The 69,602-nt window shown below is 55.7% G+C and overlaps 2 protein-coding genes across 6 annotated transcripts in view; both read right to left on the reverse strand.

Annotated features, from left to right (window-relative positions):
• Positions 1-9,906: 9,906 nt before the first annotated feature.
• IL11RA (interleukin 11 receptor subunit alpha) lies at positions 9,907-43,240 on the reverse strand. Of its 4 annotated transcripts, none has more exons than XM_037373885.1 (13): positions 43,055-43,240; positions 24,715-24,814; positions 24,293-24,353; positions 24,009-24,175; positions 23,706-23,820; positions 22,784-22,816; positions 22,204-22,367; positions 21,900-22,063; positions 21,652-21,793; positions 21,087-21,182; positions 20,829-20,928; positions 20,081-20,163; positions 9,907-10,887 (listed from the first exon to the last, which is right to left on the reverse strand). In XM_037373885.1, the coding sequence occupies exons 1-13, from the start codon at positions 43,223-43,225 to the stop codon at positions 10,853-10,855; spliced, it is 1,431 nt and encodes a 476-aa protein (XP_037229782.1). In that variant the 5' UTR covers positions 43,226-43,240; the 3' UTR covers positions 9,907-10,852. The 4 variants fall into 4 exon arrangements, with proteins under 4 accessions (XP_037229782.1, XP_037229780.1, XP_037229781.1 ...); XM_037373883.1 differs by having other exon boundaries at positions 9,907-10,306; positions 43,055-43,169; XM_037373884.1 differs by having other exon boundaries at positions 9,907-19,981; positions 43,055-43,169.
• Positions 43,241-67,568: 24,328 nt separating this feature from the next.
• Positions 67,569-69,602, reverse strand: part of CNTFR (ciliary neurotrophic factor receptor) — a 212,237-nt gene continuing 210,203 nt past the window's right edge. For both annotated transcript variants that reach the window (XM_037374450.1, XM_037374448.1), the window contains exon 10: positions 67,569-68,786. In XM_037374450.1, the coding sequence (XP_037230347.1) occupies position 68,786 (1 nt within the window). In that variant the 3' untranslated portion in view covers positions 67,569-68,785. The remainder of the gene's footprint in view (positions 68,787-69,602) is intronic.

A 69,602-nucleotide genomic window follows, 5' to 3' on the forward strand; every position in this document is an offset into this window, starting at 1 on the left:
ACAATCTTCTGTGGTCTCAGGGTCTGGCCTGGCATGGGCATTGCCAGACAGGAGGTAGGATTGCATGTCCACAGCAGAAGCAAGAGTGGCACTAAAGGGAAATGCTACGCTGGTCTCACTTTCTGCCATAATATCCCTTTCAGTGGCTTTACTGGAACTGGTTTTGTCCCTTGCCTCCAAAGAGATGGTGTACGTGGGCTTTTTCTGTCACTAGCATCCCCCATGTGTCACATATGTTGTTTCTGGACCAACTGGTAAGGACCTGGCTGCACCTTCCCCACGTGTACCCTCAGGCAAGGTGAGCAGCACCACAGGGGCCAAAAGCTGTTCCCCCTCCCGCAGCCCTCCCGGTGGTGCAGAGAAGTCCACGGGAGCTGTGAACATGCCCTGGGCATGTTTGCTAGTACAAGGGCTGGTTGTCCTTTGTGCTGGTGGTCTCCTCTGCTTGGTGCCTAGGCAAGGGGCTTCTCTCCAGGGGCATGGCTCGCTTGGCACTAGTGCCAGACCCGGCTGGCAGGGATTCAGGGACCTGGCTGGGTTTCTGTGAGGAGATGGGACATGTGGATCGTTGGGAAGGGTGAGAAGCCTGGTGAAGAAAAGCCCCTTTAGTCTCGTCCCACTGCACTGTTTGTTCTTGCCTCAAGAGTAATGCATGTGGGTGATGGAAATGCTGCTTGTCCAGACACTTTCTGCTGAGATTTGTCCTGTGGGAAGCTGCCAGCACCCTTGGCCAGGCTGTGGGGCTCCGAGAGGGAGCTGGTGTCATCCCCGCTTGCCCTCTTCCTGCAGCCGAACTCTCCCTGGTGGTATGGCCCAACCTACACCTCCATGGTCTGGCTTCTTGGATCTGATCCCCAGGGCTGGAGCATGGGACCAGGGTGCTTTTCCTGGCCTGGGGTCCTGGGGTCAAACAGAGCCCAGAAGTTGTCTGATGTTGGGACCCTTGTGCTCACGCAGGACTCGGCTCTGTGAGAGGTAATACAGCTCATTGTAGTGTATAGGCTCAGCCATGAGCCAGGTGCACCTTTGCCCAGGATCTAGGGCTCAGAGCACCCTTTTGAAAGGGAGGGGGGACCATCCTCTCTGCTCTTAGATGCACCCATCCTCTCTTGGTGCACAGTAGCTGTAAAAACTGGAGATTAAAGAGAAAATCAGGAGGACAAACAAATAGACCTGTCCTACTGCCAGAAGTCTCTGGAAAGTACCTTCCCCATCACCCATCCCTCTCAATGAACTGGTAGGCAGTAATGGGAGGCTTAGTGCCATTTCTGCGGCACTCCCCACCTCTCCCTCCTGTTTTCCTGCTTAGCTGTGCCTCAGGGTAAGGTCTTCTCTGCTCCAGTCGTGTGCCCCCTGGCCAGGAGGCTGGGGGTGAGCCTGCCCTCCCTCCTTTTCTCAGTTGCTCTGCCACCAGAGCAAAATGGCATGGCTGCATGGCAAGACAGAGCTGGGGCTGTAGGAGACTGAGGTGAGGTGGCACCACCTGGCTCACACTGCAGGGATGGGGCTTGGAGGGGGACTAGTGAAGATCTGGGAGTTCACTTAGCTCTGCTTGGGAGCAGATGGGAGGGACAACCACAGGGCAAGAGCCAGGCAAGGACAGCAGCAAAGAAGAGAAGGTTTTGGAGCTTCTCATGTATTTGTGAAATTGATGTGCAGCCCAAGCCTGGCTGGGGTGCATTAAACCCATAAGTGCGAGAAGCCTTTCCTTGTCTGGGGTGGAAAGGGAGAGCCAGAAGCTTGTTAGCAGTAAGGCAGACTCAGCTCTTCTTGTGATCCTTGTTGAGCTCCATCAAGTGCAAACCTCTAACCCTCGGGTCTCCTTTTCCCTCTGTCTGCTTGGCCCTGTGCTGCCCCATTCCTGCCCAGTTTCCTTGGACCCCTCTGACCAGGCTTTACCTGAGTGATTACTCTTCTGTACCTGTCCAGAGGGCTTTGGCAGCTGTGTTGTGTCACTGCACACAGATGTGCCAAGTGTCGTATGGCTACTTTGCTTGGGAGGTTCAACCTCTGCAACCTTCATTCTGCCTCCTCCACAAACAAATCTCACTCTTCTCCACTTTCCCACAGAAAGTAAGATTTTCTTTCTTGCAGATGTTTTGGCTGGAAAAGCCCCTCCTCTGCTGGTCTGTACACTGATTGTCCCCACACTGCAAGAACACAACTGTGTTTACATGCACATTCCTTAATCTTGTTTAAATATCAAGCCATGAATTTCTACTGACTCTGGGGGGACGATGCTCCAGAAAAGCAGCATTTATGTCAGGAGTCTTGTGAGCTGCTGAGGTAGCCTTTGGAGAAGAAAAGTGCTTTTCTTGAAAGACCCTGCAACTTGTAGTTTCCCACCTTTGTTTAGTTGACATGGCTTTTGGAAAAGCACCAGTCAGCACTTACAGTGATGGATGACAGCCACTATATTGCAAAGAACAAAAGCAGAAGTGTCCCGGATATGCTACAGCTACAGATTTGCCGCCTTCCCACAGTGCTTGGTTTCATTTCCCAGCTACTGCGCAATGCTCCAGCATCCTCCTTTGTTCCTGCCAAGATCAGATACTCCAGGGAATTCCCAGTGTCAGAGCATGCAGGGCTATGGGTTTCATTGCCTGCCTGGGGTGAAAACAGGGCTAAAGTCCGCTGGGTCGATCTCTGCTGTTTCCAAAGTCTGTGTCCATGCTGTGCAATGGCTTTGCTGAGCCTGTGGGGTTTGGCTGGCCTGGGCAGGGAAGCAGGTCCTGGAGATGCTGGCACTCAGCTCTGCACTTCTCACTGAGGGTAGGGAGGCTTTGCCCTGTTTGTGTTGCATGGCCCCATATCTCAGCACAGACACTAGGAGCAGATCTTTTGCAGCATGACAGGGGATGGTAGGAGGGAAGCTCTCTCTACCTTGGCCTGCTTTCAAGCTAAGCTGCTCACCAGCCCTGCTGCTAGCAAATCCAGCGCAGGTGGCTGGTTGCAAAAATTAGCATCTCCTGGCATGCTCATGTGCTGTGGAAGTGGCGTTTAAAACTGTTACTGCAGACTAAAGCAAAAACTCACCACAAAGAGCCATTTTTGAGACAGCCTTATACCAAGAGGTGCTCCAATCTTCAGTCCAATTTGGCAGGCACTGGAGCTGTCCTGGTTTCAGCTGAGATGGAGTTAACTTTCTCCTCAGTAGCTCGTACAGCACTGTGTTTTGGCTGATGTAAGAACAATGCTGATGGCACACCAATACTTTTAGTTGTTGCTGGATAATGTTTCTACTAAGTCAAGGACTTTTCAGTTTCTCGGGCCCTGCCAGCGAGAGGGCTGGAGGGGCACAGGGAACTGGGAGGGGACACAGCGAGGACAGCTGAGCTGAACCAGCCAAAGGGGTGTTCCATACCATGGGGCGTCATGCTGGGTATATAAACCTGGGGGGTTGCTGGGGCCTGGGGATCGTTGCTCGGGCACTGGCCGGGCATCAGTCAGCGGGTGCTGAGCAGCTGTACTGTGCATCACTTGTTCTCCTTTCTCCCTTTTCCTCTGGATTTTATCCTTTCCCCCACCTTTCCAGTAAAACTGTTACTATTATCATTATTGTTATTATTGTTATTGTTGTTGTTCTTACCTTTTTATACTGCTTAAATTACTAAATTGTTCTTATCTCAGCCCTTGAGTTTTACATTCCTTCCCGATTCTTCTCCCCAGCTCTGCGGGTGTGGGGAGCGGCTGCGTGATGCTTGGTTGCCGGCTGGGGTTAAATCACAACAGCAGTGGTAATGGCAGAAGTGCACGCTGCGTTCAGTTGTTGGGGTGAGGACAAGGGGGTACACATCCTGCAACCTGCTACCACTGCATCCAGGCACTATTCCCTTCCCCCCCTGGCAGGGACAACTGTTGTAACCTATCTCTGAGCTTTTGTTTTGAGCAAGGATTTTGGGCATCACTCATGAGTGATCCTGTAGTGCATGAGTTATTTAAGTCAGCCTTGGTGGGAAAGGTGGTCCCAGGTGGGACAACTGGGCTCTGGAAAGCTGTGCACCCACTTGGGAGGGTTGTGGAGGACAGCAGTGAGCTTGGTCAGAGGGCTGGATGACTTGGCCTCCAAGCACAGGCTGAAGGAGCCTGGGTTTACCCTGCTTCCAGGAATTGCTAAAATGGTCTTCAAGTGCACAGAGGGATGCTGCGAAAAGAAAGTGAAAAAAGTACTCTCTGAGTTTACTTCTGACAGGTCAAGAAACCACAGGGGTCCCTGGGGTCAGACTTTAGGGGGAAATTCCATTTAGCAGGAAGAAGCACTGAAGAAATGCTACAGCTCCACTTCTGAAAACTTTCACAGTCCTACCAGTGCCTGTCAGAAAGCTGTAAGTAGTGCTGGCCCTGGCTCAGCACAAGATGGATTAGATGACCTGGGGCAGTCCTTCTGAATCCTTTTTTTCCCCTGTTATTCTAGCCTACCACGTTCCCAGTGGGTGAGGTGGGCTTCCTCTGCCTTGTGCTATTCCTCTGAGAGCTGCATGAAGTCACAGGGCCCCTGGAACTTCTCTAGAAGGTGGAGGTGGGAGGATGGAGTCACACTCTGAAGTCCCCACTCATTTGCTGGGTGCTTGATGTGAGGCTGCCCGTGACCACAAGAAACCCATGTCCCAGGGTGCAAATCCAGGAACTGACCTAGTGCCCATGTGATGAAGATGCCTTGGGAGCATGGGGAGAGCTTGGAAAGCTGGGCCGAAGGAAGCAGGTCATGTGCCATCCATGAGGCCCCTCTGAAGTGGAGCAGGCTGTGCAGACACTAACAGTAGAGTATGAACCATCAGTCGTCAAAACCAACCTCCTTGCTGTTACTACCTGGGCCACATGCTAGTGTGCTCCTGACTAGGGCCTTGGCAAGCTTGTCTCTGCTTTGTCAGCATAATTTGAGTGTGGGTTTAAGAAGAAAAGAAAGCAACCAAAAGAGAGAAAAGAAGAGTTCTTCAGGGCAAATGTGAAGCTGAAGAGTTTAGCATCAAATGCCTATTGAAAGCAGCTGTGAAGCCTTGCTCCAAGATAAATGAAGGCTGGTTTGAAGCTCGAGAGCTAGCTGGCAGGACATACTGTTCCAATCTTGTCAAATGCTTCCTGGACCACCTGTTCTTGCAGAGCTGGGTTCACCACAGAGCTGCCAAGGTGCTGTGTGCTCCAGTGGAGTGGCTGGGTGTATCATCAGGACCATGATGCTCAGCCCAGGCTTGGAGCAAGGGCAGGGCTCAGGGTGTCCTTTCTCCCTGTGGAGAGTTCAGAGAGCTAGAGACGTTTCCACCTGGTGGTTTATCCACATCTTTTCGAGATTTTGAGGTTTTTTGAGTGGAGGCAGTCATGAAAGTTTGGCTGGCAGGAGATGTGCACTGCCTGGCCCCCTGGGTAGTACCAAATGGAGGCTGTAGTTTTGGGTTGGTGCAAGGTCTGAAGCACATGAGTCAAGGGATTTTTAACCAAAACGGGTCCAAGAGTGTCTATGCTCAGTGCTTTAACAGAATGAGGAAGGGCTTGAGCAGCTAACATCTGGAATAAGATCAGAAGCCAGACACGCTCCTAACCAAAGGAGATGATACATGGCCTTGGAGGAGAAAACAGACATGTAAATGGAGATGGAGGGGGCCAACAGCAGGTTGGATTTCTCTGGACTTGTTTTCCATGTACTGCAACTGTCTAAAATAAATGCTGGGGGGCTATGGTGTGCCAGAACATGCTGAGGCCATTCATCACAGGCTGTGCTGGCAGCTGGGACAAGTCCATGACAAGCTGAAGCTTCCTGCTATCCAGAGGGGCTCTGCCTCATTTGCATCATCAGTCTTGAGGCTGCAGCCTTTCCCGTACTGCATGCAGGCAAATGCAGGGAAAGACCAACTTCTTTCAGCAGGGCATTAACCCCTGCAAATGTGACCCTGCGGTGCTTTTCTACAAGGGCTCTGGCTGGGCTTCAGGGGGGTCATTGCTCTCTCTGCTCCCAGAACCCCTCCAGCGCTGTCCAGGAAGTAATTTCTCCTGGATCTTGCCCCTTGTAGGGTATTTCTGGTTGCACTCACAGAGTAGTTCTGGGTCAGCACTTTCCAGCTAAATAGTCCCAATCTGTTCAGCATTGCTTCTTCCAGAAGCTGCTTTCCTGTTCCAGACAGCATGTGTGAAGATGGAGGGCAGGTAGTTCTGCAATGATCTGGTATGGCTCTGCTATGAAGGGCTTTTTCGGAAAGCCAGGAGATTGAGTCTGGCTATAGTGCTGGCATGAAGACAGTCTGCAGCTCCGTGCCATACTTGTGTGGGCCATCGGGGACAGTACAGGCACAGTTGAACACAGACATTCCCAAGTGAGCCTTTTTCTTAGGTGCTTGCAAAGGGATCTTGGAGGAGGCCACTGTGGCTGGGTCTCTGGGGGCCTCCCCCTGGAGCAGAGGTCTCTATACTGCTCCAGAGGCAGCATCTTCCTTCCCAGCCTTCCTGTGGGATACTTCTGTCCAAGGATTTCCAGGCAGAGGATGGCCAGGGCCAGGAAAAAGCCATCAAGATAGTAAAGCTGGAGTTTGTAGGGGCAGAGCTGCCAAGGCTGCAAAGGCAGCGCCGGGCAGGGGAGCCGGGGAAGTCTCTGAAGCAAATAAGATGTACCAGTCTGGTATTCCTACCAGGGCACAGCAGCAAAGAGTGGAAAGTCCCTGGCTGGCTCTTCTGTGTCTGATAAGGCAGGATGGTTTGCCAAGGAAGGACTTGCTTGTGGATCCTTTCTTACAGGAAACAGAGAGGAGAGTCATCAGGACAGCAGTTAGAAGGCTCGGAAAAGAAAAGTCAGCCAGATCCTTACTTCAGGCAGCTCCAAGCACAGCCGTGGTGTTAGCTGGGCCCCTACACTGCACGGAGAAGCTGTTGGGAGGTCCTGGGCAGCAGGTCCAGGACTTCCCATCTGCAGGCTGGGAGTGTAACACTGAAGCCTGCTAAGCTCCTGAGCTCTCCTCCCCTCTCCTAATGCTACACGCTCCCCTTAGAAGTGCACTGCTCCCCGCAGAAACCCTGAAGGTCTTTTAAAGCTTCCTTCTGCTTCAGGGAGGCTGACCCTCCTTCAGTTTTGGTTGGAAACATCCTCCTTGCAGCCCACTGCAGCCCTGCCAGGGCCAGCCCAGCCACTCCTGTGCTAATGTTGTCCCCAGGCCTGGCACAACCTGTGTCCATCCCTAAAATGATCAGGTTGCAAGTTTAAAGCAAATGTGAGTGTCTTTTTCACACCCTCTGTAGATAAGTCATGGAAACCTGCAGTGCAGAGCACTGGGGAGGCACAGTCAGGGACTGGACAAACCCATCACAGGTGGGTCCCATGCAAACTCCACCTGGGGAAACTCCTATGCTAGTGACTCCTAGGTGCTGGGAGAGGGTGGCAGGGGGGGATGGCTCTGGTTTGCTCTGCTTCTTGTGCTTTTTCTTATGCATCTAGCAGTGGTCTCAGCTGGAGAGAGAGACAGAGTGATACACCCTCTGTCCTGACCCAGCACTGCCATTCTTGGGACTGTTTCCTCTGCCCGTTGCACTGCTGAATTTCACCCAGTATCTATTACACCTACTTATTCTTGTAAAATACATTGCCATGCCCCTGAATCATCAGAGAACATCATTAACCTGTTCCCACCTTTTGTGCTGGTGTCCCATGACCAGCCCCACAGGGTCCTGCGACAGCTCGCAGATGGACCGAGCCCCATAGCTGCTGCCCTTTCCCAACACCCTGCTTGCTGTAGCCACTCCTCACCCCTCAGCAAGGCTGGGATGCGGGGCACCAGCAGAGGCTCTTCCCTGCCCTTCATCCCTAGGAGATCTTCACCTACCCAGCATTTCACACATCCTGAGGAAGCAACTGCAGATGGAGGAGCCGTGGGTGCTGTCTGGAAGGGAGTGTGCTGGTCCTTTGACCTCCTGTCCTGCAGGAACAAGAGGACTCCTGGCTCCTTGCCCTGATCTAGCAACATTTAATCAAATGTGCCTGCATCCCTGAAAAATCCCGGCCAGCAGAGAAAGGCAGCCACTCAGCAGGAAGGAGAAGGAAGCCACCACTGAGCCTTTTCTTGTCTTTGTTCAGGCAGGCAAAGTCCAAGGCTAGCTGTCACATGGAGCCTATCCCGGCTATGGTTGTGTGCCAGCACATCCCGGAGACCTACAGGAATTGGCAGCAGAGAAAAACAATCTGGAAAGCACTTTGACTGAGGATATCCAGGGGGACCCAGGGCTCAGGACACAATCCATGAGGTTGGGCAGTCTTTTTGCGTGCTCCTGTGCCATTCTCTGCTCACCGTGATGGGCCTCTCTAGCTCCTGATAGGAGAGAAGCAGTTCAGTCCTGGCTGCCCAGGGAGGTTGGTGAGGGACAGGTCTGGTAGGCATTTGTGAGCATCCCAGACCATATCTGGTGCTGACATGTAGAGTGAAAAACTGCTGGTGGGTCACTCCAGCACATTTTAAGTATTTTGTGGTTTGGGTGTTGTTTGTGGTTTTGTTTTTTAAATTTAGAAAGAGAGTGATTTCTGGGGACAGGGATGTTCAGGGCAAACGTGGCAAGCCTCAGAGATGGGCACAAAGTAAGGGGCTGCCCTGAGAGATGCCTGCCCTCCATCTAAATCTCTTGTGGCCACTGTTGCTTCATCCCAAATGCCATTTCTGGAGGGGCAAGAGGGTTTGTGGTCATCTTGTGGGAACACCCCTCACCACCAGCTCATCATGCTGGAAGAACAGCCCCAGCAGAGCAGATTGCCACCTGCCTGTGTCAGAGAGTTTATCAGGTAGATGTGGTTGCAGCTCTGAGCCCCAGGAGAAACTGGCTTGTGGGGGAATGACCCTGCAGAGCTCTGCTCCACAGTGACAGTGGCCTCATCATTCTGCTGTGGCCCTGCTATGATCTGTGTGCACCACTCATTGTCCCTCTCCCCCTTCCCTGGGTAATGGAGTGGCAGATCTTCCACTCATTGCCTGCCTGGTCTATTTAGATGAGATTGTAAAGTCTTCAGGGTCCAGTGTAGATCTGATCTCTGGACAGCACCCATAAGAGTCATGGTTCCTGTGTGGCTTGGACAGGTGCACATGGCTGGCACATCCCTGTAGTCTGAGTGCTGATGCTCCTTGCAGTGTCCAGGAAACCCAAGCCACGTGTGCTGACTGCTGGCACTGGCCACAGCAAATGCTTCAGTGCTCTCCTTCCCTCTCTACTGTCCCAAAATCCCAGGAGAAGACTGCCATACTTCTCCAGGCCAGGGGAGCCCTGCTTGTGCTTGCTGGAGACACTGTCTCAAGGACACTGTGATGTGCTGGGATGGGTCCACAAGCCTTGCTCCCCTCAGCTCCTTTCTCAGACAAAGAGAGAGCAAGGAGAAAGGATCTCCCAAACCTCCATTAGCACCAGCAGTGCTTGCAGGGAGGTAGAGAGACCTGAGCATAGAAGAAGTCTACTTGTGCCCTGCTGATGGTGGTAAATGAGCTTGTACAGCACACAGCATACATCAGAGGAAGCCAAAATCTCCATCCTGGTGGGTCTGCTACTTTTTTTTAACCTCCTATGCTGGTACATGTAGGCTTGTATCAGTTCAGAGCTGACATCACATCAGTGCTCCAGACACATTCCCTAGTGCTGTTCCCTGGGCTTGTCTTTGGTGACACTGTAAAAATCCACCTCACTCTGCTAGCATGCCTGGCTGGTTGTCACTAGCTTGTGCATAGCCATTGTACCTGTGCGAGGACACTGAAAGCCACTTGGTTTACAGCCAGGGATGGGCCAAGGCTAGCCTGCCCAGCCTGCAGCAAGTGCGTGCCAGGAATACTTCCCAGGTCATGAAGGGTGTTTCCCAGTGAGCTCCCAGCCCTGCACAGCTACTGTCTTACACCAGTGCTGTTTAGTGCCATTTACCTCCACAGGGAAATCAGCTGTTGATTATGCAGCAGTAGGTTAAAGGGCTTTTAATATCTTTATTGGTTACAAGATACACAAACTTAGCCTGGTAACAGACATCAAGGAAAAAAAAAGTGAAGGTAAATCTAAATGATCACAGGACAACTCAGCGCTTTATCCCCTTTTTAAACAATGTGCTCAGGTTTGCAGATTATGCAGCCCTGGGTGCATTCGCGTAAATATTCACAGTGATACGATGTAGGTTCATATCCTTGAAGGGACACCTGCAAGCCCCATGTCTTGGACTTCCCCTCTCCTTGCATTGCTGATGCTAATTTGTCCTGCTGATGGATTGTGCGGCTGGAGAGCACTTTGTCACTCTGTCCTGCCTCCCAGCACGAGCAGTGAGCAGATAGGCAATAGGGGTTGCATCATCTCCTTGCTGCCCTCGGCAAAGCTGAGGAACACAGGAGAAATGTGTGATATTTAACGTCCAGATCCTAGAGACACTGAGAAGCTGGACTTCCCTTGGTGTGACAGAAGTGAAACCCAACAGCCATCTGGGCAGCACCCCTTCCTTAATACTTCATGGAGGTTCTGCTATTGCGCATCATCCCAATACCCAGCCTCCTTGTATGCAATTGTCTTTTTTGTCTTTTCTTACTTTCTGGATCCCAGCTGTGTTTTTAGGAAGGATATGGAGATTATTATACTGGAGGAATCACAGCAGCAGTTGCTGTGGGCTTTGCTGGAGCCTGTGCAAAGGGAACTTGCACTTCTCTTTGCAGTCAGTGCCCCAGGAAAGGCAGCAGATACTTTCTGGGTATTTTCGTTCAAAGTGGCTGCCTTCAGGAGGAAATGAAAGCATGGCCCTTCAACCACAAGTACCTTTCCTCTGGGCTGCAGACCCTGGTTAGCTCTTACATGTTTTATGAGTTTCCAGTCTTGTAGAGCAGGGAGCACTACAGAGGTGAAGCAGGTTTGTAGAGCACCTGTCAGGTCTTCACCATGGATCCTCAGGCCACAACTTAGGAACCGCTGTATTTAAAGGGTTGTCATGCAAAGGGGTAGAGAAAGAGGTTATCAACTGCAGAATTTGGCCCTGGAGCAAAGCCGGTGTGTTTATGCAACAGGAATAAGCAAACAGCTAAAATCTGCAGGAAGCAGAGCCCAATAATCCACTGCAGGATCTAAGCCACCAACAAAGCACGGCTCCTTCACCTTTCCTCCACTCTGAGGCTTCAGCCTCTGCTGGGTTCCCCTCCTGTTAGGCTGCAGCATGGCCGGTATGGCCATGGTGGCACACAAATGGTACTGCATTTTTTTCCATTTATCCTCCCAATGGGCCCCTTAACTCAGCAGTTCTCTTTAGCCATGCTACAGGCAGGAGTCCAAAGTACCCAACTGCCCCAGTGCCCCCTGAAGACACAGCAGTGCCCATTACAGGGCATCAGGGCTCTGTGGGTGACAGTAACTGAAGCAAATGTCCCCTTGTGCTGGAACATATTCAACGTTGCTCCTGGCAGGTTTTGGCCCAGGTCAACTAGCCTAGGCAGCTGACCCCAAAGGTGGGCATCATTCCCAACAGGCAGTTTGGGTGAAGCCAAGGAGGGTGAAGAGAGTTCAGTAGGGTGGAGGTTGGCTGTCACATGCCTGTTGGCCCAGGGACAGAAAGTGGTCCCCAGCAAAGCTGGTTTCCTAGTGCAGATGTAGCTGGAGAATCCCTGCCCTTCTTTGTGCAGTCCTGGGTGTTGGCTTCTGCATGACACTTCTGCTGGGGCTGTCAGTGTGTCATGGGGGGTTATCGCCTTTACCCCTCTGGAAAGCAAGGTCAGCTGGGTCTCAAAAGGCTCATCCCTCAGCTCTGCACATAGCAAAAACATTTCCCCAGCCCCCTCAGCTACCTTGCTTGCTAATGCCTCTCATTCACCACCTGCCACACAAGGTGCTTAGATGGTCTTGCCTGGCAGCACCAGGTGAGGGATGTGGATGGTGTCACCCTGCTGCAGGCAGGAGAGGACATGGCTCCCAGTTTGCTCCAGAGCCTCTGGCTTGGTGGTCAGCTTGGGACCACTTGGCACCAAGATGGAAGCAGGCTCCAGCCTCTAGGGACCCAAGACGGGGGGAAAAGCAAGGCCAGGGGGTGAGAAGGTGCCTGCTGCCCATGACATCCTGCCACCACTTAGAGATGCCGTGCAGAGGCAGGAAGCGTTTGCTTGGTGAAAAACACCCAGGATGAAACCCTGATAACTTTCAGCCTACAGGGAAGGGCCAGAAACACTCCCAGGACCTGGAATGGAAAGCTGAAATCACTCATGCTTCAAGGTAAAGATGTGACATCCTCAGGCAAAGGGTCTTGTCCATCCCTCAGGTCAGGAGTGATGGTCAAACCCTCCTGGATCTGTAAATCCCACCTTCAAGAGTGATGCAACTACATCTGTGTTGCTCTGCTGCCTTTGGAGGCTGAGTCTGGCAAAGGGATGGGGAATCCTCAAGACACAGGGATGCATCAGCCTATGCCACCTCTGTTGTCACTCCTTCTGCCCTGATCCCATGTCCCCAGGCATCAGCACATGACAACACAGAGGCTGGCAGGGAGCCCAACTATGCTGCAGAGGGCCAGAAGGGCTTTCTACCTGCTCTGCTTGTGGTTCAGTGGTGCTCACAAAGGGTCAGTGTCTTGCTGCCTTGAGCCACATGAGTCCCTTGGTTTCTGTTCCCCAGTCACTCTCTTCCTTTCATTTTTCACATTTTTCTCTTTGACTGTAAATGGCCACGAAAGGGATTTCCCAGCCCTCACGGAGGAAGAGGCAACAATCCCTTCCTGAAGGAAGTGGCCAGGATCCCTGAAGGACCCTTCTCACCCAAGGGTAAATGATACTGATGTCCCCAGGCAGGAAAAGTTGGAGGCAGCAAGGGCAGAGGATGCTGCCATGGGTAGGTCTCTGTAGCACTTTGTGGAGGAAATACTGCTGCTGCCATTACCTCGTTAATGCTGGGGTGGGGGGGGGCTGCCATTGGGAACCCAGCTGCTGGGGTCACCTGGTGCTCTAGTCCAAGCACTGCTGAGCTCTGGAGCCCCAGGTTTGCCACAAAAGCATGCTGTTGAATAGCCAAGAGTCCCGCTGGGGAACTCCAAGGAGTGCTTTGAGCAGGATGATTTACTTCTCATTCTGCAGCTCTACACCAGAGACAGCTCTCATCCCATTTATCCACCTGGAAGTCTGTCTTTCAGAAACAAAATCTTCCTCTTCAGCGACTGTCTTCTTCCCCCATGTGGAGCTACCTACATGGTGATCTTGGGGTCTGCACGAAGATCTGCATTCAGGGTCTTTACCCTTGAGTGCTGCTGGGAGCTGCTGATGCTGTAGCAGCTGGTGTTGTACTCTTTCCACAGACCTTCTCCTCCACACAGGATGGCCACAGCTGAGATGACACACTTCTCTCTCAAGACTGTCTAATTGGCTTGATTTGTCCGTATTAAACATTTACCATCTACAGTTAGCTCCTTCATTAGCAATGACACATCATGTTTAACCACACAGCAATACTACAGCAGTACCAAAGCCAGCAGCAACCACTCAGCAAACTTCTGCACAAGGTTTAACACAAAGACCACGAGAAAATCTGGGGCTGAATTCAAACAAATGTACACAAGCCTGGAAATACATCTGAGCTGGCAGAAGATCTTAGACCAATATGCACATCCACCTGCACAGCCTTCACCCTTGCCTTCTTTATTTATACCCAGCATTATGGCTTGCCTGTGGACCTGGTGGTTTGCAAGGAGGAATGAACACACTTTTGGCTTGCAAACCACAGTGTAATTAATTCCCAACAAAGCTGGGTTTGACTTTGTGGCTGTGGAAAGTGCTACCCAGGCTTAACCAGATGTCTCTCCTGCATGCCTGAGGCGTTCATGCCAGGGGTCCCTGTTGCCCCAGCCCCACTCCCTCACAGCATCAGACCCCTAGCCCCCAGGGATTTGCCCCAAGGAAGGATTTTCACAGCCTCCTCTCCCAGGGAAGACATGTAATTCCTCGAAAGGCTGTTTTGAAAGCAGTGTTTGCCATCTAGTGGGAAAATCGGGTCTGGGCATTCCTCTTGCCTGCAGAAGGATAGGGCTTGGGGCTGTTTTACCAGGACCACTGTTGGGGGCCACACTCTCCCTTGCCTATAAGTGGGCAGCAGCTCCCAGCTCCAGTGGGGAGCTCCGGGGAAGAAAGAAACTGAGAGAAGTGATGCTGGCTTAGCTTCCTGCAGGCAGCTCAACAGGCTCTTTCCAGCTAGTCATGGATGGCTGTCTGAGTGTGGATCCTCAGCCCAAGCCCTTGCAGTGGTCCCTGGCTGAGCTGGTGCCCAGCATAAGTGGGGAGCTGAAAGAAATGCTCTGGAGTAGGGGAGAAAGCACCATGTCCTGGATAAATGGTGCCTTCCAGGTCAGCATTCCCCTGGGGATCAGTGCCTTCCAGGTTGGCATCCCCAGCATTCTTCTGGCAATCAGCACGCTTCCAGGTCAGCATCACCACTGGCATCAGTGCCTTCCAGGTGAGTAGTTTCCTGAGCATTGATGTCTTCCACACCAGCATCCTCCTGGTCATTGGTACTTTCCAGGTCAGCATTTCCCTGGGGATCAGATCAGTGCCTTTCAGGTCAGCAAATCCTCTTGGGGATCATTCAGCATCCTCCTGGATATCCCAGGAGCAGATATTGACCTGGCACTTTTAGCACCTTACCACCTCCGTATCCATCAGCACAGAGGTGACTAGGCTAGTGCCCAGCAGGTATGCGGCACTCAGCTGTTGCTGTGTCTGGTGGATCTCCCAATGTGGAGCAAAGGCTGGGAGTTACCTGTATGCTGGGAGGGCCCCACACGTAACCCTACAAAGCCACATGCAATTCCCAGAGTCACATTTAACTCTGGCCCATCATTTTTGGGATGCAGAGAAAGGCCCTGCTGTACAGGGCTGGCTGTCTGCCCAGTGCCTGCTCTGTGCAATCCTGCAAACTCATGGAGCACTGGAGTCCCCAGCTGGTGGAAGAGCTCCTGTGTCAGGCTGGGCCATGCTGCCCATAACCTCTCTTTTCTTGGTCTGCCCCTGCAGATGAAGCAGCTGACGTGGCAATGGATGCAGAGGACCATAAGGTGCAGCTGGTGGGAGAAGAGCAGGCAGGGAAGCTCTCTCTCCCTCCATGGGGAAGCTCCCAAAGTGTGTCCTGCTCTGTTTTAGTCCCTGCAGCTCTGAAGACAGCTGGAGGAGAAGATGAAGTTTCTGTCATAGTGAAGGGAGATCATCTCCTCTGAGCAAGTGACACAGCAGCATTGAGAAGATACAGTTCTCATGCTGCACAGCAAAGGAGATGTATGCATGGGGAATACGCCATGGACACTGCTGTGAAAACCAGTACGACTGGATGTGTCCCCTAGTGCCACCACACCTCATGGCAAACACACAAAACTTTGGGAACTCTTGCTTGGACAACAGGACTGTTTTCAGTGGAAAAAAAAGGCTGGCAGGAAAGACCTGGGCTGGGAGAGCTCATCCAAAGGGTTGCTGCTGCTTTGACATGGGAGCAGCCACTCCCTGGGAGCATCCTGAGCAGCAGTGCCTGGGGACAGCTAAGCTGCTGGCTTCAGCCTCCCAGCACCTCTGTGGCCATGTGCCTTGCATTTCCTGGCTGTGAAAGACCAAAAGCATCCTGGAGGCAGGGAAGGGTCCAGCCCCAGCAAGCAAAGAAAGAAACAACCTACTCCTGCAGGGAGAAGCCTACCATGGGGCAGCAAGAACAGGTGTCTCAGGCCTCTACCCTCTCCACATCTGTTTGGGTGCCAGCACATCTGGCCTGGCAGGCGATCTCCCCTTCTCTTGGGAAAGAGCAGATGATGGACAAGGACTTTGCAGGCCTGTGGCAGCTAGAAAGGAAGGCAGATGAAGAAGAGGGAATATGGGTGATCTCAGGGGTCTCTAGCGGGCTGGGTGCTTGGACTCTCTGTAGAAAGACCCCAGGCAGAGTATCCCACATACAGGCGAGATGAAAGCTATGGCCAGGGTGCATGCTCAGCACTGGCTTTTTAAAGCATTTGTGTTTGGATCCACTGTGTCTCCAGGGCATGTTCCCACTGCTGCTCCACTCCCCGTGGCTCCTGAGGAGGATACAATCCTTCTGGAGATGCTCCACTCTCTCCCTTGACACTCTCAGGACTTGCACCGGTAACAATTCAGGCTCTGTCTCATGTCAGCCATGATGCCACTTCCATGGAGACCAGGTGTACGGGCCACACCTGCAACTTGTTCCCACTGTCCTTGCTCTGCCCAAGGGTGCCCCTTTGCCAGCTTTACACATTCGGCCTCCCAGCCATCTTCACAAGTCAGCCCCTGCATAATGAGGATCTTTGATGCTTAGATGATATTTGGATGTCCAAACCGCCTATTCATCCACCTATCCATCCATCTATGCATCCTATGCCAACTGATCCATGCATCCATCTACACACCTGCACAGCTTCTTCCCTCAATTCATGCATCCTTCCCTCCCTGCGAACCACTGACTGTATATGTACCCTTTCTTCCTCACCTCATAACATAAGAATGTTTCATGACCCTATGGCTTCCACAACCTGCCAGAGCTGCTTTTTTCTTTCCTTGGCTCAGGATGTGGTGGAGAAGGAAGCAGGAGCAGCCATGAGAGGTAAGTTGAGACTGTTTTGCTTCACAGTCCTGTGCAACCCGCTTCCTCCCCTGCAAAATGTGGGCTGATCCTGGCAGTGAGGCAGGGAGAGGAGGAAGCTAGGCTTGAGGGCTAGCCCAGATATTTGGCAGGGTTGGTGGCAGTCAAGCATCCCAGGCACTGCTGCACAACTGCCCACAACCACTGCCCTGCTGCAAAGGTTTTGCCGGGGCTATTGCTTTCCCAGAGGAGACCTACACACAGCTGGGTGCCTGCTGCAGCCCAGCCCCTGCCCGAGAGATGCTCTGGGTGTGACCACCCTGCACTGAATGGAGACACAGACCTTTCTGCACCTCAGTGCTGGGGACCTTGTCGCTAGCCTAGCTGGAAACTAGGGACCTAGCACTGCCTGCTGGAAATTTTGTACCCCCAGCAGGTCCCAGGCCATGTTCTCCTGCTCTTTTCTTCTGCTGGGCTTGGGCTGGTCCCTGTCCCATGCCAGGGAGCTGGGCCCATCCCCACTCCTTGGGGATGCAGCCCACAGGCTGCTTCGAGCTGGCACAGCCCCAACATCCCCAGGCCTGGCTTGTACCAGCTCCCCCAGCAATCTTGGCAGAGCATCCACACTGGGAAGGCTGGAATACAGCAGGAAGGCAAGTTTGGAAGTGCCTCTGCCTTCTCTGGGCAGGGTGAGCCCAGGCAAGGCTCCAGCCTGCAGCTGGAAGCCTCCTGCTCAGTCAGTGGCTGTGTGAGCCACTGAAGAGCCTGAGCCTTGGAGAAAGTGCCCTGGCCCCATGGTGGGACAGGGAGGTGCCGGCACTGGGACTGCTGTCATGGTCCCTTCCTGTTTTTCTTCTCCATGCTTGAAGACAAAGTTGACTTTGGCATGTAGAGCCCTCTCCTTTATCCCAGATTTCTTCCACCCCAGCCCTCCCCTTGCATCTTCACTGGTCCAGCGAAAAGCTCTGTTTACCCAGCACCAGGGCATCCTCTCCCTGGGCAGCTGTGAGTGCAGCCCCCAGCACCAAGTATCTTCAGCCCCCAAGCACTGAACTTGCTCCTTGGGGTCCCTGATGCCTTTGATGTGTCACATTTACAGGCTACTGGGGCAGGGATCTGAGCCTTGGGGCATCCCAGCAGGCAGATGCAGTGCAGGCAGGCAGGACTTCATGGTGGCATGCACTCTCACCCGCTCTTGGTATCTCCAGCTGCCAAATGGGTGGCAGGTCTCATCTCTAAAGCTTCCATTGAAGAGGAAAGGTATCATCCTCCAGGCCCAAGGGCAGCAGGATGTGGTGATGAGGACCAGATGTGCATCTCCTGCCCTCAAGCTGCTCTGGTCACCAGAACTGGGTGTCCCCCGTGCCTGGCCAGGCAAGCCTCAGCTAACGAAGGGGACACAGGGCTTGGCACATGGAAACAGCATAGCTATGGAGTCCCTGTGCCTGTCACTTCTTATCTACCCACTAAGCTTGCCTGCACAATGCAGGCACACATTCCTTTGTGGATGTGTGAGGCTCTGGCATTCTCTTCTCACCCCGGCCAGCAACAACCTCCTTCTATATGGAGCACACCTGGACCTTCTGGAGTTGATCAGCAGGCAGGATACAGGGGTCAGAGACGCCATCTCACACTCTCCCATTTTCTGGCCATTGTGCTCCTGCACCTAAAGCCAGCACCAGGTGCCAGGAAACCACTGAGCTCAATTTGCAAATGCTGAAGCCACTAGCTATGGAATGGACATCACCCATGTTCAACAGCATCATATGGACAACCACAGCCCTGATTCCCTCCATAGTGGCAGAGGAGTGGGAGCTGGTGGTGATAAGAGCAGGTTTCCAAGTGGAAAGGGCTGCCCACGCCATGCTGGGGACTGAGGGGAAATGGGTGACCATGACACATCAGAAGGGGTGCTGTCTGGTTTGGATGCCAGGGATCGGAGCCCGGCAGATGATGGCAGTGTGACACAGCTGGAGCTGACAAGTTCTGAGATGCACCAGGGAGAAGGGATGTCGCTATTGGGCCCAGAAGCCCAAGTAGGATCTGCCCCCTTATACCTCCCCAGCTTGGTGACCTGCCTTGCTTGCTCCATGGACAGCCCTGCTCCTGTCCAAAGATGATACCACACCAGCAGCACACCGTAGATGGAGGGCTGACCCCCATCTCCCCCATCCACTGTCAGTGTGCTCACTGGAGGCAGTGAGGGCAAAGCCAAGCACCAGCATGGGCAGCCCCTATGCCCCTGCACATGGGGTGGGAGCACAGGGGCACCCAGTGAGGGCAGAGGGGTCTGTGGGCACATGAGCCATTGCAAAAGGCACAGCCCTACCCCTGTCCCCTCCAACCCAGTCCCCACAAGGACCCTCTGGGAAGTCACACCCCTCCAGGCTCCCTCTGCATCCCGGGTTCAAGGGCAGCCCTGGGGCTCAGCTAGTAGTGACACATCACCCCGGTGGGGTGGGTGCACTGCAGGGTCCCTGAACCCCCACCCCATGCTGACTCTCCTCCCCATACTCCCCACACTACTGCTGCCTGAATTTCCACCCAGTCCCATCTGGATCTCATTGAGCTGCTGGCGCTGAGCACCAGGGTCAGGAGATGCCAACACATGGAAGTCATCAGAGGGGCCGGGTCGAGACGCAGGGAGGGGGCCACATGCTGAGAGTGGGGGACTGTGCGGAGGGTCCTGTCCCTGCTGCCGGGCTGGTGAGGGCAGGGGAGATGTCCCAGGCAGCTGCCTGCATCCTCTTCTGGCACTCAGCGGGGGCTGGCCCAGGCAAGGGTCTCTCTCAGCCCCTTGAGGCACCCGGGGAAGAGCTGACCTGTTTGGGGACCAGCCCTGCCACCTGTGCACCTCCTGCAAGGACTGTCCCCAAGCTGGCATCTTACTCAGTGCCACTCACCTCTCCCCTGGCCCAGCACCACCTGCAAGGGGGTATTGCTTGGGCAGTGCCAATGCTACCCCCTTTATTGGTATCACTGCTCCATGCAGCCGTGGCATGGGGCAGAGAGTCGGGGGAGTCCCTTCTGCCTGCTGGCAGCTGGTGGGGGGTGATGGGCAGGGCTCAGCACTCCCTGCTCACTGATGCCCGGCGCCCCTGGGAGCCTACACCCATGGTCCCCCCCCTTGACACTAGGCAGGGAAGTGGGGCTGGCTCAGCGTTTCATCCCCATGTGTTTAGCAGCGCCCAGCAGTAGGGCTGGCCAGAGACGCTGAGTCCAAGGTGCCTCCAGCTGGCTTCTGGAAGGCACAGGCAGCCCAAAGCTCCCAGGAGCAGTGCCTCTCTCCTTAGGGTCCATCCTGCAGCCCCAGGGTGCTGGGAGCTCCGGCAATGTCCACGACCATGGGGCAACCCAGAAGGCGTGGGGTCCTTAGGGGCCAGCAGTGGCATCAAGTCCCACGTGTGAGCGAGCGGGTGCAGGGAGTGGGGATCGGCCAGGGCTCACTACAGGATCTGGGCCTCTGCCGAGAGAGAGGGCAGGGGGTCAGGGGGGCACTGATGGGCCCCCCACGCTCCTTCCCCCGCATTCCCCCCGTTACCTCCCCTGCATCCCGACTCACTCGGTAGTGCCTTCAAGTGGGTGGCAGCAACCAAGAAGTTGTGGGGTTTGGTCTTGTCCTTGCCTTGTTTCCTCACCCGGAGCCTGGGGACAAAGCAGCAGTGGCTAAGGACCCCAAGCAGCACCCCTGGGCACCAGGACCTACCCACATCCCTGTTGATCCCACTCTGCATCTCCAGCCTCAGCCACTCCAGTGGGTCAGCTCCAGGGCTACAGAAGGAGCTCGTCACAACACAGAGCAGGACTGGAATCGGGACAGGGACCAACCGCAGAGCCATGCTGTGTCAGGGAGAACACAGCCATGGCAGGATGAGAGGGGACCTGGGGAAGGACCAGCCGGCAGTGCCCAGTGGCAGGACTCCCAGGGGATGAAGGCATATGGAGGTGTCTCTGGGATGACTCTGGAGCATGAGAGTCCCCAGAAAGGCAGAAGCCTTTGCGGTGATGTTAGTAGCCGCAACATCTTTGGGGGATACTCAGAAAGGTCCCATGGATGTGGGCTTATCAGAAAGATCCCAGGCAGGCTGGGAAGTACTATAGCCCATGGGGTGTGCTGGGAAGATGCAGTGATGTTTCAGGGGGCAAGGGGAGCATAAAGCAGCTTATGGGGCTGGCATCAAGTCTGTATGGGCAGAGACCTCAGAGCAGGGCTGGCGGGGGACATGGGGCACCCCATCCTGAGGGTTCGGGGGCCAGAGTGGGATGGGTTAGCAATCATGCAGACTCCTCCGTCTCAAAACCCAACCTACCAGACGAGGATGGTGATGATGAGAACAGCAGCCAGGACAAAGAAGGCGAAGATCCCGAGGGACACCAGGACAGCCATCTTCTCCACGGGGTCACTGTGGTCTGGGACAGAGAGACTGCCATGGTCAAGGGATGCCACAGTCCCCAGCACCCGGGGGATCCTATTGCAAGCTCCTGGACAATCCAGCACCCCAGCCACACATGGGCATGGGGCAAGGGACCCTTGGCACTCCTGCCTGCCACCCCCAGGCTCTACTCACTGATAGGCTCAGGGTTGGAAGCCTGGGAGGGCTCCTTGGCCAGGATCTCCAGGCTGGTGTCTGTAGTGGTTTCTTCACTTGCTGTGGTCACCAGGTCTGGAAGGACAGAGGGGATGGGAAATACTCACCAAAAAGCATGGGCAGCATCCCAGAGACCAACAGAGAGGAGTGAAGAAGTGTGCCCTTGTGCCCTGGGGTCAAATGAGCCCAAGGATGCCCCCAGGGTGCCAGTAGTGCTCTGGGAGTCCCACTCTGCCCCGAAGCTGTGGGGGGCAATCCCCAAACGGCAGCAGCATGGCTGCACCCTGCCATGGGGCTGGGACATGCTTTGCCCCCTTGATGCAGCCTCCCACCATGGGGCCAGTTCTTAGACAGTGCACAGGACCAGCTTTCTGGGTCAACTTTAAGGGACCTCAGGAGCTGGGACTTGCTCTGGGTAATATTTGGAGGATGGGTGCTCTAGGGAAGGGGTTGGAGAGGAGAAGCCCGGGTGCTGGAGGAGTTTTGGGGAGGGATGGTGCAACCTGGTAGGGCTGGTGGGCTCTGCAGCCTGTCCCCCTCGCACCTCTGACTGGTGTCGCCCGGGCCTCAGCACTCCATTCGCTCCAGTTCCCTGCATCCAGGAAATCCTTGGCGCTGACTTGGACCACGTGTTCTAACCCAGCAAAGGCATCTGTGATCACCTCGGACAGGTTCACCGTCTCCACCTGTGCCGTGCAGAGGGGAGCTGTGAGGCAGGCACGGGCACCCCTCACTGCCCTTGTGCCAACCCTCCTCCCAGGCCAGCTTTGCCTTTTCTTGCCCACCGCTTACCACAGACCAGGAGCGATGGATAACGGGCCGGTACTGGAGCCGAAACCTGAGCTGGAAGTGGGGTTCCTTGGGCCAGGAGGAGGGATACTTCCAGCTCACGTGGAGCCGCCGTGGGGCGAGGGGGATGGGCTCCACCACCAAGCCCTCTGGAGGGTCTGGCTTAACTGTGCAGGAATGGACAGGGAACCTTCATCACACCAGAATGCCATGCAGAGGGGTGTTGGGCTCCCTTCTGCCGCCCAGAGCTGGATGCCCAAGGGATGGACAGACACTGGGATGGATGGATGGATGGATGGGGACTCACTGATGGCCTGCATGGTGACATCAAGGAGGCGAAAGCTGGAGCCCAAGGGGTTCACCTCAGTGATGTTCAAGCGGTAGGAGCTCCAGAACTCTGACCCATGGACAGTACAGGTGCCGGGGTGGGATGGATCCTGCAGGCATGGCCCCACATGCCCGTTCTTGTTCCTGCAGACAGGGAGGCAGGGTGGTGACATGTCCGTCTGTGTCCCCCCCCGTCCCGCTCACCACACAAAGTTTCACAGTTCTGCCAAGGAGGTGCTATGCAGGGAGACCCCCATGCCAAGACCCTGGTGGAGGATGTAGCCCCTGTTGCAGCTCCGCTGCCCGCACCCCTCCAGAGCCCAGCACATCCCTCTGAGCATGACCAAAGGGACCTTCATCCCAGCCCCACAGCCCCTCCTGGGAAGGTTCCTCCTGGGGGCAAACGCTTCTCCCAGGCACCCAGGCTTAGGCAGCTGGCTCCCCTATGGGGACCTTCAGTCCTCACTTTGGGGACCCCACTGAGGACAGTGGTAGAGCCTTCTGTCACTGGACAGGGGTCAGTCCCCAGGGAGCAGGACTGCAGTGAGAGTCAGTCCTACCTCCGCTTCTCTTCACCCGTCAGCGATTTCTTCCTGTCATAGAGAGAGATGGAAAAGCACACGGTGAGGATGAAGACACAGCACGAAGCCAACACAGCCGTGACCCAGAGGAGGGACAGCGGTCTCCGCACCACAGAGCAGCCCCCCACTTCCACAGTGGTGCACACAGATGACGTGGCATGGCAGATGGAGTCAAAACTGTGCCCAGCCCTGCCAGTGAGCAGCCTGGCAGCAGGAGCTGGCAATCCCAGAGGAACGAGATGGCAGGGTGCCCAAGAGGGTCTTTCCCCAGAGGACCCCCCTCCCCTGCCCAGGATTTCATCATGCAGCATCAGCAAAGGTGCAGGAATACAAATAAAAGCAGCTCCTCGGTGGCTGGCTTTGCCCTCCCACTACAGACCCTAAAAGCCCCCTGCTTCCTCCCACCCCCTCCCTTCCAAGCCCCTGACGCTCCACACAGCCCCCTCCCCACCAAGCCCCCAGCCCGCGGCTCCTGCAGCTTTCATCAGGGCTGTGCTTTATGAGCTCCAGTTGACTTCAAAGCAGCCCGCTAATTTGGCCTGCCGGGATAATTAGAAGCAGCGATGCTGTCAGGGCTCCTTTCATCCCAAAGCATGCTGAAGCGCTCAGCGGCTTCCAGATGACCTGTTTCTCTTTTATAGCCCCTCTGGTGCTGGCAGAGCTGTCAGCAGGGAGGGATTCTGCCTGTGCTGGCCTCCCAACAGTGCTGGGGGGCTCCCCTTGGAGCAAGCAAATGCTGAGTGCTCTGCTCACCCCAAAACATGACCTGCTCTGGGGTGCAGCATGGTGAACTCAGTGCATGGGTTGGATGGCCAACAGAATTTGGTTGTTATCTGTGGCCGGGCCCCAGGGCTCACCCTGTATAAACGCCACAGCCCATGCCCTGTGGGGGACACATCACCTGTAGGTGGTCATGTATCTGGTGGGGAGGAAGGTCTCCACGCTGGAGGTCCAGGAGCAGGAGAAATTCTCGTAGTCTGACGCTCTGCAGGACACAAAGGGGACTCCTGGAAGGTCTGGGGTGCAGGGGGAAAAGAGAGTCAGTGAGAGGTCCCCTGTCCTGCAGCCCAGCCAGCACGCAGCAACCCCTGTGTCACCACAATATCCCCTCTTGGCAAGCCCCTGCCAGGTGTGCAGGCACTGCTGGCCCATCCTGGTGGGGCTGCACACACTCCACACCCCAGCCTGCAGACACGCTACTCACGCCCCAGCCGCAGGGACACGGTGTGCAGGAGGCTACCGTCCTCGCTGTAGCAGCTGTAGGTTCCTGCAGTGGCCAAGCTGGCGTGTGGCAGTACCAGGGTTCCCTGCTGGATGGCTGAGCCCTCTGGCAGTGCCACAGCACCCGCCCGTCTCCATTGCACTGGTGAGCTGGTGAGGAGAGAGCGGGCAGGTGGCATTAAAGGACAGGGATGGCAGGTCACCCTAGGCCCACCCTGTAAACCTTCACATCAGATAAATCCCCTGGTGTGCACAGAAAAGACCTACCTGGCATGGGCACCGGCGCACAGCAGGGTCACGTCTGTCCCCACCTGTCCATACTGCACACCTGGAGGGACACACACAACCCCAGATGAATGTTAGCACCCTGTGCCACCCCGTGCCAGGGCTGGGGGGGTCAAGGTGGGGAGCCTGGGGTTGTACCCCCCTGGGGAGCCAAGCACTAGCTGTCGGGTCTTGCCTCATGCAGGTACCACCACAGGGGACTGGGAAGGACTGCTCCCACCTGGGGCTGGGCAACAGGCAGCTGCAGCAGGGCACTGGCCAGAGGACACCCATCACCGTGGGGCTGTGTTTCATGTACAACCTGGCTCTGGTAGGTCTGTGCCTGCCTGGGGGGGAATGGGCTTCCCCCGGGGTCCCTATGCCTGGGACATGGGGGGCTGTGTGGGGACTTGGCGGGGGCTCACCTTCCTCTCCCCAGCCCTCAGGGACGGCGAGGGAGGCTGACACCAGGGCTGCCGCAAGGAACACCATCACCCTGCCCAGGCCTGGGATGGGACTGCGCATCTGGAGGAGGCAGAGTCGGGAGGGAGAGGGTGTTATCCCCTGCAGTGGGGTGGCCAGCAGGGTCCACAGCCTAGAGCACCCCTGCAGGACCATGGACCCCACGTATCCCTCTTGTCTTACCCCATCGTGCAGGGGACAGCACGGGGACCATACTGCTGGGACACCAGCTGGGACAGTTGGCAGGGTCTGTGCCGCTGTCACAGCTGGTCCCTGCCTGCAGAGAAGTCCCCATGCCTGGAGGGGGAAAACAAAGGGCAAACACTGACCAGGAGCTCAGGACTGTGTGGGTTGGCGGGATTAAGGGCTCTTTGCCATTGCAGTCCTGTGCCGGGAGCCCTGGCTGGCTCCCAGCCCCAGGGTGGTCCAGAGACCTACGCCAGTGCAGCTGTAGTGGGAAGGAACTTAAGAGAAATTCTGGCCTGTATTTACACGGCAGGAGACAGCAGTTAGATCTGAACAGGCTCACACAGCCACAGAGAGCAGGTCTGTGAGAGCTCAGGCTGTACCAAGACTGGCACTGGCTGGGGTCCTGCATCACTGCCCACCCTTGCACCCGCTGCAGGGCTGGTCCATGCAGGTCAGCGCCCTTCCAGGCCATTTGGGGTCTCTGGACCCATGGAGAATGGCCCTGAAATCTCTTCCTTCCACTCAGAGATCACCATTGGATCTGGGGTGAGAAGTGTGGGGCATGCTGAGTCAGGGATGTGCACCCAGCTCTCCATGGGTCAATCCCAGCCACACACCGGGGTCTCCCCACCATAGCACAGCTAGCATCACCCTGTCTCTGCATCAGCATCACCCTGTCCATCCCAGCCAGCACTGCTCAGAGCTGTCCATCCCAGGCAACACTGCTCTGCCCATACCAGCCCGCATCACCCTGGCCAGCCTGGCCAGTCACCCTCTCCACCCCAGCCAGCATCACCCTGTGTGTGCCAGCCAGCATCACCCTAAGGCATCTGTTCCAGCCTGCATAGTCCTGCATGTATCAGCCAGTGTCACCCTGTCCATCCCAGCCAGCACCCTGTCTGTGACAGCCAGCATCACTTTGGGGCATCCACCCTGGCCAGCATCACACCATCCATACCAGCAGGGTCACACTGTCCCTATCAGTCAGCCCTGCCTGCCCTCAGCATGCACAGGCAGCTGAACCATTTCTCCCTGGAAGAGCCCCCTGCCCACTCCTCATGAATGGGCAGGCTTTTGTTTATTTCACTCGTATTGCTGGGTTCTGGTCCTGGATAAAGGTGGGCAGGGGCTGAGGGCACCAGAGACAGTGAGCTCCCTGGCAGCCACAAGTGCATACTGCAACTCATGGGCATAAATCCGTGTCCCCTTAAGTCATTTGGGTTCAACAGCTGAGGGGCTCCAGGGAAGGATGCTGCAGCCCAGCAAAAGCACCCCAGAGCAGCTGCCAATTCCTGTCCTGCGGGCAGGTGCCCATGGCTGCATGGCAATCCATGTGGCGAAGGAAATGAGAGCTACAAGGCAATGCACTGCAACCCAGCCAGTGCAGGGTGGAAGGTGTGTGGCACCCCACATCAACCCTGTTCTGAACACACCAGGCAGCCTCAAATGCAACCCCCAAATGTAAATAATCTCATGAGACTGTCATAAGCTTTTCCTACCAAACCACCAGTAGAAACACTCCCAAGAAACATCAGTTAAAAGGTCTCTGCCAAAACTATGTTGGTAATGAACTGGGAACATTCAGCCTGAAAGTAAAATATTTTGGTGATGGGGAAGAAAAGAGACTTAAAATACACTTACAAGCAGCAATGAAAAATAACTCCAAACACCATGTGGGCCACAGTTAAGGGGACAGCGCTGGGGGGTGGTCAGGGAGAAGGGAGCATGTGTTAGCGTGGAGAGAAAGAAATAGTTTTAAAATAAAATCATTTATTCTCCTGACTGCTCTGGGGTTTTGTGCAAGCGCTGCAGAGGGTGAAGGCAGAGCTGCTGCATCCATCGACCACCATGCTGCTCTGTAGCAGGGTGACATGCTCTGGGTGCTGGCTCACTGCTGACATGAGTTTGTTACACCTCAGGGCTGCTGACTGGTTCAAGGCAAGTCTGAAAAAATGACCTTGCAGCTGCAATGCTGAAAGGCACCCCTCCCTGCATGGACAAGGGAACTGCTGGGGGCATGGCACACTTTGCAGCCAGCCCTCTGCTACCATCACTGCGGAATGGTATAAGCCCTGCCCAGCTAGCCTGGCTGTGGATGGTACTGCCAATAGACCCAGAGGCACACCAAACCTTTACATGGTGGCAGAGGACATCTCTGCAGACCCCACTCCAGCTGCATCCCAACCCCTGATCTCCACAGTGACCCCCCAGTGGTACCTCACCACTCATCGTGAGGGTGATCCTGCATACTCCAACACTTAGGCACCCTCTGTCCCAGGGCGACCCCAGTGCTCCCCATCCTCACTTCAGCATCCATGAGCTCCCCTGCCTCAGATGGTCTCTTTTGGGCAGCTGCCCACTCCTGCCAGTGCAGCAACTGGGGAAGGCAGCACCGAGCCCCCCCAAGACACACACTGGCTTAGTAAATGACCTGCCTGAGCACTGCCAAAACCTAGCCATGACCAAGCATCACCACAGACAGAAGAAACAGGGCAAGCCCTTCCTCGGCTGCCCAAAGGCCACAAACAAAAGGGGAAGGAGCCGCAGAGCCGGGGAAGACCCAGAGCCCTCACCCGCCCCGGGTGCAGTGGTGTGGCAGGGGGCCAGGCACTCCAGGCCAGGCAGTGCTGCAAACCAGCCTGCCCATAAAGGATCCCCTTACTTTCTGCAACCAAACTCCCTCACTGAGGGGAAAACAGGCGTGCAACTGAACACACACAAACATGCATTGCCAGGCCACCTTCCTTAGCAGATCTGCAACCCCCGGACAGGCACATGGGTGGAGAAAGCATCCCTCTACACTTGCATCGGTGGTGACACATCCCAGGGACAGGGAGTCCTGGCACAGTGGTCCTGGAGCCAAGTCAGGACAGAGGGAACAATCAGAGCTTTTCTTCCTCCCCACATGCAAACCCAGGCCAGAGAGGCATCTGCTGCCCGCCAGGGCTGGGTGACCTCCCATGGCCATGGCCTGGGCAGAGGGACCCAGCCCAGCCTGGGCCTGTGGCTTGGCACTGGCAGGGAGGGCAGCAGTGCCAGACTCTGCTCCCTTGGCATGGGACACCCTGGTCACCAGCACAGTCAGGGTGACCCAACTGTGGCACCCATGAATGTGAGCCAGAAACAAAAGGCGCTGCTCTCCATCCTGCACCAACCCTGCTGTCCCACTGGGCATCATTTGAGCTCTTCCAAAAGTTTTTTGGGGAGCTGCAGGGAGAAATCCTGCCATGAGCCCCTTCCTGCATCCAAACTGACATACTGCGAGACAAAACATCCCCCAAAATCACAGCCATGTGCACCAGCACTGATGCCCACATGGGGTGTGACAGCCCCTCCAGCACAGCCGCTCTGTGCCATGCTCCGCCGTGGCCTGGCAAAGCCCAGTGCAGATTCCTGGGGGAGGCCAACTTTCCATTGTGCTTGACGCTTTGAAAGACAGTGGGTTTTGGTTTTTTTGTGTTTGTTTTTGCTTTGCTTCATTTGAAGTCTCTCTTCAAAGAGAATGAGCTGCACGCAGAGCCGAGGGTGGCAGGGAGGGGGACACAGGCAAACGATGCTGTGCTGCAGGGGCTGAAGATGGCGGCAGGGATATACAGGATGCTTCCTACCAAACACAGAAAGCTGTGCCTCCTAAACTCTCCCCAGGGTGGTCTGGGGCAGCATCGCTGCAATAGAGATGTGGCTAGTAAAACAACCCAAGAGCACTTGGCAGCTCTGCCTGCTGCGTGCTGGGTCCTGTCAGCCTCCAACCTGCACAAAGCTGCTCTGCAATGGGTGACACCTGACGCTAGCCAGCTATAACACCCTAGAAATGGCATCATACTGTATTCCTGCCCCTGAGCTGGGGGAGCATCCCTGGCCCTGCAGCCCAGACCCTTTTCTCTGCCAGTGCCTGCTGTGGGAAACATGTCCTGTGGCTAAGAGCGGCAGTGTTTTGAAGCAGCAGGAATTTGCCTCTTCTTGCTTTCCTGCAGGGTTGGGAGCACAGTGCCCCACTAATCCCCTCTCCTCCTAGCAGCCCTGCAGAAGCACCATGCCCTGCTCTGAGGAGCTGTGGTGTGGCCCGAGTCCTCATGGCCACTGATATGCCCAGAAACCAAGCAGCATCTCACCCCTGCAGCACCGGTGACCTCCATCATCACTGCATCAACATGCACCTTTGGGGCTGGGGGAGCATGGACGTCACTGCTAGGACAGTCCCCTGCAACCTGCCACTCCTGTCCCCTTAACACCTCTGGCACCCTGCCAGCTGCTGGGTGCCCAAGAAAGCCCAGAAATGGGTGCAGGCAGGGAGGGAAGCATGTCCCCCACCACTTCCAGGGCCACTGGAGCCATGCACAGTCCCCAGGACCCCTGGCAGCACCCAGGGGTAACTCCTTGCCCACCTTGGGCACTGCCAGGGGGGTGCTCCCTGAGGCCAAGGGGGGAGCCCTGCTCACTGTTCCCAGCCCCTCTGGTGCCTTCGGGACCTCATGCCTGCTGGGCGGGGGGGGGGGGACACCATGCCAGGCTGAGCTAAGCCAGCACACACACAGGCACTACTACAGCCAGTGCAACTCCAGCACACTGAAACTACCCCAGTTAAACCAGCAAAACCAGTTGCAGCCTTTCCCTGTGAGGCCAGTGCAGTCCAATAAACCCCAGCACAACTCGAGCCTGGGGCAAGACCCAGTACAGTCCCAGTATGGGGCTTAACCCCTAGGAGCCCAAGCATGGGATTATACCACAAGAAGACCAGGACCAGGATTAAATCCCTTTTAGCCCAGGAGTGGGATTAAATACAGTGTAGTCCGAATGTGTGGTTAAATCCAGCTCAGCCCAGGTGTGGGACTAAACCCAGCTCAGCAACAATGTGGGATTAGACCCAGCACAGCCCAAACATGGGGTTATGCAGTCCAAACGTGGGGTTAAACTCAGCACAGCTCAGGAGTGGGGTTAAACCCAGCTCAGCCCAAACACAGGGTTAACCCCAGCACTGCCCAAGGAACCGGTTCATCTCCCCAGCCAGGTACGATGCACATCGCCACACAACTCAGACCAACTCCCCACAGTAACCTCTGGCAATGACTGGATGATGGCAGGCCCACTGGTATCCTCTCCAGACCCACCTCCTCCTTGTCCCAAGGCTCATCTCCCTCCTCTGTGGGGCCAGCAGCTGCGGTGGGACACAGTGCTGGGCCCTGGGAAGCCACCACACACCGTAGCATGCCAACAGCTTCATGGAGGTCAGGCTCTGCTCTTACCCCAGCTGGGAAACACTCACCCCAATGCCCCAATTTCCACCCTCCCCTGCTCCATCTCGTGGGAAGAGGTCTCTGGCTCCCAATTGTAACTGGAGGCATCAGCAAGCGCCAAAACAGCGAGGGCTCTGTTAGCAGCCAGCAGCCCTGACGCCACGCCGGCTGGCAGCGTTGCGTTTGGAGGGGGAGAGAGGGCCCCTCCGCCCCTGTCCCCATCCCCACACTCCCCCCGAAGCCACGTGCCAGAGAAATTCCTAAAAATAATCTCCTGTCTGTAAAGAAACCCACTGGCACTACAGCTACAGCAAGAGACTATTTTTAGGATGGATGGATGGAGTCATGGGGGGGCTGCGTCCCCACTGTCCTCTTCACACAGTCACTGGACAGGGACGGGCACAGTGCTGGATGCAGGGACGCGGGTGGGACCCGCTGGCAGGGAGCTGGGCCACCCTGTGATTATAACAGGGTGGGAAAGGCTTTTCCTGTCCCAGGAACGCTTTAGGGTTTGGGACATTTTTCCGCTGCTGGGCTCAGCCTATCCTGGCAGAGGTTTTGATGAATCCATAGCTCCTGGCACAACAGGGCAGCTGGGCACCAGCCCGCTCCCCATCATTTCACCTCCCCAGCAGCATCTACATCCCCCAGCATAAGCTCCCCCCATAAGCTGGCTCTGAAGGAGATACAAAAGCATATGCATCCATATATGTGGGGAACTAATCTATGTCTGTACATACATGTGAATGCCCCATGCAAGCTCAAATCCTCCTGATGGTCCTGATGAAGTCCAGCATCGAGCTGGGAACCCTGAGCAGGAGAGGGGCCCCACAGCATCCCCCTGCCTGGTGCTCCCCCCACCTCTCCCAGCACTCCGAAGCTGGCTGGTGCCTGGGAGCCGCTGGGCTCCACTCTATCCTGGAGGCATGGAGGCACCCGGGTCAGCCAAATAGCTGTGGGGCCAGCAGGGCCAAAATAAACAGCTCACCGTACACAAAGGCTCCCCCAGCTAGCAATTTGCTGTCACTCCTTTTGCAAAACAAAATCCCTTTTGGGCTGGAGAGGGATTTCAGGTGTCATTAAGGGCCACCTGGGAGGCCAAATAAAGCCACCACCAAAGGGTGGCCCATTAACCCTTTGCACTCCACCGGCAGCATCCTTGTGTGTGGGGAGGATGGCAGTTGCAGAACCCCTGCAATGTGTGGTGTGGGGATGCTGGAGCAAGGTTCTGGCACCTGGTGGGGTAACAATGTCCTGTCTCCATCACACTTGGAGACAACCCTTCCTGCTTACCTGAAGGGAGGCAGGCCAGGGGATATAGCAGGGTGTGAGGCATGTGGCAGGGATGGAGACTGAGGAACTGTCTCACCGCGGCAGTATCTGTGCCCCTCACCTCATGCCAGGTCAATCAGATGGCAGCCCCCAAGCCAAAAGGAGGAGTGACAAGAAGTGGGGAAAAGCTGGAGCAGAAGCCCACCGCTGAGGCTAGGGGCTGCAGTGCCGGGCCAGGGGATGGGGCCTGAGCCATGCCTAAGTTGAGAAGGTTGGAAAAACACCATCGGCTCATTTTCTGCTGGGGAAAAAAAACTCCAGCCAAGTTCTTCTGAAAGATTAAGTGCGATCGTAACCGAGCAGGGAGCGGGGGGAAAGCAGGGCAACGCGGTGAGAGTGCTGACACATCTCCTTCCCCAATGCTGGAGAGACGCCCCAGCCCCACTCGGGGCCAGCTCTGTTTACAGGCTCCTATTGTGTCTTTTTTTCCTTTTGGGTTCCCCCCACCCCTCCTCTTCAATATTATAGTTCAGAGTAAACAAAAGCAAGCAGCCTCTCACTCCAAACATTTCAGCCATCCCAAACTTTCTCTGGAGGGGGGCTGCCCGTGGAATTTTCCTCATCCAGAAGAATTTCGAAATGTTCCCGTTGCAGCCTGCTTTGATTGGAGGCCAAGGCAGCTCCAAAATCCTTGGCAAAATGGTCGAGCTGCCCTCTGCACAGCCCTGGCTCTGGGCAGAGGCAGCAAGGACCAGCAGCTGCTGTGCCCCAAAGCACCCCCATGCACAGGGAACCCTCCAGCCTGGCACACTTGCCAGATGGGGACAAACGCATGTTCCAGCAGGTACATCCCCCCCAGCTCAGCCCATCACCTAAAGGGAGCCAACAGGTCCTGGTGAGGCCAGATCCTACTGGGTTTTTAAGTATTTTAAACTGCCGCTACAGTTATTAGTGCCCTGAGATGGCGACGCTGGTGCAAAGTGCTTGGGTGCACTGTGTGTGTGCATCCCAAAGCACGCAGTATTTCCCTTTGCAGGTGGCATCTCCACAGCACCAGCCAGAGGGGACAGGGTGAAGCAGCTGCCAGAGCTCCTTGGAGGAGTGGTCTGTGGCACCCCATGCACCAGGAGGGCAGTTTGCAGCAGTGATGCCGGCTCAGTGCTGCCTGCTCAGTGCCTGGGCAGATGGAGGAGGGGATGGTCTGCTCCGAGGATGTGGAGTCGGGGCACAACACTCTCCCCTGCAGATCCCTGGGAGACTGCATGTGGAAGGGAGGAGGAAATGTCCTCCAGGATAAGCCATAGTTGGGTGCCACCCAAGGGTGCTGCTCCTCTCTGGCCCACATTGCACTGACAGGGCCTGCACCCCAGGCAATGTGGGCAAGCAGAGACCCCCAAGAGGTCTCTTGGCTCTGGCTAGGCACAGATGTGGTGTGAAACACATGGGACCCTGGCATGGGGGTGCGAGCACCGCTCAGCCCACTGGCAATGGGGGCATCAGGAGTGGCCCCTAAAACAAGTGGCAGGAGAAAAGCCCCACCAAAAAGCCCCACAGGAAAGCCAGCACCCGCAGGAAGAAGCGCCCAAAGCTCAACCCAGCATTGATTTGGTTGTCAATCCAAGCCATTGGGGTGGCCTGGCATGCTCACTGGCATGTTCCCTGCTCACTTTCTTAAATGGTCCCCTGATGGGCACCACTGCGTAGATGGTCCTGCAGCCCAACAAACACCCGGACACGCTGAGGAGCCCCCATGTCCTCCCTCCCCAGTCACATGCAGATCTCGGTGGCTGTGACCCCTTGATGCACACATGCTGTCATGCCAGGAAGGCGAAACCTTGCTGGTACCCACAGCATCCCAACCCTCCCCAGCATCCTGCCCCAGTGGGCACAGAGCCCCGTGCCACTGCAACAGCAGTAGCAGGGGTGGGGGAGATACCTCAGCTCCACGCCGGACAGGGGTCTTGCCGTGGGACGGGGCTCCGCCGGGTGCCCCCGCTGCCTCTGCACCATCTCCCTGCACCGCCTTGCTGGGATCTCCTCCTCCACAGAGGCTGCTCAGTGGCTTGGTGTAGGAGCGGTCCTACCCCCCCCCCCCCCCCCCCAGCAGCCCCCTCCCCTATAAAGGGGCCAGGCAGCGGCTGTGCGGGAAGTAGAGCCCCCGATGCAGCAGATGGGGTCTGTAAGGCAAGGCTCCCCCAGGTGTGTTTGCCTTGGCTGGGGCTCAAGCCCGTCTAATTAGAGCTACAGAAAACATATATTAAAAAAAAACGAGGGGGGAAAAATAATCCTCTCCCCTGTGCTGGGGCCCAGGGTTTGGCCGGGGTTTCTCGGGAGGCCAAGTGCAGGCGATACAGACTCTGCTGGCAGCAGCCTGGGGAGGGAGGGATGTTTGTGGATACTAAAATGCAGTCATAAAGGAGAATAAAAGGGTAGCCTTGTTTCAGAACGAGTCTCCGAGGCTTTCCCTACTCCCGGCATGCTCGGCACCTGGCCGGCAGCTCAACCAGCTCCCCCTTCCCGCAGCCCCCCCAGCCAACCCAGGCTCGCTCAAGGACTGAGGTGCTGGTGGCGAGACCCCCACCCTCACAGGGTGAAGCCCAGCACCTTTGGGTGGGTGAAGATTTGGGAAGCCCCTGTTTTAAAGTCACCCCCACGGGGCTAAAATTACAGCTGGTGCTTCTGGAAAACTCACCCCTGCACATCACCTCCTCCTCGCCACCGCAGCTCCCTGCCTTCCTCTGCCCACTGCCCTGCCTGCGCCAGCTGCTTAGCAGCAGCCACATGGCAGCACTGCCAGTATTCCACTGCCTGGCCTCTCCCTGCCTCCCCGCTGGAGGCAGAACAAGCCTGACGGTGTTTTGGTCAAGGTTTAAAATTAGTCCCAGGCCCCCGACACCCCCAGCACCCACACAGACCAAGGGGCCATGGCAGGGTCCCATGTGGCTCCCTGGCATCTTGGGGTCTCAGCCTATCCCCAGGGTCAAGCAAACCACCCCAGAAGCCCTCTCCTTGGGACGTCTCCCCAGATCCACTCCTGAAGTGCGATGCTGCCTCCCTGCAGCATCTCTTCCGCCTCCATGCTGCCATGTCCAGCTCCGAAGTGCCACACCAAAAGGCTGGGGTGCTGCTGCAGGCATCAGCCAGGCAGAGGTGGTCCTGTCCCGGACCTACCTGCTCAGCCAGAGATACCTGGCACACACCTGGCTTCACCGCTGCCCTCTGCCCCCTCCCCAGGGCAGAAAGGAGGGGACAGTGGTCCAGAAGCCCCCCCTTCCACCCCTGCTCCCATCCCTCACCCTTTTCCCTGGCAGCATCCTGAAAGTGCAGGTTCACCAAGCTCCCCCGTCCCCCCAGCTCATGGGGACCCTGGGCACACCCCATCCCCAGCCACGGCCCAGATGACTAACACCCCGGCAAGCGAGCTGGGTGCCGTCAGGGCGAGCAGGGCCTGTCCCTTGGCCAAGCTCCCTCCCCGCAGCGGTGAAATCACGTCTGGAGAAAGCATGGAGAGGGAGCCGCTGCCCCCCCCCACCCCGCTGCTTCCCAGCGAGGATGCTCGCTCCCTGCCTTCTGGCTGGCTGCCCCACACTGCAAACCCCGCATCCCAGCAGAGGGATGTTCCAGGCACACAGCCTGCAACAGGACCGCACATCTCATCTCCTCCTCCTCACTCCGGATCCCATAGCAGCATCCCAGCTACGACAACAGTGCGGGATGCAGAAACGTGGCAGCAAGCCCCAAGGCACTTGTAAAAGTGCTCCCAGGGAGCAGGCAGGAATCTCTAACCTCCCTCTAACCTCTCTCATACCAATACAACCCTGCCAGAGCCTGGAGGCTGACTGCGGGTGGAGGGGGGACCACTGACACCCCCCACAGCAGAGCAAACTGGCTCACAGAAGGAGCTGGTGGCTCTGGCAGGCTGGAAACACCCCTGGGCAGCACCAGAGGGGACGGTGAGGGACTGGCCACCACCACTCGCCTCCGACCTGGCACAAGGCACGCGCCGGCTGCTATGGGGGTGACTAATGCAGCTCTTTAAACGCCTCCGCCGGCACAGGAGCGTGGCTCCGGGTTAGGGTTTAATTATCTGCCTTCCTCTGCAGCCTGTGCTCTCCTCTTTTTGAACTGCCACGGGGACCCCAGGGATGTTGTCCATCCCCCCCCAGCCTGGATTGCTGGCACCAAGTGAGTGGGGCCGCAGCAGGGAGCTGGCCGGGAGCACGCCAAGGCTGCAGCTGGGGGCTATAAAAAGCACGGCTGTGGTATGCAGCGAGGCACTGAGAGGGGAATAAAATAAAATCAGGTGGTGGATGAGTCGGACGCTTGCTTCTGCACCAGGGCTGGCCCCAGCTCTGCTCCCCATCATCCCTCCCCTGATCCCTGCCTGTTTGACAGCGCAGTGAGGCTGGGGCAGAGTGGAGAGCTGAGATTCAGCTAAGGATGGAGGATGCAGGACTGGATCAGCAGGCAACGGAGGGGGTCAAGGCAGGGGGAACAATTGCTGGCTCTGGCATGTGGGCTCCTGCCCAGGATAGAGGCATTGCAGCCACCCCTCACCCAGCCTGGAGACGCCGGATCTGGGCACCCAGCCTCCTGGCAGCTTGCACTGGAGGATTAACCGTACGCTGATTTACGTCCAGAGGTGCCTTTGCTGGGATGCAGCTGGCGCACCAACAGTGAGAGCAGGCACCCCACCATTGCCCAGCACCTGGGTCCCAGCAGGGACCTCACCCAGGGGTGACAGTGACAGCACAGCTCAGGGACAGACAGGGCTCCCCTTGGCTTGGCAGGAGCTCCCCGCTCAGGGACATGCCGTGTTTGCACAAGTCTGAGCAGGAGAAGGTCAGATTAATTTTAAACCTGAATAAACAAGGAGAGAAGTCAATGCCAGAGCTCGCCCTTCCTGGCAGGGACGCACAAGCAGCGGTGCACAGCACCCGCGCCATGGCCATGCCCAGCCCAGGTACCAGCAGGGCTCAGCCATGGGGCTCATATCGCCCTAGGAGAGCCGGGACAGACTCAAATCCCAAATCCCATGCCTGGGGGCCTCCCTTTTCCACAAGGTGCTCCCAGCTGAGTCACTGCTGGCAGCGGGGAGAGTGGCTGCCGGTTGCCTTTGTAAAATCCCTCCAGCCTCCACAGGGAAGCACCCGCCGCGGGACCCCTGTCCCACCAGGAACAGCGCTGGGGCTCACCTGTCCCCTGGCCACGGTGTACAATGCGGTCTTGAGAAGCAATCAGGAGGAACAAAAAACATATAATAAAATTGTTTGTGGGTCAAGAGGAAAATAGAAAAAACAAAACCAAAAAGTGTTTGTGCTTTTTGTGCCAAAAGGAAAATGAAAACCAAAACATTTTGTTCTAAATGATAGGCCTTGTTTAGTTTTCAGTGGTTTTACTTTTTTAAAATGGTTTGAGTTAAATCAAGCTACATTTGGCTTCCAAACATTACCTTGGGGTGGGGAATAAAATAAAATTAAAAAAAAAAAATCAAAACATCTTATTTGGAAAATGTCAGAGCAAAATGCCACGGCTTTTCCAGCCCTGGGAGAGCCGCAGCCAGGCGCTGAACCCAGCCTCAGCTCACAACTTGTGATGGCCTCCCCAAAGCAGCCTTTTTTTCCAGAAAATAAATCAGCTTCTGTGCTGACTGACAGCCAAGAGGGCCCATACCCTTGGTGCCCGGCTCCCAGCGCGGATGTCCCCTCCACCTGTGCTGGTCCCTGTGACCTGCCAGGGCATGGAGAGACCCCACTGCAGCTGGCAGCCAAGCACGCAAGCTGAATCCCAGCCGAGCGACTCTTCAAAACTCCTCTTTAAATGTCTTTTCTATTAGGTCAGCATTCCTGCGTCGCCCAGGGAAGGTGGTTACGGCCAGCAGCCCGGCACACAGGCTCCTCGGTGCTGACTGCTGGCTCTCTGTCAGCAAGCAGCCTGCCCACACTATTAAATTACTGAGAAAAATGGATCGTTTCACCAAAAATTAGGTGCAGGAACCTCTTGCGTGGTGGCAAGGCGAGCTGGTAATTGGGAATTCATAGCGCTGGCCACAAATGCTGCCTCCGGCTCCATTCCACCCGCCTCTGGTTGCGGTGAGGGATGGTGGAGAGGCATTCGCTGCCATCCCTGAAATGCCGCTCCTGATGGAGACGCAGTGGCCACGTCACCAGCAGCACTGCTGAGGTCCCCTGCATGCCCCAGGAGGGTTAAACGTTGCTACAGGGTCCCTCTGCCCTCGGCAGACAGGCAAAAAAAGTGAAAAAAAGCCTCAGGGACCTTTCCAGAGAAAACTCTCCCTGCTCACCATTAACCACCCTCCTGGGGACACGTCTGACAGGGACATTGTCTGAAGACGTGAAGGATATGCTGTCCCAGTACCCCTCTCACTCTTCCAGCTGCTCCCCAGGGGTGAAAACCAAGATAACCTTCCCCGTGGACCTTGCCTCGCTTACATCCTTCACTCATCCCAGGCACAGCATGAGCACTGCTGCTGCTCCATTTGAGCCCAGGTATCTCAGCATCCTCCTCCCAGGCCATTCCAAGTCCAAACCTCAGCACCTCACTGGCTGAGCAGAGCCCTCCAAGGCATCTCTGGGGCAAACGACCTGGCTGTTGGAGCTGCTAGAGAGCCCAGCACGTATCTGCAACCTCCGGCTGGGAAGGAGGGATGGGGATGTGCAGCAGACCAAGGGCTGTGTCAGCAGCATGCTCTGAGAGATTGGCCCCTCCGGAGTTCACACTGGCAGCTCCCTGTATGGTCACAGGCACTGGGGGGGTCGGGTCGTGCTCTGGCGCGTACCGCCTGCCCTGGTGCTGCAGCTAAGGAGCCCGAGGCACCAGGATGTTTTTGAGTGCTGGGATGCAAGGGCTGTGGGCACAGTCCCAGATGGAGAGGGGAAAAGGAGCTGGGTGCAGGATCGGGGAGGCCAGGGAAAAGGGACGCATCCCCGGGTGCAGCCATGCTCCACCCATAAAGCTGCAAAACTCAAAGCTGGGATGGGGTCAAGCAGCCTTGGGGGAGCTATGAAACAGCCCCCCAGGAGCCTCAGGAGCTAAAAAAAATCAAAAGCAGCCAAAGCACTGAGGAACCCCCCAGGGTTGCGTGTTGGCCCTTGCAAGACAAGGATGGAGCAATAGCTAGTCAGGTCCACCAGCTCATCCTAAGCCCTGAGGCCTCAGGCAAAACTCATGGAAAGCAAAGGAAAGGCTCCTGCAGACCTCCCCAGGGGCCTGGGGCTGGCCCTGGCCCTGCAAGGAAGTCTGGGGAGATGCCAGCTGGCCTGGGCACCCTGCGTGACAGTGGCTTTTGCAAAGCCAGGCTGGGCCACTGTTACCAAGCCATCCCTGGGGACCTTTGTGGGGCTGTTGCAGCACAGCTGTCGGGAGCTCTGTCGCAAGACCAGCACGGCGCTGGGCCCACTCATGATGGAGAATCCACATGATGCCTCTTTTTGGGTTTTCCTAGCTACTTGTGCAGGAAGGTGAGTGCTGAAACATGACTTTCATGCTGTTACTGAATTTAAGAGGCATTGATGCCCATGCTGATCTTCATCAAAAATAAAGGGTCTGGTGAGGTCCCTGCCTACAGCTGTGGCTCTCAGTCCGGCCAGGATGAAGTGTGTGGGGTTTTTGTTCCCAAAGGAAGGGGCTGGTGAAAGCACAGGAAGTCAAAGGAAACAGCTGGACGGGAATCACTGCACCACCCTGTGGGGATGCTCCAAGGATGCCGTGCCAGCCTCACTGCCTCACGTGCTCTTCTGTGGAGACATACACACCCCTTAGGGCTGCCAGCAGTGTGGTAGGCAGCAGCCCTGAGCCCTGTTTGGGGCTCCCCAAGGTGGGACGGGAATCAGGGGCAGTCCCTTTTTGCCAGTATCAGAAAACTTTCCCCAAGCTGCTGCAGAGATAGTGCTTACCCAAAGCTTTTTGCATCTCCTCTTCCCCTCAGGGTGTCTCCAGCATCAGCTTTTCAGCAAGGCTTGGCATCCCTTATTTTCACTTTAGGAGGTGTGGTAAACCAGAAGATGCCCAAACAAACTTCTTTCCACCATCAGGATTTCATTAGATGAAGGAGCCCTAAACTTTTCCACATCTCCCTATAAGGCAATCTCTGTGGGTCCATAACCATTTTTATTAGGCTGTTTCTATTTCAGCCATCTTTGTATTGAGAGGAGGGGACCAGAGGCGAGCAGCTTCTGGGAGCCCCAGGCTGATTTCCAAAACACCTTCAGCACCCTCCCCTCTCCTGGTCGATGCATGGTCTTACCTGTGGTCCCCTGGCCATCACCACCTGCATGGGCCAGACCCACATCTGACCATGCTAGGTCTCTCCTGAGGTCCCTCCAGTCTGCTTGTCCTCTCCAAAAGCATCTTCAGGAAACGTGTACAAGCAGGGCACAAGTGGATGTGACCTTCCCCTGGCCAGACCCTTCTGAAACCTCTCAGAAGGTTTTTCAGCAAGGGCCAATCCCTGCTAGAGCAAGCCCAAGCTTCACTGGTCAGATGTGACACAGCGCAGTCCTGGTAGCATGGGGGTGAATCAGCTCTTAACAGACTTCTTGTCCCTCTTCTCCTGGACCCACCCCACTCCAAACACCAGAGGAGGAGGGGATGTTTGCCAGGTTGGTCTTTTTCCTATGTCCCAGACTCATACCACTGGAGAGGAGGAAGAATCGCACCTTTCAGCCCAGCCCTCTGCCTGTACTGGAGAGCCAGGCACATGCTCCGGGGCTGTGGGTGCTGTGACTGTCCAAAAGAGCCCGAAGCTCACCCCGTCCCACTCCGCTGCCAGGGTGACTCACAGACCTGGGAAGCAGCCAGACTCGAGAGATAATTCCTATTAACATGCTGATCCCTGACACCGCAAACCTGCTTCTAATTTTCAGAGGAATTTTCCTTTTTCCATGGAAATGGTCCATGGGAATCTGGCTGTTGGAGAAGACAACTGAACCACAACTGCAAGGCATCTGTACCTCTCCCCACCTTCACAGCCTGGATCAGAGGACAGAACCATCACTGGGAGGTATAGAGAGATTTGCTGGTAGGAACTCAGGTCATAAGGCCACTGCATCCCCAGCCAGAGAGATTTGGTGATTTTTCACACATGTGATGCTGTTGTAACCACAGAAGCACTTAGAAAAACCAAAAGCTCTCTAAACATCCCAGCGAGTCACCCAGACATCCCAGGGCTAATTCCTGATGCTGGCTTTGTACCAGCATCCCAAATGCTGGTGAGGCCCCGGCACATCACCCGTAGCAAAAAGCTGCCATACCATCCAAGCTCTGTTCTTGGCTGCATCTTCAACGGGGGCAGAGCCACCCTCTCCCATGCCTGAACAAGAGGGGGAACAAACTGGGAGAGATGCTGAAATTTTCCGAAGGGAGAAAAGCAGAACCACAAGCTGGCACCTGCCCCCTCCTGCAAGAAGGACTGTGTGAGGGGTTTTCCTCCAGTGCCAAACCCGTGGGAGAAGAGAAGGCAAGAATCCTTTGGCTTGTTTAACCTAACAAGGAAGCTATAAATACAGCAGGGTAAACACCAGAGAGGGAGAAGAGGTCTTGAACTAAAAGCACAATGTTGGCACAAACCCACAGGGGAATAAGCTCTCCAGGAACACATTCGGCAGGAAACCAGAGGGAGGCTGAGCCCTGCACGAGCAGGAAGAGTCTGGAGTCGCCTTTGAACAAGAGCAGAGTGGGAAGAAAGGGTTTGAACTGAGTGCTCAGCTAGTTCACTGCAGGTGAGGGTGCCTTGCACTGTCACCGTCTGTGGGGTTTCCCCACTCAGGATGGTCCAGGCGAGCCAGGGGAGGAGGGCAGGGGAGGTGGGGTACCTACAGGCAAAGAGATTCAAGTGTGGGCTGCCTGGGCATCCACCCAGCATGACGGCTTCTCGATAAACCCAGCAGCTGCAAAAAGGAACCGCCACTGCTGCCACGATGAAGACGGCGGGGAGACTTGCCACGCCATGAGTCATTCATTCATCCTTCACAAACAGGGCCTGCACTTGGCCAAGCATCCTCCTCCCCCCGCTGCTGGGATGGCTCTCTGGGATGGGGAAAAAGTGGCTTATCAGATATAATCAAGTCAAGTTTTCCCCTCCCCACGAGGTTCCTGTTCATGGAGCAGGAGGCAGGGCAAAACCAGAGCTGCTCTTCTCCCACCTCCCTGCAGACCGCCTCTGCCTTCAGCTGCACCCCTAGGGACCCCTCCCCACCACCATACTGCACTCCCCATCCTCTATTCACCCACTGCTGGTGACATCCAGCCGCGCACACAACCCCGCTGTCACTGCTCAGCCCCTGTCCCCTGACTCCACTCCTGCTTTGGATGCCAAGGTCAGTTTGCAGCTCTCCAAAGAGGAGATGAAACCCCTTTCCCTCCCCAAGAAAAGGCAAAAGTGATGAAGCAGAGGGTGCATGGGTGCTGAGGGGACACTGTGGCTATGTCCTGTCCCTGTCCCTCCAGGAGGGACTTCTGTGAGCTCACAGCTCCCGGTGAAGCTCCTTTGTGCCAGGCTGGGATGCCGTGCACTCTGTGCAGCCCCATGTGTAACCATGCTACTGCGACCTGCCCTCCTCTAAACAGGCTGAGTGCAAACACCCCACCTCCTCCTGCAAATACTACAGCCAGATGTGGCTGCAGCTTGCAAGCAGCAGGCACCTCCCAGCACCCAAGGCACTTGGCCAGCCCTGGGGTGGCTTGGCACCAGCTATGCCACCAAAATCAGTCGGTCCAACACCAGTTTGGGCACAGAAACATATCTGTGAGTTGCTGCAGCTCTGGGTTTCTCCCCATGGAGACCAGGCACAAGTCACCCCCAAGCCCCATCACAGTGGGGTCTCAGTTTGCTGACAGCAATGTCTGAGCCAAGCTCAGCCCCGCGGTGCCCTCTGACACCCTTCACTAGCCTGTAGCCAGAGCTCAAAGGGGACCTCGGGGGTGACACTGCCCAGCTTATGAGTGTGGCAGTGGGCACAGCGCAGGGCTGGGCACCCGCAGGGGCTGGCAGAGGACAGAGAAGTCGTGATTGAGACAGCATCCTGGGGCAATGAGGGACAAGGCAGCCAGAGAGACCTGCCAGTGCCCGCGCATGGGAAAGCGCCTTTTTCCGCGCCTCTTGTAATTGGGAGCAGCTTTTCCCTCCCTAGACCCCCCAGGAGAAGAGGGGGCCCTGCCAGAGGGGACCTTTGCTGGTGTTGGTCCAGAAAAATCCCCCTAGAGATGGGGGGAAGGGGGTGTCCCAATTTGGCGCGGGGGGGGGGGGGGGGGGGGGGATGGGGGGGACGGGACATCTGTGGAAGCTGGGGAAGGGGCTCAAAGATCCCACTCCGGGAACTCCGTCCGTCCCCCGAGCATCTCCGGGCGAGGCGGCAGACGAGGAAGGGGAGCAGCAGGGGTTACCCCCTGGCAGGCGGGGGGAAGCAGGAGGCCAAGTCGCTGCCCAGCTGCTTTGCGAGGCGACACGCACCCGCACACACACGCACCCCCAGCTCTCCCCGCAGGCAGCGCACAGCCGGAGCAGCCGGCAGCCTGGCCGCAGCAGCGCGCCCCTCACCGCGGCGTCGGGCCGTTGCCCTCGGGGTGGGGCCGGGGGCCGCTTTCCTACCTTCCTGCGTGGCGCCGCGGCTATGTGTCCATGGCGCTCGGCGGAGCGGGGCCGGGGCCGGGGCCGGGGCCGGGAGCGGGGCCGGGAGCGTGGCCGGGAGCGGGGTGCCCGCGCCGGGCTGGCTGGGCGGGTGGCGCGGGCGGTGCGAGGCCGCCCGCCCCGCCGCGCCATTGGAGCAGGGCGCTGCCAATCTGCGCCGCCGCCCCGGGACGCTTCCTGCCTGCGAGCCGCCCCCCGCCCCGGGACGGCTCCGCGCCGCTGCCCGCCACCCCCCCACCCCGCCCCCCGGGGGTGCCGGGTCCTCCCCGGGGTGCGCGGTCCCCGTCCCCCCCGCGGCTCGCCGTCCCGCCCCTGCAGGGGCGCTGGGCGCGGGATCCCCCGGGGGTCAGTGGTGCACGGAGGTCCCTGCGGGACCCTCCGACGGGCACAGCCCTCCCCTCGCGGGGCAGCACCTCCGGCGCCCGCCAGCCCTGCCTGCTGCTCTCCCAGCATCCCGGAGGAGCCGAGGCAGGCAGGTCCTACCTGTGACTCAGTTTCCCTTGCTACTGGGAGGGGCATTTCCTTGGGGCTTGTTTTTGTAGCGGTTTATTTGGTGGGCAACGCACAAGGTGAAATCTGGCCCCGGGGCTCGTGTTCCTCACCTGAAGAAAAGCCTCGTTCCTCCTCACAGCTTTTGGTGGGTGTTTGCACACCCCTTTCGCATGACCCCTCCATCACCTTGCCTGCTTTCTCTTGGAAATGGGTTTGGCTCGCGATTTTTATCACAGTGAAACTTTTCAGGAGGAAAACAGTATGTTGAAAGCCTGCGACAGGAGACCAGCTGGTGAAGACCCATTGAGAATTTCCTCCTCGCCTGACACCCAGGACCAAGTGCGGTCTGGGGTCCCCTTGGGACACGCCGGGAACACTGCGTGATGGCATTGGGACCAGCACTGCTGGAGTCCTGGGACAGACCCAGCATTTCCCTCTGCTGGGCACAGCGCCTGTGCAGAGATAACGGCTGCATGCCCCAGGTGCGTGCAGCACCCGTGCAGTGCCACTCTAGCAATCCTGCTCAATAGACTGCAGCCTGGCAGCAATAAACGGGGTCACAGCCCCCCTCTGCAACCCTACAATAATAAATTGATCCTTGCCTGTGTCCCGACACACCTCTGCAACCCCACGATAACACGCCCGTGAGTCATCTCACCTGCTGCGTAACCCCACAGTAACAAACTGTGTTTTCCTTCGCTCCAGCCCTCCCATGCCGCCCAACAATAACGGATTTCGGAGAGGTGCAGGCTGTGTGAGCATGAGTGTGCCCGGCCCAGGGCTCGCACCAGCTCCCTGCGGCGCTGCAGGTGCTGTGCTTGGCTGTGCTTCAAGCTTGGTGCCCGCATCGCCTGAGGAATAGCCCAGTGCAGCATATCTGCTTGTGTCCTGGGCTGCCACCCCACCAGCCACGTGTGGACGGATCTGTCCCTCCTGCGCTACCAGATCTGGGGCCGTGCCAGGGCTGGGGATGTCCCTCCCTGAGTCAGCTCTTGTGGCCTCTCAGGTGCTTTGCAGGAGAGGACTGGTCCCATCAGCCTGCTGCCATCTGCCCATAGCTAGTGGCTCACATGGATTTTGAGAGCCTGGGGATGTAGGAGGGGCTGGTCCTGAGCAGACAGAGGAGAGAGAGAAGTTTTCTCCATCCAGCTTCTCACTTTCCCCTTCCCGCCTCTCCACACCATTCTGCACTCTGCAGTCTGCACGAGCTGAGGGACACTGAGCATCTTGCAGGATCAGCCTCTCTGGAAGGAGCAGAGCTGGGCGGGATGCAGCAAGCGTTTGGCCCTGGGTCCCCCCCCGGGGGCAGACCCTGAGCTTTCCCCAGCACTCCATGGTGCTTTCTGGGCGCCGGGAGCCGGGCTGCTTGGCGCCAGCGCTGGCGAGAAGCCACACGCTGCTTTCTCCACCGCTGCAGCGCTGGAGAGCCGAGCCAAGCTGAGGATCTGGGGAATCCCCCAGCTCTGCAGGGCTGGGGCCACCCTTGAGGCTGGGTAGCCGAGAGCAGAGCTTGATTTGGAGGGGTCTCCGTGTTGGCGGGTTGGAGCGGACAGACATCTCACTGTAGTGCTGGGACAAGGGATGTGGTGGGGCGCTGGGTCACCAGCTCTGGGCAGAGCTAGAGAGCTGCAACATTGGGTGAAGAAGGAGCGGGTTTGGCAGGAGTGGTGTGGGTCTGCCGGGTGACCAGCATGCTCAGTGGGGCCGCATGCACCCTGGAGTCCTCGGGGAAGGACTCCTCTGCACCTCCCTGGCACAGGGAAAGCAACGCTGGCATATTCTGCAGCTCTGACATTGCAGCTCTTCCCTTGCTCCATCCTCAGGCTCAGATGAGGATCGCAACCTTGACGAGCCTCCCAACTCCTCCATTCTGCCGTTGCAAGAGAGTTTACAAAAGGACATCTCCCAAGCTGTCTGCAGCATCTTGTCCAGCCACTGGTCTCCCTCTCAGGACCCCAGAAAGATTGAATTTGGGGTAGTAGGGTCTCTCTTCCCTCTCCCTCCCCTCTGAGCAGAGAACAGGCCAGAGGGGAAGCTGCCAGCTCTTGTCCAGGCAGGTCGAGACCTGGACACATGAGCAGACGGTTGGGGATTATATTACACTATCACAAACCCATGCAAGGACCAGCTGAACTGGGGCCACATGAGCTGTGCATTGCTCCCTCTCAGTCCACAGCTTTGCCTGACTCACTGCCAGTATCTGCTCAAAGATGCCCTGAGCTCTTTGCTGGGAAGAAGCAGCCACATCCATGAACTGGGCTACCATGTGCTGGGCTGGGTGAAGAGATCGGGAGGTTTGGGATCAGAAGCTCAGGAGGTGGGGTGGGACCAAACTTGAAGTGAGATGCGTCATGCTGATGTGCAGGTTCCGTGCCAAGGGACAGGGATGTCAGTCCTCAACTGCACTGAATGAATTAGCACTTGCTGGATTGCTGTCTGCATGGTGCGAGTGAAGGAGATGGATGGATGAAAGAGGATTGTGGGGGCTGGAGATGGGTGCATCAGGAGGCCGTGGTGTTTCTGTGCAGAGGGCACTGCCACAGGGTGCATCTCCTCCTGTGCAGAGATGGCCAGTGGTGTGGAGCCTCTCCTTGCCCTGTGTAAGGATGGTCCATGACCATGAAGCCTTCGCTTGGATGGGGCTGGACTAATTAATTACAAGGTATACACATGCCCCAGAGGCCAGTCCCAGTGACTGTCCCTGTAATCACAGAGGAACAGGTGACTATTCCAGAGGTGCAGGTGCCTGCTGGATGTAGGGCACTGTGGGTCAGTGGAGCTGTGCTGGTCAGCACCAGCCTTTTTGCCTTGCGTGAGACCTGTCCCGTGAAGTCTCCTGCTCAGCAGCTTTGCTTGTGCTGTCTGGGCGCGTGGCCATGCTCTGGCTGACATGCCATGGGCATGGCCCTGTTTGAAGTGCAAGCTTGTTGTGTGTTTACCCTGGCCAGCCTGAGGTGTACAGGAAACCAGAGAGCTCTGCTTGCTGGCTGTCGCTTTATTTGTTATGGTCATAGCTCAGGCTGCCCACACTGCGAAAAGAAAGTAACAAAAACCCCAAGTGCTGCAGTATGGCTCCTGCCCTGATTCATACTGCTATCCTGTGGCTGAGAGCGATCCGGTCAAGGAGCAGGATGATGAGATCCATCCAATGCTCGTCTTGTCCAAGAATAGGGTGGCTTGTCCCAGACATGTCCAGCCACACCATGTCAGAAGAAATTGTTGATGAACACCCAGCCCAATGCCACACCACAGTCATTACCTGCACTAGCACCTGGATGTCCCAGCCTGGTCACATCTTTTGTCCCAGTCTCCGTAGCCACATCCCTGCTTCAGGACTTTCTCTTTATCCATCTCTGTCAGCCCTGAAAAGGATGCATGGGGTACACAGCCGAGCTGCCAATCTGATGTGCAGAGCCTGGGGCTCACCAGCTCTTTGGGCTGGTGGGACTCCAGCTGTTTGCTGCCCATGGACAGCAGCTCCACACAGCCTGCTTCAGCTCTGCTGCCATGGCAGGTCCTCATCCTGAAGAGGACACCACGGTGGTGACCATGGTTGCTTTAAAGATGGGTTTTAAGTATTGGAGGATGCTGAGGACAGAATTCTTTCCTATGGGGCTGGGGATATGTGCCCAGATGGAGGTTCAAGCCACCCTAGCTGCTCCCCACAACTGTGCACTGCAAGCACCCAGGCAGCAGCATGCAAAGCTGCATTGCTACAAGTCATGGGTAAACTTGCAGCTGAAGAAGTAAAGCAGAGAGAGGTGACATTATACACATGGCTATTTATAGGGGCTGCCCTTCTGCCAGGACTTGACTGGCAGCAGCAAGGGCTGGGCTGGTGTTTAGGGATCTCAGTCCAAAACCACCAGCCAGCAACCTGGGGACATGAGACGAAACCTCCCGGCACTCGGAGCACTTCTGGTCGCAACAGAGTCACATGGCTCTCTGGGCTGCCTTGCTATAAAAGGGAGAAAAAGGTAGTGAGCTGATAAACAGGGGGAGGTGAGCCAACTCCTGACAACCAGGGCCATTTGGCAACCCTCCCCCCAGAGCAGGCAGCTGGGTGCCAGAGCCCACTGTGTGGAACTGAACACTTGGTCAAATCATCAGCAGGGTGGTCTGAGAGAGTTAAAATTATGGAGGGTACAGAGTTGCCTGTAAGGAGGATTTTTAGAGCTCGATATTAGTCTTGTTGTATTTAGGTATCTTAAGTCTTTGTGTTTTCCAACAAAAGAAAGTCCAGGCAGGAATTCACTGAATTCACAATGTATGAGCCTGACTTTCTGAAGACATGAAATTTATAGCGTGAGATAGTGAGCAAGAAAAACCTGGAAAAGTGGAACATGAGACGTTATTTGCAAAGGAAAACTGGAATGTTTCCTTCCAGACATGGATGACTCCACCTCTCCTCCCCTCTCTTGTGGCTCTGGGCAGCATCTCCCCAGTGCCAGCTCTCTGCAGCTGGATGCTGCCCCCGGAGCCACCCCCTGGGGTGCTGCACAAGGGGACCCTGCCCATGGATGAGGTTCATCTGCTTCCCAAAGCCACTGGCTTTCATTTGTTCAGACCCATCACTCACATACCTGCTCCTTGGTCCCTTGGCAGAATAACTCTGTCTCCCTGGCTAATATCAGCAGAGCCAACGTGATGCTGCTGTTCCTGCAACATCTGCCTGCTCCAGGTCGAGATTCTTCTGCTGTGCCTGCTGGACCAGCTCCACTAATGTCTGAGACCCTGCTTCTGGCTGTTAGGCACGTTGCCTGCAGAGAGGCCTCCTTTTCCCCCCATCCCACGGCCAGGCTAGTGTAAAATCAGAGGGGAGCCATCCCTGGGACCTGCTACCACCTATGGATCAGGGCAGGATGGGATCTCTTTTTATGCGCATGCTCCTGGAGGCTGCTTCTGGATGTGGCCCATATTGGATGGGAAAGGTCTTTACACTGACGTGAAAAGCCCCACTGGTCCTGCCCCCATGAGCCCGGATCCATGCCTCTGGGCTCCAGGTGATGCTGCAGCATGGAGGGAGCAGAGCTGGGAAAATAGGGGCAAGATGGGAAGACTCAGAGCACGGCACTGAAACCCCTCCATCCTGATGGATCCTCTGCTCCATCACAGAGTGTCGTTGCTGGAGGAGGGTGTTTAGCGGGTGAGCACGGGGCTGGTGTGTGCACAGGCCCGGGGAGGGCAGCAGCCACCAGGCAGGACCAGGGGGTGCTCAGCAAGGGCTGTGAGGCTGGCGGGGGGAGCAGGAACAGTCCCCGCCTAGGCCCGGGCTGCAGGCAGCCTTCCCGGCCCCGCTGCTCGGGCTGCGGCTGCCCTCTCCCGGCTGCAGACCAGGGATGCGCTTCGCTGCCCGGGTGGCATCTGCCTCCTCCGGAGTCCCCGGCCTGGCTGCAGCCTTGTGCCTCGCACCCCTCTGTGGCCTTTCCCTGCTCCACAGCACCAGCAGGTCCCAGTAACTCCGACCCATCACACTGGAGTTTCCCTCTTTCACTGATGAGAAAGTCACAGCAGAGGTGAAGACAGCATCAGGCTTCAAATCCTCAAAAGCTGCTCCTTCCCCTGTGGTGAGAAAGAGCACTGTGATACCCAAGGCGAGGGATGTCATGGTGGCTTGTTCTACAGGAGGTAACAGGGACACCCCTCCTCTGTGCTCCAGAAATCCTGGGTTCCTGATGCTCAGAGGCTTTGCCTATTGCAGTGGGAACCTGAATCAGTCAGAGCTTTGGGGATACCTGTCTGGAGTTCTTTCCTCCAAGCAAATAAATACTCTGAAAAGCCAAGTTTTGGAAGGAAACAAGTCAGGAAAAACTATGGTGGGAAAGACAGCAGGACTGTGGCAGGTGACAGCGTGAGGCAGGACAGGGACATGCCTGGGTTTAAAGACAGGTAGGCATCAAAGAGTATGTCTCTGTGAGGCAGGGAATTCCTGAAAGGAGCCAAGCCATCCCAATCTCCATTCAAAACTCCCCTAGAGTTTTGAATTTTTCAGGCACATCCTCTGAGGATGATGCTTCAGGCAACAGCTTTCTAATCTGTAGAAAGGCAAAAGCATCCAGCTTGGCCAGTGTTTCTGAGCTGGCACTGCTCCAAGCTGCTCCAGGAAGAGTGGGGCATCTGGGAGAGAAGCAGCAGCACAATCCAAGGCATCTACCTCTATGTCACAGGGTCACAAGAAGATGGACCTTGAGCTAAGAGGCACCAGGGAAACTGAGGAACTGGCGAGTAATAGCAAGCATCCCTTGAGCAAGGGCAGGTCTGGGTGGAGAACAGCCTACCCGTATTGAAAGGGAGGGAGCGACAGCCACCCCTGCACCAGGAGGAGATGCAGTGGGCTGGACATTTGGGTGATACATTAGGGAAACCTGATGTTTCCCTGAGCATGGCTGGGTTCATTACCCGCTCTGTGAGAAACAACACCTGCAGAGCAGCAGGTGCCATTTGCAGGGGCATAAGCAGCAACGCAGAGGAGGGAAGCAATGGAGAAGATGGAGAGGTCTGTGAACAGAAAAGAAGGGTTTATGCATGTGCCATAAACCCAGTATCTCCAGTAAGTCCCTGGCATTTGCTGTCTGGATGGGTTATAGCTCATTGCTGGAAGCTGGTCTGGGCCTCTTTCTTGGGATCAGGATGAGAGGGTGGCGTGGGAGAGGGGGAAATATCCCTCCTTAGGGGACGACTCTGTCCCTCATCAAGGGGCTGTGTGAGCTGCCCCGGTGCAGAGCACCTGCTGCAGCTCCCCGACAGTGTCACAGAGGTGGGGGTCCCTGTGAGACGTATCACCAACAGGGTGGCATGTGTTAGTACACCCATGGCTGTTTGGAGGTGTCCTGCAGGCTTGGCGACAGTCCTGCGGCACAGCCTGCATCTGTGGGTTCATGGGGTCGGTGAGGGGCTGGCTTCTGCGGAGGACGGTGGAGATGCATTTCGACCAGCACCTTCATCGGTCTGCGCCGGTGTTGCGGCCGTGCTGGGAGCTGCGGCGCTGGCTGCAGCGCAGACCCCGAACACAGCCCAGCCCCGCTGCGGGGAGGCGGCGGGGGTCGAGGCCGAGGCGGGCCGGGGGGCTGCACAGCCCAGCAGCACGCCCAGCCTGCAGCGCAGCCGTGCGAGGGCAGCACAGACCGCTGCCCGCGCGGGAGCAGCAGCAGCAGCAGCAGCAGCAGCCGCCACAGCAGCAGGAGCAGCAGGAGCAGACCACAGCCTGCACACCTGCTTGCTAAGAACCCGCTCCGCGGGTCCTTTTGGGAACCCTTGCCTGGCTCCCTGCCTCCACCAGGCCACTGCTTGCTCGGGTCAAGTGGAGCTGCTGCAATGCCTGCTGCTGCAATGCCTGCTGCTGGCTCAGGAATCTTTTTAGCTCCTTCCCCTGCAGTGGATGAGATGCAGTGACCAGCCTGGTTGGGCACACGTGGCTCCAGCTGTGTGTCTTCTTCCTCAGGCTCTGGAAAACCGGCTCATTCACTTGGAAAACCAGGTTAAAATGTGAAAAGACACGAGAAAAGTTGAAAGAAATTAAACTTTTTGGGAGCTGCATGGGGAGCCCTGCTCATCAAAAATTTGCCCTGTGCACCAACAGGTCATGTCCTTGCATGGCACTGAGGACAGGGACTAGAAATGTATCTGTGCCAGTAGTGTGCCCACTCTGGCAGCACATTGTGGGTGGTGGGAGGGGGCTTTGGCCAACCTGCTGCCCTGGCAGAGCCTCATGGGGACTGGAGGGGAGGATGTCCTGGGTGACAGAAGCCTCTCCAGCGTGACAGGAGACCAGCATTGCTCCTACAAGGGATGGGGATAGATGGCAGGGCTGGGGAAGGTAGCAGAGCAGAAAGTGTGTGGGCTGTGAGCTGGCAGAGGGAACAGCAGGCTTTTGGGACTGGCTGGCATTTAGGAGAGTAAGCAGGTAGGGGGTGGTTTGTGCAGGAGCCTGCAGATAATGTGGAAAGCATCCCTCATTGCAGATGCTGCTGGTTACAGACAGGAAGGCACAGAGGAATTTCCAACATTTCCCAGCTTCAGGCAGTGTTTGGGAGACTTTCAGCCTGGGAAAAGGTTTGCAATGGACAGTGGGAGTGGGCTACCTGCATTTCTGGGAGGAGAGGTAGGACTGTGAGGAGGATACCTCTCGGGTCTATCCTCCTGCCCAGCCCAACCCACCTAGCTCCCAATGGCTTGTAATGGGATGGAATCTGCTCTCTGCGTTTGCCAAAGGACACCAAAAAGATGCAAAGACACTAAATTTGGGCATTGGTTGACTTGCTCCTTGACTAAATCACCCAGAAACATTTGAGAAAGACACATCGTCTCCACCGTAACAGCTGGCAATGGCATCGGCAGGTTGTATCCTAGAGGCATCCCTATGCTAAGAACAGAGAAGGTTGCTCCATCTTTGGAGGAGCTAGTGTACAGGGAGAGCATTTACCCAATCAGCTGCTGTTAACCTTGATACCTGCTCAGGTTATAAAGTTATGTAGAATTGTACTGTCTCCTCTCTGATTTGACCTTCCTTCCTTTATGGTTCCTGGAAACATCTTCTCTTCAGAAAAAAGTGATCTTGGGAATTTGAAGTACTCGGGAATATGGGTCTGCGTGAATCTAAACACAGCAGCAAAGCGAGTATCACCCCATTGCAGCACAGTATGCAGATGGTGAATCACTGGCCTCCCTGCTGGGATGTGCTGCAGAAATTACACAGAAGCTCTTGCCCCAGCTGTTGGGCTGAGTCCAAGTGCCTCCTGCTCATTGGAGGCATCAGGGACAGGGCATGGGGTGTCCTTGAGAGCTGTCAGCTTCAGAAAGCATCAGGGCTCCAAGAAACCCAGGTCTGATGTTGCAGACCACCCTTGGATGGTTGAGCTGGGAGAATAACTGTTAGCCTGTTTTTCCACTGGGATCTGGAAGGGGTTGCTGCTATGTCCCATGTCTTGTTCTCCTTCCCCTCCTCTGCTCCTTGACTTTTCTCAAGCCCCTGCTCCACTGAAGCATTAGGTAGTGCTCCATCCTGCACACCCCTTCCCTGAGGGAGGCCAAGGCAATGGAAGAAAAGACCTTTGCTACTGCCTCTGTTGTAAGCCACATTCTTGTCCTTGCTAACAGCTCCAAGGTGATATGTGTGCAGGTTTCCATGCATGAGTAAGCAGTCGGTCATCCCAATAATCCCATCAAAGCTGGAGCCACCATGCTCCTGCTCAGGCATCTCACCACCTGGCATAGCCCAGCAACGTGGTTCATCCCTAAGGCCTGCCAGGCACCACCCAAAGGACCTCCACCTGGGAAAACAGCTCCTGATGAGCAGGGTCTCTCATAACTCTGGCATGTCAGAGGCCAGGGAATCCGTGGCCGCCCCTGGTTTCTTTTTCCAGGCAATTTGCAGATCATGACGACACCCAGGACAGTTTATTCTCAGCCATCTGATGCTTTCTCGCCTGAACGTGCTCCCATGCTGAGGGAGTGCTCAGCAAAACACACTTCTGGAGGAAAGTCCCCCAAGACTGCAAGAGTCCATGGGATTTATCTCTGCAACTTATAAAAGTTTTACTACAAATCTTCTGGCCCAAGCGAGCCAAGAGCTCGCTCCATAAATTACTACCAAGCTAGGGATTAGGAGCACTAAAACAGACGTACTTCGCAGCTAAAAATAAGGCACGGCACAAGCTTGAAGATTTGTTCTGCCTGGAAGTTTTATTGCACCCAAACTGTATGAGATAATGTGCAACAAAGAAATGCTTAGCGGATCCATCTGCTTTTGGACACATTCGCCTGCGCAATCGCTCTGGAACGAGGCAATGAAACCACGAAAGTGGAGTTAGACGGTGCTACCCAGCACAGTAAAACTTTCTCCAGACAAAGAGAACAGCGACCCCGTCCCCTCCCAGCGCTGCTCTTACCATAGTCCTGGAGATGCTGCAACCCTGGTGCTCCAAGGACCTTGAGCTTGGCCAGTGTTTGGGGCTGCTTGCAAAGGAGTGAGCCACACTAACGCTGGCGCTGGGTGTTGCTTTTGCTGGGTTCCTGCCATCCCAGGGGGACTTCATGCACGGTCCTAGGCCAGGTTTGGTATCCAAGCCCAGCCAAGGGCACGTGGACAGGTGGCCTGTCCCCTGGCTGGGGCTGGGCGCAGGAACTCTTGAGGTCCAGCCAGACATAGTTAGGTCTGGAATGGAATTGCTCCCCTCTGTCCACAGACACATCTCCACCATGCTTAGGTTGGGCTTCCTTAGCCCATGGATATGAATGGGCTTTGAGAAAGTGTTTTCATTCAGCTAAAGCCTGGCCATATCTCCAGGAGTGTCCATCTTCCTGCTTTCTAGGTGATGAGGTGTAGACTTGCCAGCCTCCAACCTGGAGACATGCAAAAAAAGTAATGCAACAGTTGTAATGCATACATTTTTCTTCACAGAATCACAGAGTGGCTGAAATTTTCAGGGAACTCTGGAGGTCATCTTTGCTGAAGCAGGGGCACCCAGAGCCGGTTGATCAGGACCACATCCAGATGGCTTTTAAATATCTCCAAAGACAGTGACTCCACGATCTGCTTGGGCCAGCTGCTCCTGTGGTTGGTCACCCTCACAGTAAAAGTGTTTCTTGATGTTCAGAGGGAACATTCCGTGTTCCAGTTTGTGCCCGTTGCCTCTTGTCCTGTCACTGGACACCACTGAGAAGAGTCTGGTTCCATCCTTTTTACACCTTCCCTTCAGGTATTTATAAACATCAGCAAGACCCCCCTGAGCTTCCTCTTCTCCAGGCTGAACTGTCCCAGATCTCTCAGCCTTTCCTTATAGGACAAATGCTCCAGTCCCTTCACCATCCTTGTGGCCCTTTGTTGGACTCTCCAGTAACATCTACAACTCTCTTGTACTGGGGAGCCCAGAACTGGACACAACACTCCAGGTGTGGCCTCACCAGTGCTGGTAGAGGGGAAGGATCTCCTTCCCTTGACCTGCTGGCAATACTTCTGTAGTGTAACCCAGGACACCTTCTTAGCAGCAAAGGCACATTGCTGGCTTATGTTCAGCTCAGCTCGGTGTCCACCAGGGTCTCCAGGTTCTTGTCCTCCAAACTGCTTTCCAGCTGGGTGGCCCACAGCATATATTGGTGCATAGGGTTATTCCTCCCCAGGGACAGGACTTTGCACTTCTCTGTGTTGAACTTCATTAAGTTCCTGGTGGCCCATGTCTCCAGCCTGTTGAGGTCCCTCAGGATGGCAGCACAACCCTCTAGCACATCAGCAGGAACAGAGGAGGGTGAATTCCTCCTGCACACTCTCGACCTGGCCAGGGACACTGTGTGAAGAATGGGACAGATTAGCATGGTGCAGCCATCATGCAGCATGGTTGAGACTGGTTGGACCCCATGACCATCAGCAGTGTGTGTAGGGTGTGAGTCAGCATGAGCTGTGCATCCCTCAGAGACATAGCCATGCTGGCTGACCATATATTAAAGAGCTGTATTTCTGCCAGAGGGCCTCTGGTGACATCGAAAGCTCTAAGAGTGAAGCACCTGCCGTTCATCAGCCTTGCTGGAGTCCCCGTGGCAGGGGCAGGCTCCACAGTATGTCCCTTAGGCCAGAGGACCACAGTACTCACAAGGAGGTGCAGGGAATGAAGCAACTTAGGGGCTTCCTGTCTCCGTGTTCCTGGGTCCTCTGCCACCTGTGGCTCACCCTGCACCCCTCCAACATCACCAGGGCTGAGCTGCTCCAGCCGCAGCCTCAGAGGTGGCAGCAGCACCCAGGCACGTGGCTGAGATCCCAGTCCTGCAGTGAGGGTCAGCCCAGGCTGGTTAATATTGAGGCACGATCACAGCAGCATCTGAGGAGCCCTGAACATGAACTGGCAGCAGTTACCTGTCTCAGAATGAGTTTCTCTGGGACATGAACCAGCACAAGGGGAAAGGCAGGCACTGAAGCAGTCAGCAGAGGCACAGAGTGTGGCCAGGGGATGCACAGCTTAACAGAGCTGGGAATCACAGCTGTTCTGTTACCCTGTCCCCTGTTTGAAACAGAGACAGCCCTGGCCTGCCACCCTGTTGAATGTGACAAGTGTGCTGCGGGCTGGAGAAATGTGGCACTGTCAGGCTTCAGCTGGGGTTCTGCTGCCCCTGGGTATGAAGGAGCCCAAGTACTGAGCTGTGGTGACCCCCTTGGCCACATAGTCAGGACATGAGCATGCACCTGAGGCACAATTCCATGTGCATCCACATCCCAGGTCTTAGCGCCTCGTGCCAAGGCTAAGAGGAAGAGCCACCCTGCTCTGGGAACTGTCTGTGCTTATGTACATGGATGGAGAAAGGCAGGAAAGGGTTTGCTGGGAGAGATTCAGCAGCAAATAAAACCACAGCCGCAGCCCCTCAGGAAAGCTGCCAAGTCAGCTCCTGGAGGCTGTGAGCATCCTCCTGAATGAAAACCCAGTGAGCAGCAGAAGGAAGACAGGTCTCCTGCACTGAGCCATGCACTGCCAGCGTGGTGCCCAGCTCCACAGCAGCACCAAAAACACCTGCCCGGAGCACCACGATAGCTGCAGCGTTTGCTGTTGCTCCAGGGATCTGCAGCCGCAGGTGTGCCCAGGTGGTCATCAGAGCCACCATGAAAAGGCCAGCCCTGGGAACATACCCCGCACTGAGACCAAGCTGTGGCGAGCAGCAAAGCCATCTGTTTCTATCCTGCAGCTGCTGTCCTTCCCATTGCAATTTACTCTGCCTCCTATAATTTATTCATCCCAGGATGCAGCTTGTACATCTGCAGTATCATTACTGGAGACGCCATTAGCTTTAAAATTTTATAAACCTCTGTGCAGGTGATAAGTTGAAAAGTTAAAGAGGGTTATTGTGGCAAGAAAAAAGGGTATTTGCTCAGTGTTCATCTCACACCAGAGAGACAGGCTCTGGGGGGCTTTGGAGGGAGATCAGCAGACTGGTGTAAGCGAGTGAACTGCTGCCAGCTCTCAGCCAGCTCACCCAGCTGTGAATCCATCCCTGATGTATCTGTGCGCTGGCAAAGGGACCTACAGGCATTTCCATGTCTTTCTCCCCTCTTGCCTACTTGGCTGTACTATTTCCTCAGGACAATGACAAGAGGTGCTTTCTGCATGTCCAGATGTTTGTGTCTGGACATCTTGCCCATGTTTCTACCAGCATCTGTGATGGACTTGCCAGTGACTGTCCAGGGTTAGGGCAACTCTGAATCATCTGCCTGCAGCTTGTTGGTCTGGATATTGTAAGACTTTCCAGGGAGCTGGGAAAGTCCCCATCATATAGATGGCCATCACCCAGAGCATGTGTGGGGCTCCTAACCTGCAGTTCTCTCCTGCCTCTCTGCTTCCTGATGAGAGCACCCAGCTGCATGCACCCTCATTAAGGACCACAGCAATTAACTCATGCTGGGGAATTTCCCCTAAGCAGTTTCTGTGGCCTGGGATGTGGACATGCACCAAAGATTGTACTTGCTAGGTTTGGCAGGGAAGCAGGCATGGGAGCCTTCATCTGAGGCCCCGCACCCCTTGCTATGAATTAAGAGCATGCTGATCATTCCTGGCAGCTGGAGGTCTCTCTGACAGCTGAGCCAGGGGGATAAATTCCCTCTCCCCAAGGCCAAGGGAGATGCCTCTACAAGGATAATTTATGGGCTGCTTGCAGGCAGCGATGAGTTGGAAGTCTGCAGGGAGCCAGGTCAGTGCCAAGCATCTTGGGGCACGGAGGATTGAGGGGTGGTGTGAAGGAATGAGGTGTGTCTGGGAACAGGGAGGGCAATGGAGGAGACAGGACCCCAAAGGAGTCCCACAGCCTGCAGACAGCTTTCTTTGTCCATGTTATAGGTGAGAGCATGGATCTGGACCAGGCATCCCAGATTCCCCCTCCATCTCTGTCATACCTGCAGCCCTGCTCAGCTTCCTGCAGCCTGAGAGCTTAGGCACCATTGCCTATCCCCAGGGTATGGTCATGGCAAAAACAGGTGTGAGCACTGGGGAGAGGCTTCTCATGGGTCTTTCTGGTACAATATCCATCTTCTCTAAATTATTTTTCGTGCTGGTGTCTATCCACCAGCAGGCTGAGGCTGAAAAATCTGACTTCCACCTGCCCCTTCTGTACACCGAGTCAGTCCCTGATACACAGTGCCACTCTGCCTCCTGTGGGTCACCATCCTGCGAGGTGTGTTCATCACATACTGATTAACTGCATTATCCAAGCCCTGAGCCTCACATGATCTTTGCCAGCACTCGGTGGCAGTCGAAGTTCAAGCTTCAGCAGGCATTTCCCAGCCTGCACATCCCTCTCCACCCTACAGGCATCTTGTGTCTCCTTCCAGAGCCCCATTCATCGATAATGCTCTAGGACCAGTCTAGAAGGATACAGGATCTAAACGCTCAGCTGTAGGGAATTCCCAAACCCTTGAGCAACAGCAGGGGAATGAAGCATGGGGAGGTCTGCAAGATACATCAACCCAGCTGGGACTGACCAGTTTCCAGCGTATCCTGCTCTCATGACATTGCCAAGTTGTCTTTTCCTTCCCTGGGGGACATCTACACATTAACTTTGCTACTCCCCATCCTTCTTCACTGTGATTTTCTGTCTCTGGTGTATGGTAGGAGATTAGCTCGAGATGGGACCGAGAAATCTGAAATGGTCCTACATATGAGGACAAGCTCATTCTGCTGCCTGCCTCAGGAAGCTGTTGTCTGCTGGGGTGACTTTGCCCTAGGGCAGTATTCCCATGTGCTTTCTGGGGTGGCACGCCATGGGCTGTGAGCATCATCTTTCCCACATTCACAGACCCAACGCTGGTGATGCCAAAACAGGTCAGCCTTCCCATCCCGTCTTGGTCTGCTGCAGCTCATAGCAGAGACCTTCTCTTCATCTTCCCCACAAAGCCCTGGCTCCTCAAGAACAGAGGAGGACCTCCTAGCAGGGCCTGGTCATTTTCTGTAGACCACAGTATTCTTGAGGACTTTACGACCCCCAGCAAGCCTTGGCAATACTGGACTTTACTCCATGTGACTTGGTGAGCTGGGACAGAAAAGACAGCCCTGTGCTGCTGTTGCTGCTACCAACTGCCAGATTTTGGGGACATACACCACAATGTGGTGCGTCTGGGGACTGCTGGCTGCCTGCCCAGCTGTCATGCAAAGGGGGACACTTTGGAAACAGATCATCATCTGTTAGGATGGGATGGAGCTGGCCGTCTGAGCAGAGGTGGCTGGAGGAGCTGCCTGCTTGGGCTACACTGAGACCTTATCCATGACAATCCCTTCTGGAGTGTGAAGACCAAGCAAGACTGCACTTGATGGTCAGTTCTGCTAGCCAAAACTAGCTCCTTCTTGCTCTTCTGCTGCACTGGCTTTTTTCTCCCCATGCTGCACAACTTCCATCCACTGATATGCCAGGAGAAGGTCTTCTTGAACTGTTCCTGACTTCAGACTTCTGTCAGGTAAACAGCATGGAAATTAGTGGAGACAAGTAAATAATTTGTAAACAATCATTTATTTATTACTTTCCTCTCCTTTCCCTGTGCAAGCAGATTGCAAAATGCCTCAGAAGCACTCACAATTTGGAGTGAGTTCTCTTGTGAGGCATTTCCCACTCCCTATGAATAACTTATGAACAGATCAGAGTGAATATTAAAGGCCTGAAAATCCAGTGACTTGGGCTGCTGAGCTCAGTAAGTACTGTTTTAGCTCCTCGAATAGATGAGCTATCTAATGAAACAGCACTAAGTGGATTCACTGTGCTGTAATTAAAGGGTGCACACATTTGTTAGTCAATGGTTTACCCATCAGGTGGGGTAGGTGGTGTGCAGCAAGAGGACAGCGTGCTGGAGGGATGCTGCAGGTCTACGAATGTGATTTGGACACCAAGTGTTAGGATTTGCTTTTGTGGGTGATCCGTGTTGTACAGTGTTCCCACTGAGCTGTTCAGGGGAGGCAAATATGACCAGGCCAGTTGGACTGGGTTGATGCTGGAGGTTCACAGAGCAGCTTTCTGGATAGACTTGCATGTCTATAAATTACCCAAAAACTGGTAGAAGGCACGCGCGGAGGGTTTGAGCCCCACACCCACTGAGAGCATGAAGATGCGCTGACTTCAGAGTCCAAAGCCAGGCTTGCACTTGGATTCATTCAGGTGCTCCGTGCTGGGCATTTATCCACTTTCAAGCTCAGCTGCCTGCTTTATGTTATTTTTTGTTTTTAAAGATATTATAATTCACTCAGAGAAAGGCTCCCAGCCACCTGCTTGGCTCCTGAGGCAAGGATTCAGATTAGCACTACATGAAATGGGGGAGATGAGCTGTATGCTGTTGCTTTTACAAAGCTCCCTGCCAGTCCTGTGCACAATGCTCCCCTTGTCCCAGCTCCAGCAGGACCCACTGCCCAGGGTGGTGCTTGCAAGATTGTGGGCAGTGCCTGGTCCTAGTTGTCTTTCCCAGGGCAGGTCTCAACCATCTCCCAGTGCTGGAAGAAGAGCAGGAGCCCCCATGGCTGGGGACGTGACCAGCATCCTGTCCTGAGGCACTTGACACAATTTCTTTTAAGCCACCTGGCTGAGATGGCAGGAGGAAGAGGGACTAGATGTTATCTTCAGATCTTGCCTGTTTCCTTCATTATAGTGGCTAGGAGGTCCTTGGCAGGACTTAAACCAGGTGTGAATGTGAGTCATACAGCTATGGATCCAGATACCCGAACACTTGTGGTACCCGGGGGATGCCATCAGTCACCTGCTGTCCCCCAGAATGCCAGGAGTCTCTGAGTCTCCTCTGGGCATCCTGCAGCACATCTCCTGGCATGGTGTAGGTCTTTCTGTGCCCCTGGGTGTTGCCACAGAAGGCTGCGTGCAGGCAGCCCTGCCAAGAGCACCTGCAAGGCAATGCAGTGGGCTCTGGAGCAGACAGAGGGGACTGTTCCCTCTGCAGGGATGGACCTGAAGCAACACACAGCTTGAGGCTAGCCCCAGCTCCCCCTTGCCTGATCCCCCATGCATCTGTAGTCCCTTCCTCTCTCCGGCAGCCCCGTGCACCTGCACTCCAAGGCGGAATGGGATTTATCCTGCCCCAGGCGCTCGGTGCAAGGGGTCAGCCCTCATAAACCTTGCCGGCACTGGAGCCCAGGCCAGCTGCCTCACTCGCACCCATGGGGACAGCCTCTGTATCCTGGGCGCGTTTTGACGTTGGTGCCTGGGGCAGTTCCCTGGACCAGCCCTCATCCTGGTAGGTCCTGGGCATGGCGTGGTGGCAGCCCAGTGGGGACAGGGCTGCATGCTCCCAGCCCCTGGCTTCCCTCCCCACACCAAGCACTTTGGGTAACCCCCGGTCTGTGGGAGGCGGCGTGAAGTCATTCTGGTCCTCCAGCAAACCCCTCCAGCTGTCTGGAGCCAGCGCAGATTGTGGGACGTGTCTGGTGACTGACGGGGCCTCAAATCCATGTTTATGTGAGATGATATCGAGAGTTTTAATTTTTTTATGAGCAAGGGGTTGCAGGGAGGAGGGGATTCCCAGGGCGGCTTGGAGGGGAGGCGGTGGTGCGTGCATGTGCGTGTGTGAGACACGTTTCGTCCCGCTGACCCCCAGCTGCAGGAGTCCTGCACAGATAAAAACAGCATCCCGTCACCTCTGAGCAGTGGGGAGCAGCTGGAGAGGAGGTCAAACAATGGCTGCTGGTTGCGTGCCTGGAACAAGGATGCAGCAGCAGGGTTTGGAGTTGGCTCTCTGGACCAAACCCTCTGCTCAGCCCCTCCTGCACATCACCAAAGTCCCCTCTGGTCACTGCCTATGGGGTTGCTCCAGGCTCAGCCCCTTCCTCAGCAGACAATCCCTGGAAAGCTCTGTTGAGCTGGTCTCCTTCTTCCCCAAAGGAAAGCCCACTCAACAGAGCAACTGAACACTTCTCCCACATCCAGACCCTGGTGAGATGTTGCGGTTGCTTTCAAACCCCACTGATACTGCTGGAGAAGTTGCTCTCCTGCCCTTCAGCCTCATGGGCAGCATTTGGTACATGCTGGTGTTTTCCACAGGGGTACCCTGTCTGCACTGGTTTAATCTCTGCAAACCTTAGCTTGTAGCCCTGCATAAAACCTTATCATGTCTTTGAGGAGCAGGTCAGAGTCACCAATGTCTTTCAGCCAGACAGAAAGTTGCCTGGTCCAGTGTCAGCCAAGACCAAGGCAGAAAGTGAGTCAAGGTGAAGCCTGGACACCTGTTCCTGAGTGCCCTGTGCTGGGCGGGATCCTCCTAGGAAAGGACCTGGAGCAGCCGTTTGACCAGGAATCTTGAAGAAGAAAGCATCTGCCAGCTATACAACCAGGGCCCATGGCTGAGCCTGTCCCCAGGACCACTTTGGCACCAGGTGGTTTCCAAGGTAGAAGAGATGCCCATGGGGAGCTGAGAGCCATCAATGTTACGTGGCCAAGGTTGCAAGGTGGCCATCAAGGTCACACGTTGCCACCCTTGACTGCAGGATGGGGACTTCCAGGTGGTGCCTGGCTCTTTCAGAGGGAAGATCCTATCCCTGCTTCCCACAGACAATGGGGATGGAGCAACCTCTCCCCGAACTGGCCAGAGTGCCTGTGTGCCGTGACTCTCACCCGGAAAGGAGGAGGGGGGCCGAGGCCTCTTTGTAACCCAATCTTGTCTGCTTGGGCCCCTTTGTTGTTATTACATTTATTTATTGATCCCCCTTGGGAAAACCTTTGCAGTGCTGGACTTGCTGGGGCTTTATTAATGGGGATGGGGGGTGAGGGAAGGGGAGGGGGGACGAACAGAACGCTCGGACCATCTGTTCCCACCAAAGGGATGGAGCAACAATAGCCATGTTTATAAAACTCCTCTGCAACTCATTGTGTTTGCGAAAGGAGAGCTTCCACATCAAAGGCCATTTCCTCTCCCGCTGCTCAGGGGCCCCTCCATCTTCTGACATCCTGCAAGGATTGCCCCGTCTTGGTCCCCTCCTCCCCCTGCAGCCCTGGACTGATGGTGAGGCGGTAGTGGCATCACCCACGGAGGGACCACCATGGCCAGGAACACCCAGCTGAAGGGAGTGTGCATCAGCCTGCTCATGCCTGATGGTCCAGGGGAAATTTCTGAGGGGGTGTTTCTCCTGAGTGCAGTGAAACCCTACCATAAGGCACTGGACAGAGTTTTCTAGGCACTGGTGGTGGGAACATCAATATGCCTGACACTGGAGACCTGTGCCCAGACTGGTATCAGTCAGTCTACTGGAACAGCGATGTCTGTGAAGCTGCCTTGGTTTTGCTCAAATTTCAGATGGGGGGGGGGGAAAAAGAAGAAAAACAAAATACAAGGAAGGGAGGGGGGTCTGGCTACGTCAAAGCTGGCTGGTGGGGTCCTTCATAATGAAACAACTGTGTCTGGCTTTGCTCTAGGCTTGTTTTAGATTATCCGTTACAATCAGACATGAAATAGAGACTGTTAAACAGCAATGAAATATTTTGACTGAACCAGTATGTTGTTTTTTCTTCCCAAACTGATCTTTACGGACAAGATGAGGGTTTAGTTCTGGCTCAGATCAAAGCTGAACGCCTTCGTGGGGACTTGCAGTTGTCAGCCATCTCCTGACCACAATCCAGTCCTGTGGCTGGGGGACGGGCTGCTCTGGGGTGAGTCTACAGGCTGGAGGTTTGGGACATGTCCAGGCTGTCACAGGTCCCTGGCATGTCACCTCCTGGGACTGTGGCTCCTTCCCTCTTTGCTGGTGCTTTATGGCAGCAATTGTCTCTGTGGGGTGATTCACACATGGGTCAGTGACTCTGCCGGGGTTCATGCCCACCAGGTGTCAGGAACAGGGAAACCTCCCCTAGGCATGTGGGAATGTCCCAGTCCAGCCTTGGACAAAACTGAGATGTCTGGAAGATGCTTCCAGCCTGCAGGAGGGCACTTTGCCACCCACAGGAAAGGCTCCTCTCTGCACCATCTTGTTGTTCAAGGAGATTTCCAGGCTGTAGGACAGATGATCTGACAGCAGGCTGGTGGCTGGGCAGGGACAGGCTGTCTTGCGCCTTTGAACCACCCCTTCCACCCTGGAAGGGGGAAACCTTCCTAGGGACTATATGACACCTTCTTGGAAAGTAGTCCAAGTCCTTGTTGGCCATGTCCCCTTGGCCTGTCCTCCCCCAGGCTGCTGGAGGAGACAGGAGTACAGTCCCTGATCACTCCTGGAAGGGCATAGGAAGCACGCTGTTCTCTCCCAGCACTTAGCAGCTTCCCTGGGAACCGTGCAGGAAAGAAGAAGAGCCCAGACTTCTGGGAGACACTTTCATTTCATGCCTAAGCCACTACTCTGCTGCTCAGCCACATGGCTCCATTAAGTCCCCTTCTGACTGTCTTCTTTCCATCAATCACCCCGTCTCCATGAGCAGCCCAGACACCGGATCTGGGTTATAAATAAGACAATCAATCAGTGATGCTATTAGATAAACAGAGTGGCAGAAGCCAAATTAATGCTTGGCTTTTTCTTGAAAGAGAGGAAAAAAAGAGTCAATTGCTTATTAGGGGACCCTGGTGTGGTCTGGCCTCTGTGCTGCAGCTGCCTTGGGTGGGCTGCGCTTGGCTGCTGTGTCTGCGTGCAGGGAGGTTCCAGCTGCTGTGAGCAGATGGTCTCTATGGGCCACCCTGGACAGAGCAGGCAGGGGACTGGGGCAGACTGGAGGTGGGCAGGGAGGTCACAGCACTGGGGAGGTAATGGGGAGCTGGGAAGGCAATGGTGGGTGCTGCCTATCTGGCAGCTGGGGGTTGAGGAGATGTTAGAGCTCTTCTAGCGGGGAGGGAGGGCATGAAGCTGCAGGTGGAGGTGTCTGGGGACCAGGGACAAAGTGCCAGGGCAGAAGGTGAGCCATTCAGGACAGAACTGAGGAAGAGAAGCATCACTGCTTTGAGGCTGAGAGTCACTGCTCTGAGGCTTTTTGAACAACACATACCCTCTTCTGCAGAGGCATAAGTCCTGATCTGGAGCCACCAAGGAATAAGATGGTCCAAAGCGGTCCTTTGCAGTCTTCCGTGACTGTCTGCCAGCTCTCCTTGCTACAAACTTCTGCCTTACAGCACTGTGGGGATGCCTGGGACTCTTGTAACACCCAGAGACCCCACCTGCAGCTCTGTCCACTGCTCTGTGTGGTGGTGGCTGACTCACTCAAAGCTCCAGGGCTCATTCCTGCATCAGTGGTAGTAAGCAGGAGCCTTTCCTTATGGTGGGACCCTGGTGTCTGAGGCAGGATGCCTCCTGCCACCGCAGAAGAAAGTCCTGGGAGGAAGGCTATCATTTGCCAAGGGCCTCCAGTGCTACATCTCTGTACAGGAGATGTAGGCATTTTCTGAACCAATACCCTGTGGTTTGGGGTGGGCTCTTATGTTTTGCCGGACTTAACACCGTTACAGGTTGAGGACTGGGAGAGGCTGGGCTCCTCCAAATCAAGCTGACTTTATTTACATCCTCACCCCTTGCAGATGCTGCTCTCATCCTGGGGATCACCCTTCCACCAGCTCCTGATGCTCTTGCCTCCACCTCCCACCTCTCCCTGTTGTGATGGAGGAGCACATTTGCCCCTTGGGGAGGAATTCTGCTCCTGTGCAAATAAGCAACAGCTCTCCTTTGCCAGCTGGCTTGGTGGATCTCACCTGGCATTTCCACCCGGCTTAGCAGGATGCTCTCATGCTTGGGTCTGGCTGTGCAGCTACCAGTGCGCCTACTCAGCAGCCAAGCCTGCCTTCACACGTCTCTGCCTCTCTCCTCTCACCTGGGACTAGCGCTCTGCCAGGGCCAAAACACACAGCACCGTGCCTGCTGATCCTTCTTTACCCACCGAAGTGTGGTGCCCCATCAAAGCCCAACCACTCACCCCTGTCAGCCTGATTTGTGATAAATAAACTGCTTATTTACAGCTGGGGGCTCCAGACTCCTCGGAGGCTGGTGTGGGAGCAGGGAGCTTCTCCGACTATTGGGTCAGGAAGGATGAGGTCTCTGCTGGCACCCATCTCAGAGAGGGATGCAGGAGATGCAGGGATTCAGACCTGCTCCACTGCTCAGCCCATTCTTCAAGCAAGGGGGCTTTCTGCTTCCTACAAGGCTTTGCAGCCAGGAAATAGCTCCTGCTTTCCAGCCACACTTCTGATCCCTTTTGCAGAGTCTGGGGAGCTCAGCAAAGACTGCTCTTGCATCAGCAGCAGATGAAAACAACACGTAAGGTGGGATTTACTGACACATATGTACTGGGAAGATGCAGGGACCCATTGCGCCCGGCTGATGTATTGGATTTCAGGTTATGCGATGCACAGGTCTCTCTGAGTGCTGCAGTTCCCCCTTTCTTCCTGTATGGATTTATACTGCTAAGTGGATGGATTTTCTGCTTGGCAGGGATTCTCCCATGGGACCTTCCCCAGTTTGAAACATCTCTGCACATCTGTACGTAATATCGCTGGGGCACTTAATGAGTGGGCTTTTGTGACACCTCTTGCTTTATGGACTGCCACTTAATCTGGCCAGGTACTGCAGAAGGGCTGACAAACTGCATCCTGGAGCCAGGCCCGGGCTGCATGCCAGCTGCTGGAGGGTGCCCAGGACTGCATGTGAAAGCCACTGTTCTTGGATGGCTTCTCATGCAGCTGCCCTGGGCAGTGGGAGCACTGCTCCCTCAGTTCCTGAAACAGCTTGAGAGGGACAGGTTTCCTCTGTTTAATAACTTGAGATAGTGTGCCTCTGGACCTCGCATGGAGGTCCTGGGTGGAGATGAAGGCAATCTGTCTGTCTGGGATGCTTCCCCCAGGCAAGGGCTTCGCCTGATGTTTTCATCTCTGCTAAGAGCTGTCCCTTCCCCCTGCCCCAAAGAGCCATCTGCTATGGTAGATTACTCTGGCTTTCAGCACTGTGAATCCATGATTAGTGCATAATTAATTATCAGATGTTTTTAACACTAATGAAACATTAATAAATGATGGAGGCATGTTGTCTGGTAATGGAACATTAACCAGTGAACCAAGCCAGGACGCAGGGCAGCACTGCTGCTGGCACAGCCAAGCCAGAGGCAGGGCTGCATGGGACTGAGCTCTCTTCTAATAAAGCCCCAGCACAGTTAAAATCACAGCCAGTCCCTGGTGGGAGCTAGCAACAGGCTTGGTGCTGCTTTCAGACTTTGCAGAGCCAGGGCTGGTGCTCCTTCACCTCCACCCTTCCCCCCACCCACCCACCCACTCATCTGCCCATCTGTCTGTCTGCCCATGCATCCACCCATTCTTCCATCCACTCCCATCTCCTGACTGGAGAGGTGCTGTTGGGGTACTGGGCAGGTAATTTGCTAAAAGATTGAGCATTTTTCCCCCTGGCATGAACTGCAGCTTAATGACATCTCTGCCTCGGTGCTGACAGGCAAGGCACACGGGGAGAGGCCAGCCCCTGACACAGCATGCTTTGGTGCCCCCATTGCCTCTGTGCCAGGTCCCTGTGAGCTCTGCCCTGACTGAAGTTTAATTCAGAGCATCTGGGCAGTGGCATTTTCCTAATGTGAAATTATTAATCAGACAAGGAAAGTGCATTAATTGTGATGACATGCTACATCCAGCCTCCAGGCTGCAGTGGGGCACAGGCAGGTCTCCATCCTCTTGCCTGCCGGAGGGATGTCAGGGTATGGCCAGAGCTCAGGGACACATGCGACCCCTGAGGGCATGTGAACAGTGATACGTGGCACCTCCCCATCACAGCATGGGTGCCACATAGGGTGGTGAAAACCATCTCCTTTACATCACCAGGGGTCTCCAGGGGTAGGCACCCCCACACACACGTTCTCAGGATGTCCCAAAGGCCAGTTTTTGGATCCCCCATCCCCTTGGGGAGGCAATGCTATGGCCTCAGGCCCCAAGGCAGGCTCCAGGGTCTCTGTGTCCCCCTCACTGCCATCCCCACATCCCCATCACAACCAGCACTATGGATGAGAACAGGCAGCCAAATTCACCCACACCCGTCAGAGGGGAAATAACACCCAGAGCTGCCAGTCATCATGAAATGATCATTTAATGAAGACGGTCTCTCCTGGTGCATGTGTGTGTGCGCGTGTGTGTGCATTTTGTCTGTGTGAGCTTTTTTTTATCCCCTCTATTATTTCGGTTTTTTTGATTCTTTTTTTTTTTATATATATACATCTATAAAAAATTCAAATACAGCATGTCAATAGTGGGTATACTAGGACGTACGGTATTAAATACTGCGCATGGGTCCAGGCAGGGGCAAGAGGAGGTGTCTTTACAAAACAGGGCTTGGGGCAGGATGGGGAGGAGAGCAGAGCAGGCATGGGGACAGCCGAGGACAGCGGGGAACAGCAGGGGACAGGTCTGCAGGGCTTCAGCTTTAAAGGCAACAGCAGAGCTATTCTGCTTTTGTTGGAGAGTGAGACAAAGACGTCAACGGGGGGGGGAATTCCCTGTATCCAACATGGTTAAAAGTTTGGGGGTGATGTGGGGATGGGGTTGGGGGCAGTGAAGAATCCTGCAGGTTGCCGGGGGGGGCAGCCAGAGGGGCAGCTCTCCCAAGTGCTCAGCAGGGGCGGGGGGGGGGGGGTATCGGTGTTTCCTTTTTTTTTTCATTAAAACCCTGCTAGCTCCCTGCTCCCCACCACACTTGTGAAAGCCACCAGTTCTTCCCTCCATCGTCCCCTTGGAGGGGACCAAGACCCCCCACCCATGCACCCCTCCAGATTCACTGCACGGTCGAGAGCTTGGGGAAGCGAGTCCGGTCCTTGGGGAACCCCCTTCTGCCAGAGGAGGGTACAGCTGGGAGCATCATTCCCCTCACCACCACCCCCATTTTCATATCCCCTTTTCTCGGTGCGCCGTCACTCTCTCTGTCACCCATCTGGGCAGCGGGGGCGGCGGGCACGTCTTTGGCATGGGGGGGTTAGCTGTATGAGTGGGGTCCTCAGCTGTGGCACAGTGTCCGGGCTCGCTTCGCCTTGCTGGGAAAAGAGGGGCGGGGATGGGTGGGACAAATGCGTCTCCTTGCTCCGGGCTGGGAGAGAATTTCGAGGCTCCCCAGGGGACGGCAGCAGCTCTGTCCTCCTCCGAAGCGATGGCGAGAAGCGTGATACGTCCTCAACGTGTGCAAAATCGAAGAGATAAGAGACTCAACCCGGGAGGGGGGGCGACAAGGCGAAGGTGGTGGTGGTGGTGGGCAGTGGGAAGGTGTCTGCGCTGGGCTGCGATGGATGGACAGACGGGGATCTGCGAGCACAGAGAAGATAGGTCACTGCTCCAGCTCCAGGCTCAGCTGTGCCCAGCCACCAAGGGGGACACACCAAGCAGAATTTCACCTTTTTCCACAGGGAAATTCACCCCTTCCTAGAAGCCAGGTGCCTAAACACGTCACCTCCACCTCCTCCTCCCGGGGCTGGACCCTGCCCATCCACCCCTGGCTGCGTGCCACTGCCTGTCCCCTTGCCTCTGCTGACACCACATGTGGAGATGACACAGCTGGAGGGGAGCACAGGACCCTTTGCACACATGAGATGCCTCACGATGGCTTCTTGGGCACTGAAGAATGGGTGGCACGTCCTTTATCCCCCAAAGTGACACATGTGGTGGCTGCCAGGATTACTCCCCCAGTCACTGGGCAGAGCGGGTACAGTGAAAGGACAGGGGGGGACATGAGACAGCAGCCCTGGCCTGGAGAGAAACAGGGCATTTTGGGCTCTCCAGGCTGCCAGCTCCATTCTAAGCCAAATGCATCTTTGAATTGTATGAGCTTGGACAATTTTTAGTCTGTCACTGTGCAAAGGCCTTAGATTTCCATGTGGTTTTAAAATACCAGCAGTGGAGAGGGGAAAGGGCTGCTGAGAATGAGGCATCAAAGACTGACCCCTTTGCAGGCTTTGCAGAAAATGTTTGAAAAGCCATTTTTGAGATCTCCACCAGAACATCCAATCTGGATAAGCAGCCAGATTTGATGCATTTACAAAAAACTGCAAGAAACCCCAAAATGGCTCTTTTCTCAGTGCCCTTCACCCACAGCCTGCTTGGAACATCCCCTTCTCAACCACA

The sequence above is a fragment of the Falco rusticolus genome, chromosome Z (assembly GCF_015220075.1).
Source record: "Falco rusticolus isolate bFalRus1 chromosome Z, bFalRus1.pri, whole genome shotgun sequence".
Taxonomy (NCBI): domain Eukaryota; kingdom Metazoa; phylum Chordata; class Aves; order Falconiformes; family Falconidae; genus Falco; species Falco rusticolus.

Coding starts and splice junctions, on each gene's coding strand:
- IL11RA (XM_037373885.1), bottom strand. CDS start 43,225: ATGGCGCGGCGGGGCGGGCGGCCTCGCACCGCCCGCGCCACCCGCCCA. Junction 22,064..22,203: donor TGTCACCATGCAGGCCATCA/GTGAGTCCCCAT, acceptor ATTCCTGCACAG/TTAAGCCAGACCCTCCAGAG. Junction 20,164..20,828: donor ATCATCACCATCCTCGTCTG/GTAGGTTGGGTT, acceptor CTTTGTCCCCAG/GCTCCGGGTGAGGAAACAAG.